The sequence below is a fragment of the Brachyhypopomus gauderio genome, chromosome 2, assembly GCF_052324685.1.
Source record: "Brachyhypopomus gauderio isolate BG-103 chromosome 2, BGAUD_0.2, whole genome shotgun sequence".
In the NCBI taxonomy this organism is placed as follows: domain Eukaryota; kingdom Metazoa; phylum Chordata; class Actinopteri; order Gymnotiformes; family Hypopomidae; genus Brachyhypopomus; species Brachyhypopomus gauderio.
Genome location: NC_135212.1, coordinates 37494236 through 37566324, shown reverse-complemented (window position 1 = coordinate 37566324; position 72089 = coordinate 37494236). Strand labels below are relative to the sequence as shown.

At 44.7% G+C, this 72089-nt stretch overlaps 1 protein-coding gene across 12 annotated transcripts; it reads right to left on the bottom strand.

Annotated features, from left to right (window-relative positions):
- Nucleotides 1-13279: 13279 nt before the first annotated feature.
- myo5aa (myosin VAa) lies at nucleotides 13280-64176 on the bottom strand. Of its 12 annotated transcripts, none has more exons than XM_076995319.1 (42): nucleotides 63948-64176; nucleotides 54836-54946; nucleotides 54243-54414; nucleotides 53425-53569; nucleotides 51708-51864; nucleotides 51047-51190; nucleotides 49472-49553; nucleotides 47620-47727; nucleotides 43389-43495; nucleotides 43034-43299; nucleotides 42660-42741; nucleotides 42260-42400; nucleotides 41232-41357; nucleotides 37761-37844; nucleotides 32159-32317; nucleotides 31831-31928; nucleotides 31416-31502; nucleotides 30656-30764; nucleotides 30239-30450; nucleotides 29815-29971; nucleotides 29016-29255; nucleotides 28657-28905; nucleotides 28133-28226; nucleotides 27655-27803; nucleotides 27053-27166; nucleotides 26308-26445; nucleotides 26074-26130; nucleotides 25369-25623; nucleotides 24747-24847; nucleotides 23431-23487; nucleotides 21688-21768; nucleotides 20771-20969; nucleotides 20332-20388; nucleotides 19712-19805; nucleotides 19427-19573; nucleotides 18604-18758; nucleotides 18288-18377; nucleotides 18040-18190; nucleotides 17542-17824; nucleotides 16583-16757; nucleotides 16121-16201; nucleotides 13280-15975 (listed from the first exon to the last, which is right to left on the bottom strand). In XM_076995319.1, exons 1-42 carry the CDS (start codon nucleotides 63972-63974, stop codon nucleotides 15823-15825), a joined length of 5694 nt encoding a protein of 1897 aa, XP_076851434.1. In that variant the 5' UTR covers nucleotides 63975-64176; the 3' UTR covers nucleotides 13280-15822. The 12 variants fall into 12 exon arrangements, with proteins under 12 accessions (XP_076851434.1, XP_076851433.1, XP_076851435.1 ...); XM_076995318.1 differs by lacking the exon at nucleotides 63948-64176 and adding an exon at nucleotides 61345-61508; XM_076995320.1 differs by lacking the exon at nucleotides 63948-64176 and adding an exon at nucleotides 61345-61508 and having other exon boundaries at nucleotides 25396-25623.
- Between the last annotated feature and the right edge of the window lie 7913 nt (nucleotides 64177-72089).

Here is a 72089-nt window from a genome sequence, read left to right as displayed (position 1 = left end):
GCTTACAGTTTGACAATTGACATCTAAACAATTACAAAAATATAAGCAAATAAATTATTCAACCGTGTATATTCACGGGGCAGTCATGGCCTGGTGGTTAGGCAGGGCCGGCGCCACGGGGGGGCGAATGGGGGCGTCGCCCCCTCAGTCGAGGTGTCCCGCCCCCTCAATGTAAAAAATAAGACCCATTTACTTTACAACAATCTACATGGTGCCCCCTCGGCCGCTCGACAATCGTTACACGCACCCCCCCCCCCCCCCCGCTCAACAACTTACGTTCGCCCCCCCGAAATTTTCTGACGCCCCCTCACTGTATATGTTCTGGCGCCGGCCCTGTGGTTAGGGAACTGGTCTTGTGACCGGAAGGTCGTGGGTTCGATTCCCAGACCTGAGGCCATGACTGAGGTGCCCCTGAGCAAGGCCCTTAATCCTCAATTGCTCACTTGTATTAAAAAAAAAATTAGATTAAAATGTAAGTCGCTCTGGATAAGGGCATCTGCCAAATGCCATAAATGTAAATGTAAATGTATTCAATCTGTGTTGGAAAGGGGGTTATGTTAAGTGGAAGCCTGTGAGCCTGTCTCCCCCTCTATAAGGACTGTGATGCCCGCTGTTTGTTTACAGAGGGCCTGTCAGTTATAATTCAGCGCAATACAAGTTTCTAATGACAGCAAAATTGACCAATCATATCTTCCCTCTTAGTGGGTGGGTTTAACTGTATAATAATTTCCGCCTGCAGTGGTGATGCTAGCTGGCGTTAGCGTACCACCGCTAGCTAGTTAGTTTCGATTCCTTTGATGCCTTTGTGCATGTTGTTTACATATTCCGCTTCCTAGGAACACGGAGCTGTGGAACCTTATTTTGCTTAAGAAGTTATCTAGTACAGATATTATTGTTTATTGCGTTTCTAAAGCTATACTGTCATCTCAATTTTTTTCTTTATTGCAGTTAATTAGGAGAGGAAACAATTTTTTTTTTCGGGGGGGAGCGGGCCCAGGTTTAATGGTCATGGTTCGCTACTGGTGTAACATAACTTCTCTTGATGGAGCCCTAGTAGGAAGGAGGTGTCACAAAACCCATTAAAATCTGTTGTAGCACTTTGCAGCCTGAGGTTACGTTGTTTTTTGTTATTGAAACATCTGATTTCCCAGTGGTAGTAAGGTTGCCATGGTTACACAAACATAACCCTCAGATTTCTTGGACAGACAGGGAGATAGTCACTTGTCACCGTTTTGTATGAAAGGATGTTTGCAATCCAGGACTATATGTATTCCCTCTACCTCAGTAGAGTGTCCCTAAACATCATCATCTGTTCCATATCACATCCCAAACGAGTACCAGAATCTCATAGCAGTTTTTAACAAGGATAACGCTACACCGTTTCCACCACACCGTTCTCATGCAATTGAGATTCAATTGATAAATTGATTATACAATTGATGGAGCAGTTCTACCCAAATCCAAGTCTATCCTCTCACAGAGGAGGAGGACAAATCAATGGAAGAGTATATCAAAGAGGCCCTTCAACAATTTCATGGTGGTTTGAGGCCATGCATAGATTACAGGGGCTGACACCCTTTCTCGGCTACACCAGGAGGACAGGAGCACCAATGAACTGGACAGAGAAGCTATAATTCCTGAAAAACTCATCTCCTCCATCAGATGTGAGATCGATTTAAGATCAAGATTCTTTATTTGTCACATGTATAAATTGTGGCGATACAAGATATACAGTGAAATATGTGACTGTTCCTAGACTATGCAGCAGTAAAAAGAGAATTACAATTTACATTTAAATACATAGATAAATCAACAATTAAGTAACTTACAATTTACAGTCGTCTTCTTCTTTCGGCAATTCCCATTTAGGGGTCGCCACAGCGGATCAAACTCCTCCATCTGGCCCTGTCCTGAGTCCTCCACTGGTCCTCCACTGATCAGAGGTGGGTAGGAACGCGTTACATTTACTCCATTACATTTACTCAAGTAGATTTTTGGACAAAAATGTACTTGTAAGAGTAGTTTTAATATGAATGACTTCTACTTTTACTTGAGTAAATATGTGCTGAGAAAAACACGACTTTTACGCCGTGCCGTGCGCTACCGTTACTTTCGTTTTGTAAATCATTCGTCTTTTCAGTGAGAAGACTGACCAACCTCTCGTCACCCAAGTATGAGTGACCAATCAAATGAAGCCGGTCAGTCACGTGATCACATACGCAAACTTTCCCCACCGGTAGCAAGAAAGTGACAGAAAATCCTACCAAGCATCCCTGGCCTCACATACAGCCAATGTTTACATTACAAATGTGTTAAAGGGACAGTTATATAATGCGCTGTCAGTTGTGTCTGCCAAATGTGTGGACATTTCAGCCTACAAGAACTCAACATCAAATTTGAGGAAACACGATGCAATAAGTTTGCCGTATGTATAATTATGTGTAATGCTGTATCTCTGAGGCATAACGTTTGTATGATGTAATTATTAAATGTAACGCAGTGCAATACTAAAAACCAGTTCACACTCCAAGTGTACACACCAAAGACCGTGGTACACACTAGCAATATATGATGATTTTGCTACAAATTGATTCAGTTGGCGTCAAGTTGTAGCTACACGTATTTGCTGAGAGTCTCATCAGTTAGTGCCTTTGTGGAACACATTAAAGTTACACAGGCCTAATAATTAGGAACAAACAAAAATACATATTATTTATAATAAATAATTTTTATATATTATATTTATAATCTATTATTTTTGTTATGATTAAAAGTCATTGTTTCCAGTAATTCAATTTCCCATGATGTAATTTATTGACACGAGACAGTACTCATGCATTTACTCACTACTTGAGTAGCTTTTAATCAAAGTACTTTTTTACTTTTACTCAAGTAAATTTTTGTATGCATACTTTTACTTGAGTAACATTTGGTTCAAGTAACAGTACTTTTACTTGAGTAAAATTGTTGAATACCCTCAACAATTCGAGGGTACCCTCGACCCTAAGTAGGTAAACTCGTCAACCTTAACCAAATCAACTCCTTGTAACTGGACCTGACCACCGTCTGCCCTCTCATTCACACATATGTACTCTGTTTTACTCCTGCTCACTTTCATTCCCCTGCTCTCCAAAGCATATCTCCATCTTTCCAAGCTCACCTCCACCTGCTCCCTACTCTCACTACAGATTATAATGTCATCAGCAAACATCATAGTCCAAGGGGACTCCTGCTTAACCTCGTCCGTCAGTCTGTCCATGACAATTGCGAACAGGAAGGGACTCACGGCTGATCCCTGATGTAATCCTACCCCAACTTTAAACCCATCTGTCATTCCTACCGCACATAGCACTGCTGTCACACCGTTCTCATACATATCCTGTACTACCCTCACATACTTTTCTGCTACTCCTGACTTCCTCATACAATACCACAGCTCCTGTCTCTGTACTGTATCATAAGCTTTCTCTAAATCAACAAACACACAATGTAATTCCTTCTGTCCTTCCCTATATTTCTCCATTAATACTCTCAAAGCAAACATAGCATCTGTGGTGCACTTAGCTGGCATGAAACCATACTGCTGCTCACAGATCTCTACCTCTCCTCTAAGCCTAGCTTCCACTACTCTTTCCCAGATTTTCAGGCTGTGACTGATCAACTTTATTCCCCTGTAATTACTACAGCTCTGAACGTCACTTTTATTCTTGAAAATCGGCACCATTATGCTTCGTCTCCACTCCTCAGGTATCTTCTGACCCTCCAAGATTCTGTTAAATAACCCAGTCAAAAACTCAACTGCTGTCTCTCCCAAACATTTCCATGCCTCCACTGGAATATCATCCAGTCCAACTGCCTTACCACACTTCATTCTCCGAATTGCAGCCCCTACTTCCTCCTTGCTCACCTGGGGCACTTCCTGATTCACAACCTCTACCTCTTCTAACCTTCTTTCCCTTTCATTCTCTTTATTCATCAGTTCCTCAAAATACTCCTTCCACCTTCCTAAGACACTCTCCTCAGCGGACACCCTTTCACTCCTCGCACGGTGTCCGCCGAACCCCCCGAGGCGCTGTCCTCTCCCTCGCTCCTGCTGTCGAACCCGGAAGGGGTCGAACAAACGGACGGAGGTGGGCTGGCGCTCCCTCCCTCCCCGTAATACACCGTCGTCTCGGAGTACAGGGACGAAGGGGGACTGGCGTTCTCCCCCTCTCCGTAGTACACCGTAGACTCGGAGTGTACGGAGGGGGGAGGGCTGACGACATCCTCTGCCTTCTCGGGGTGCTCGTTGGCGTCGGAGCAGCCCGGTGGAGTGGGGCTGGTCTCTTGCTCCTCGTCTGACGTCTGGGGAGCCGCTGACGTGGGGGAAGGGCAGCTGGCTTTGCCCTCACTCTCCTTGTCGGACAACACAGAGGGGGGGGGGGGGGGGCTCTCTTCCTCTCCGGAGTTGTCACTCCCGAACTCTGGTTCAGGAGGAGTGAGTGCAAGGGCGCCTACACTCACCACCAGAGGCTCACTGGTCTCCTCCTCCTCGGATAAGACCAGGAGCGGAGCGCTCTCTTCCTCCTTCACGCCGCTACCCACAGCCATGGGTGGCAGCTCCAGGGACGCGTGGGAGTGTCTCTCCTCCCATGCGCGTACCGCGGAGCGGCGGAAGTGTTCCGCCGCCTCTGCGTCCTCCGTCTTGCGAGCAGCACAGAGCAGGTAAGCGCAGAAAGGGTCCTGCTTCATCACCTGCTCGGTGACGGAGACTTCGCGGCGCCGAACCGGGGAAGAGCCGTGGTGACGTCGGCTCTTTCTTTTCCCCTTCCGTCCGGGTGGCGTATCCTGGCATACGTCCTCTGTATTTGGCTCGTCTTTATGTGACGCTGGCGTGCCGGAGGAAGCAGTAGACATGACGAGCGTCTTAGAGTGACACAGAACGTTTATTTGAACACACACACACACACGCAAAGCCCAGCACAGATGGTGCAAGCACGCTGACGCGGATGCTTGCACGGGCATGAACTTTAGACAAAGACGAGCACTAGACACCGCGCGAACGCACATAAAATAGGTGAATTACACAGACCCACGTGACCTCGAGACAAGGCACAGGTGTAGACCACGAACACGCTCACAAACGACCCACACCCACGGAAGTACAAACATGGACATAACGACACGCAGACAACGTAGCGGCACGCCCACATGGAAGGGTCCGGAGCTGTTCCGTAACAGATGGCCTCAATCAAGCCCCTTTTATAGGAGCCTCACAATTAAAAGAACCAATAAACTATATGTAGTAATTAGGTTACCACCAATAGAAATGGTCATTGATTGATCTCATTAAAACTAAACCACCCGGCTATACTAAGCTAGCAATGCTAACGGCATTAGCATAATCAGTGCTAACCTTGAAACTGGCATAAAAGGTGTTTAAGTCTTCCACCAGTGAGGGATCTGTGATGGTTGAGGTGTGTGTTTGTTTATGAAAGTCTGTGATGGTCCGGAGACCCTGCCAAACCTGGTTGGAGGTTTGTTGTCATGGTCTCCCAGATGAACCTCTACTTTGTCTCTGTATCTCCCTTTTGCAGCTTTAACCGCTTTCCTCACTTTATACGACTCCGCTTTATACAGTCATATCCCCAGTGCTCAGTCCAGTGTTGTATGCAGTAGTACGAGCTTTAATGGCCTTACGAATTGTTCTATCTACCCACGGTTTCTGATTAGGAAAGGTCTTAACAGTCAACATAGGCACGATATCATCCGTCACTTTGGCTACAAAGCTTGTAACTACCTCTGTGAACTCGTCGACATCATCAGAGCTCGCCCGAATCATGTCCCAATCGACGTCACTCAACGCATCCTGAAACGTGGCTTCTGATTGGGCAGACCAGCGTATTATCACTCTGGTTGACGGAGCTTCTCATTTTAGTCTTTGTTTATATTCTGGCATGAGGAAAATGGCGGTGTGGTCTGATTTTCCCAAAGCCGGGTGAGAGATGGCTTTATAGGCATTCTTGAATGGGGTGTAGCAGTGGTCCAGTGTACTTGTTCCTCTCGTTGCACAAGCTACATGCTGATGCAATTTGGGCATAACTCTCTTAAGGTTTGATTTGTTAAAATCACCAGCTACAATGAGCGCAGTGTCCAGGTGTTTAGCATAGTGGGCACTTACAACATCATGTAGTGAGGCTAGAGCAATGTCCGTGTCCGCATGTGGTGGAATATAAACAGCTATAGTGATGACTGAGGTAAACTTGCGAGGCAGGTAGAAAGGGCGACTGAGAATAGCCAAGTGCTCCATATTTGGTGAGCAGGAGCGTGACAGAACTGAGATATTCTTAGGATCACACCATTTGTTGTTGGTCATGAAACACACACCTCCGCCTTTAGATTTCCCAGAATCCGCCGTCCTGTCCATATGAAAGAAGGAGAAAGTTTCAGCAGGTAGTACAGCATGGTCTGGAATGGTAGGAGTGAGCCATGTCTCCCTGAAAATAGAATGTTACAGACGCATATGTCCCTTTGGAAGCGGACTCAAGCCCTGATGTCGTCTGGCTTGTTATCCAACGATTGTACATTGGCAAGCAGAATACTGGGCAGAGGAGGACATGTGCACTCTCTCGTAGTCTGTTTCAAACACCAGCGAGTCTCCCTTGGTGTTTCTTCCTGCGCTTTCTACGAGGCGGTTTGTCTTCGGCTCCATTGTTGTTCGATTCCACATTCCAGAGGATATCTGTTGGCCAAGTTAAGCTATAGCGCAAGTCCTCAGAGAAAAGGTAAATTGACCTGGTTTTTGTAACTGGCTACTTACCTAGTCTCACACATTACTGAACACTGGCCATCCTGGTGAAACACACACACTGAAACTCCTCTCTGGAAGATATTGGTGGGAATCCATGGCCACTGATGCCCGATATGTAGCCTCATATTTGATCTGTTCACAGTGAAAGACATCCAAAGTCCTACTTATTTGTAAGATCCACTTTCTTCCTGTACCTATATGTTCATGGACACACATGACCATACTGTGATGGACCTGCCTGAGTCACAGGGATACACAGCAGTGTTAACAGTCACGGACCATTTCTCTTGCAGGGTAAAATGTATGCCTTTTTCAGGTTTGCAGACTGCTTTTCAGACTGCAGAAGCCTTGTTTCTACATGCATTCCAGAATTTTGGGGTGCCGGAGGAGATCCTCTCAGATCAGGGTCCTCAATTCACCTCCCAGGTGTGGGTCCGCATTTCTTGAGAGACTAGGTGTAGCGGTCAGTCTGACTTCTGGATATCACCCCCAGTCTAATGGGCAGTGCGAGAGGGTTAACCAGGAACTGGGGAAGTTCCTACGCGTATTCTGCTACAATAATCCTAACGACTGGGCTACTTTCCTTCCTTGGGCAGAGATGGCCCAAACTCACTCACCAGTTCTACTACAGATCTTGCATCTTTTGAGTGTTACTTAGGTTATCAGCCTAACATGGTGCCCTGTACAGCAGAGTCCTAACATACCAGCAGTGGAGGACTGGATGACATGCAGTGAACAGGTATGGGAGGACATACACCGTCGTATCACATGGGAATTACAGACCTACAAAGACAGGACACATTGCATAAGAGGACCTAACCCATAATACGTGGTGTGAGACAGAGTCTGGTTATCCACAAGGGATTTCAGACTATCTGGTGTGTTTAGCAAACTGAAAACCAGATATATTGGTCTGTTCAAAATCACTAAACGCATTAGTGATGTAACCTTTTGCCTTGACCTACCTCCTCACTACCGCACACCAAGCTCATTCCAGGTATCTCTCCTCAAGCCTGTTTTTCCAGGTCCCCTTAATGAGGCTACTCCAGAGACTGCTGCTCCCCTGGCTGTGGACTACTATGGTACACCTGTTTAAGCCATTCGAGAGATCCTGGATTGTAGGTGGTGGAGGTTTGGCCTAATCTACCTAGTGGATTGGGAGGGATACAGCCAGAAGGAGCAGCGTTGGGTTCCTGCCCATGATGTCCTGGATAAGGGTCTCCTTGCGGATTTCCATCGGCGATTCCCACATCGCTCGGGTCCCCGCCCAAGGGGGCAACCTCATGCTCCCCCAGTGACTCCAGGGGGCGCCGCGGCCATCCTCGTTCCTCACCCATGGCAGATGCGTTTTTCTGCAGTGTTTCTCTATTATAGTTCAACCTAGTTATCGCTTTATGACTCTCCTTTGGATTCCCCTCTTGGTACCTTTTTCTGGACTATTTGTTACTAACCTGGATTGTTTTCAACATAGAGATTGGATTACAGTTCAACTCTGCTTGCTTAATAAAAATGATTTTTACATCTGCGATGGTGTCTGTGAGACACCATGTTACAACATGGTTTATTATTGTGTTAATAATAAAACCTCTAAATCTGTGCAGGTTAAATATGGTGTCCCACAAGCAGTGATGGCTAAGTTACCTTGAGAAAGTAATCCGATTACTGATTACTGATTACTCCTTTTAAAAGTAACTTAGTTACGTTACATATTACTTGATTTTAAAAGTAACTACGTTAGATTACAAGTTACTTTAGTAGGTACATTCAGCAGCAAAATAAAATTTTCCAATACTCACTTTATTGGAAGTGCATTTTTAACAGTAACAATGTATTGAAGCAGGTTCGGTAACCGAGGCAGAAACTGCTTAATCCAAAAATCCCGAGGAGGGAAACTTTATTGATAACCCCCCCCCCCCCCCCAGTGTCACTTAAAGGGCAAGACTCTCCTGACATTACGTTTGTTTAGCTGCGCGGTATTATTTGTAAATTTATTTGTAAACGTAATACAAGCGAACTGGGGTGGGTTTCCCGAAACGTTCGTAGCGCCAAGTACTTCGTAACCTCGTATGAAACGTACGAGGTTAAGAAGTACTTAGCGCTACGAACGTTTCGGGAAACCCACCCCTGTTCAGTCAGACAGCTTGTGAAACGAAATACCATTACAATTTCAAGCATTTTAAAGTAGGCGACGTTAGTCAAAATTCCAGCACTTTTCAAACGTGGAACACAGTGCAACATTAAAAATCTTCAGGTAAATGTTCCTTCCCCTGTTTTTGAGGGGTGTTTCTTTATACTACCACATATCGTCAGTGCCGTTTCAATGTATTTGGGGGCCCCAAGCAAAGACACCAACCGGGGCCCCCCCAACCTCCACACCAGAAATCTCATGCCCAAACCCCCCTCCGGCCAAAAAAAAAAACATATCTGGCCGCAGTCCACCTTCAAGAACCACAGCATATACACCTCAAACTAACTACTTTACAAATTTACTACTTGTAGCTGAACATAGCAGATTTAAGTATGGGATTACCCGAGAGTATATATTGTTTTTAGCCTACCTGCTGCTAAATTACACCATTTGTACAGGTAGGCCTAATTTATCCAGTGTAAATCATCACTTACCACTGTCTTGTGTTTTTTTTAGGGGTGGGCATAGATTATTTTTTTTTATCTAGATTAATCTCACTGAAATCTTGAAATGAATCTAGATTAATCTATATTAAAATGGCTCATATGTGTGCTACCCAAGTAATAACTAAAAGTCAGCTTTTGAGATAGGGTTTCTTAATACAGAGGGTGCATTAGACCAGGGGCTCATCTCCTGTTTCCAAAATGCATCAATGACTGCTTGAGGAAGCTGTTCTACTTTGATACTTGAAGAAAAAAAACATACTCAATAAAATGTAGGCTACTCGTGTTCAACGGTTTATTCAGGTAAACATGAATTTGTAAGCCTACATACTGTACATTAAAAGGGGTTGATAACATGTTTATTCAGCTAAACATGATATTTGAAATGTAAGCCAACATTTAGTACATTTAACCTCACGGACATAATTTGGGGGGGACTTTTTCAAAAGCCGGTTTGGTCCTCTGCAGTTTTAACGGTTAAAAATAAATATTTAAATAGCGACGAATCTAGCGCTAGGACCATGCAGAAAACGACCGCTCCGAGCTCCGCTCCGGTAATATTTTACGTTCCTAAAAATGAATTTTCCATGAAGCAAACCTGGCGACTTCGTGGCTGCATCCATGTAAACACACGTACGATTTTTAATTCACAGGTTTGAAAACTCGTTCTCGCCCCTACTGTGCAATTTGGTTAGGATTACAGCCGAGCTAAACTGTCAAGTTGAAAGTCATCATAGTTTGCTTACCCATTTAGTAGATAGATTAACGGCGATAATTTTTATATCGCCCGATAAGAGTATCAAATTAACGAACGCCGTTAACGGCCCACCACTAGTTTTTTTGTGTTCCTCTTCCTTCTTTTGTTTTCTCTTTTGGCTTCCTGATGGATAAATACACTTCATGGTTAAGTTTCATATTTGCCGGCGTCTAAAACTTGGCTGTCTGCCAGGACAGTGTCTGCCTGCCTTCAGCAGCTGGTGGGAGGGGCCCCCTTGAGGGGGATTCTGAGAACAGTGTCATTGCTCATGACTTTGAGAATGTAAAGGGGGGCTCACACAGTTTGTCGCTGCATTTAATTCTTAACCTGTTGTTGTCTGGGGGCCCCAGGCCAGCTTGGGGCCCCAAGCAATTGCCTGGTTTGCCTGCCCCATCGCGACGGGCCTGCATATCGTTACGGGAGGACACTGCAAAAAATGACTTGTAAAACGCGCTCGCGCTCTCACAGGGTCGCGCGCAATGGTCGCGCGCAGCGTGCGGAGTCGAGCGCTACGGTCAGACGCAAAAGTAGAACTGACCAAGAAGAAAGCAAAAATATATATTTTTACTAGGGAAAATAAAAATAGTAACGCACAGTTATTTGGATAAGTAACTTTAATCTGATTACTGGACTGGAAATAGTAGCGCGTTATATTACTCGTTACCGAAAAAAGTGGTAAGATTAGAGTAACGCGTTACTGACATCACTGCCCACAAGGGACAGTCCTAGGACCACTTCTATTCACACTGTACATGTTACCCTTAGGCGAGATTATGCATAAGCATGACATCAGTTTCCATTCCTACGCAGACGACACTCAGCTATATTTATCGGCAAAACCCGATGATTTAGGCGCAAACAGTAAGATTGAGAAATGTGTAGAAGAGATAAAACATTGGATGGCGTGTAACTTTCTAGCACTAAATCCCAATAAAACAGAATTAATAATAGTTGGGTCTAGGGCTGCGAGAGACAAGATACATAATGTAGCATTGAATCTACATTCTTTTACTATAACCCCCAGCGCAGAGGTAAAGAACTTGGGCGTCACAATAGACCCAGATCTCTCGTTCGATACACATATTAATAATATAACTATGGTAGCGTTCTTTCACTTGCGCAACATTGCCAAAATTAGAAACATATTAAATATTAGTGATGCAGAAAAACTAATCCATGCATTCATATCCTCTCGTTTAGATTATTGCAACAGTCTCCTAGCTGGATGTTCTGGTAAATCGATAAACAAACTCCAGCTGGTTCAGAACGCAGCAGCACGAGTTTTAACAAAAACTAAAAAGTTTGATCACATTAGTCCCGTACTATCGTTATTACACTGGCTGCCAATTAGATTCCGTATCGACTATAAAATACTTTTATTAACATATAAAACGCTGCATGGCTTAGCTCCAGACTATCTTAGTGAACTTATTGAACAATATAACCCAGCGCGTTCATTTCGCTCGCAGGACGCAGGGTTATTAACTGTTCCTAGGATAAAAAAGATCACAGCAGGTGGAAGAGCCTTTTCTTTTAAAGCTCCACAATTGTGGTATAATCTTCCTGCCTCTATTCGGGACTCAGACACAGTCTCAATGTTTAAAACTCGATTAGCCTAAAGACTTTATCTGTTTAGTTTGGCCTTTGATTAATCTGTTACATATTTACTACATCTCGTATCTTTTCTCCGAGATTCACCTAGAGAGTAACATTGCAGTCGGAGCCTACAATACCAGCATCGCTGCTCCGACACGGAATGAAAGCCTGGCGTTCATCAACAGACATTTACAGTGACAATATCATAACCCAGAACTTTCATTTTTACCTTTACTTAGTCTGATTGTGTGATTTGTGTGTGACTTGTGTATTTGTCTGTATTTTGTGTAATTTGTGTGTTAACGGGCCGCCCAATGGAGGATGGGTTCCCTTTTGAGTCTTGGTTCTCCCGAGGTTTCTTCCTATTCCCCACCATCATAGGGAGTTTTTCCTCGCCACTGTCGCCTTTGGCTTGCTCATTAGGGTTCTGGACCCATAGTATTGTTAACCTTTTAAATCCTGTAAAGCGCTTTGTGACAACATGTGTTGTGAAAAGCGCTATACAAATAAACTTTGATTGATTGATTGATAACAGTCACACAAATGTATATATATTTTGTATTATGCATATTTATTATCAAATTAAGTCTGCTGAGAGCTTGACTGACAGAGGCACCCTTTGAGAAGTTGTGGGCAACATATTTTTATGCTTTACTTCGATTATTCTATGTGCAGGAAAAATACGCCCATTCTAAAGCTGATTCCCGTGTCCTGAGCATTATTACGATCCAAAACACACAATGAAGATCATTGAAGAGTAGCAGGGGCGTTTAAATCGGCTAATGATGATTAGATCTAATGAAGATTAGAGTGAGATGGTGAGAAATGACAAAGTGGGACAACAAAATGATAGGATGGTGAGAAAGTGGAACAACAAAATTTTAGATTTAGAGTAAGAGGGGCATGATCTGAAATAACGATAGGATGATATTTTAGAGGTAACATCTGGAATGAGAGTGAATATGAATTAATGTGAATGTTTGATGTGGAAGAGACTAAAAAGAAAATAGTTTGGTACCTGGGTTGTGGAATCTCCAGGGATCTGTGATGTTTTTGGTGGTGAAGTCTGAGATTAATTACTGGAGGTGTTCTACTCTTCTTGCTGTATGTTTCGGTCCTACTGATGTTTTAGCTTCATGACTGCTGCTTTACTGGTATTCAGCCATATTTGGATCTTAAGTAAAAGACAACACCTTGCCCCAGGTCCCATCAGCCTCCAGAACTAAATGTCCATCCTGCAAAAACTTCAGAAATGTTGTTATGTTCGAGTAGGTGCACGACAACACGGGTAACCTTGCAACAAATCATAGCAAACCTTCAACTTCATTTAGTTGACCTGAAGTAGGACTATGTATAAAAAAATGTCATACACAGTTCAACTGATGGTTATTAAACTATTTAAAAATTTTAACCATCATTTTAAATTAAAAAACAATAAACCGCAGAACAAAGCCCAAATGCTGCATCACTATCCCAACTGTAGTGTTGAAAACAGAAGACAAATATAGTGCTTCATTCTTTTATTTCACTCAAAAACACGTTTCGACATTTGTACCTTACTCCATGGATTCTCAGTGGTGAACACGAAACACATCGTTAGCATTACAGAGACCATGAACTCCAGCACACCATATCCATTCAGTCATTCACTCTATCACGGCTGTCTGTCAAAACACAAAAATGCACCTCTGTGTGAACTGAACTACTGAACTACTGAATATTAAGAGGTGATTAGCAATCCAGAGCTAAAGAATCTATCAAGCTTCCAAAGGTGATGCTATAATACAGGCAAAAGAAGACTCTGTTCAGCCACGGGACAGCGAGTCTCTCTTTATAGTCACAATGAACATTACTTTATTATCAAACTGGTACACCCACAGACTGGGCATGTGCACTTGATCAGACTCTAGAAAGGTGGATTAGTGCAACTGGTTTCAGATGTGGTGGTGGAAACCGGGGATCTGTAGGGAAGGACTAAACTTGGAAGGACTAAACTCTGTGTTTGTAATGTAATGGACTGAACTCAGTGTTTGTAATGTAATGGACTAAACTTGGTGTTTACTGAAACAGGTTCTGTACAGATGATTCCTGTCCTGTACAGAATAAAGTGATTCATGATTTTATTTTTTCCTCTGTTGATCATAAAACATGCACAAACACATTGAACTATGACAGTGCATCATTGTGTCCACAGCAGGGTTTTCTTTGTGAAAATGACCATAAATAACCACCACCACCACAGAAAATTATACAAGAAGACAAAAAAATTAACAGGAGAATAAAAAGCACATCATATGGTTTTTCATTGCAATGCTTCATATAAACAGAATTCTGGAATCATAATTACTTTTAACTATCTTGTTTTATACATTTTGTTCCAGAAGAATCCCACTTTAAAGAATAACTTAACAAAACTAGAAAAACATGGAAATGGTGCCAGGACATTAAAAATAACCCACAGAGCAGAACGAGAGGAGACTTCTCACAATCCAGGCTGCTTTCACAAGGAACTTATGATTGATCTCACCTGTGTGTGCTGATCTCGACACCACACTGGGAAACGAGACACTGAGTTTCAGTGGAAGATGAACAGTGAGAGTGTTAAAGTCTCTGCACACACAGCACAAGCACAAGCAATACAGACTGTCTTGCTTCCCTGGATAGAGTGCCTGTTGTGTTAGTGTGTGTGTGTGTGTGTAGTGTGTGACTAAGCAGGCAGCACTTCCATTGCATCCTATGCTACCTAGCACACTGAAATACAGAACTGCCAAACAAAGAAACAATAACAAGAAATCCAAACACAAAGACATCCCTGCTCATTTTATTAGTTGTAGTAGCTCATTACTATTTAAAGTAACATGTACTTAAAACAAAATTCTTTATATTTAGGGTTAAAAATCTAACAACACTGAAGGAATGGCCTTTAGGTGGCTGAGGGCGACCCTAACCCAGCCTCCAGCTTGGGTTAACGCTAACCCTAACAACCTAACCCTAATACCCTATCCCCTCACTCCAGCCTCCAACTTGAACACAAATGAGAAACTATAAGCTAAAAGAAGCAGCAGCATGAATAGGGTGGAGGCTTACATCACACCAACAGGTATGGGTGTGAGCTTGTTGGTATGTGTTAAGTGTTGACTGCTGGGTTGGGCAGTGATGAGTTTAAGGCTGATGCTGCATGAATACTGTCCCGCTCTGCAGAACACCGTACCGCTCTGCAGAACTTGTGTCCAGAAGTTTGTGCCTTTGTGCAGGAAAATAAAATGGTGCACCATCTGGCCTGAAACATCCACATTCAAAAACCTTAACCAAAACCTAAACCAAAACCCAGCTCAAGCAGAAGACTTGTAAAACGTAAGCTATTGTGGAACAGATACCTGTGTCTATGAAACAGTGCAGTTGTGTATGTTATGAAGCATCACAAGAGACACAAACACTTCCATACACAAGAACCACTGCCCCTCTGCACGAGACCTTTAACAACACAAAAATACAAAATCAAAAACATCTACATCAAACTAACTTAGTGTAGTGCCTGTTTCAAATTATTCTACATTATTTATATGATACCTGATATGGATACATGGATTTAATATACTTAGGACTATCTGATAGACTAAAATAAATCAGATATTTATTTTATTTTATTTAAACTTGATCTAAATTATAGAATGGGTTGAAGAACCAAATTAAATATTCTTGCATGATACATAGACTTATTCAGCTGTGGAGAAACACATGAGGGTGGCCAGGTATGACTGTACAGAGGAGGACTGAGTTCTAGAACCTAGAGGTGGGAGGATGTGATTGGACAGCTCAGCTCTTCTGGTGCTGGACACTTCCCTCTGTGATCATAAGCATCACACCAAAAGCCCCTCCGATCTACCAGCGTCTGACGATCTAGAGCAGAGGGGTGTGTGTGGTGTAGGATCACTTCTAGACAGATGTGTGAAGCTCAATTCATTCTCTTTGAAGATGATTTTGAAGATGATTTTTTCTTCTTTCCTCTGGTACCTGACGTGACTGGTGGTGGGGCGGAATGACAGGTCTACACACGAGTGAGGAAGCCCAGGTTGAGGCTGCCGGGGATCTGAATGGTCTCCAGAGCGAGGGAGGAGGGGCTGAAGGGGAAGGTCACGGGGTAGATCACTTTGGTGTCCAACAGGAGCTGTGGAGACTCCTTACGATCACGCAGACGATTCTGACATGTGAGAACGAGGGAAACAAAACATTACATACAGACACTTACACACACTTACACTTACACACACGCGTACACACGCGTACACACACACGCACACACACACGCACACACACACGCACACACACAGAACAAAGATGCTCACCTGTATGGTTCGTATGAAAGTCACCGACACTCTCTCCTCAAATGCATTGACGGGTGTGTACAGGTTCAGTACTTTCACAATCTGGGTTGGAGGAGGCAGGCAGTGGTGAAGGAGAAACACTTTACCGCTCAACACAACATTGCAAGGAACTTGAACTCTGTAATCACATGTACCTGTGTGTGTGTGTGTGTGTGTGTGTTACTTGAACAGTAGACATGTTTACCTGTGTGTGTGTTACCTGAACAGTAGACATGTATACCTGTGTGTGCGTGTGTTACCTGAACAGTAGACATGTGTACCCGTGTGTGTGTGTGTGTTACCTGAACAGTAGACATGTGTACCTGTGTGTGCGTGTGTTACCTGAACAGTAGACATGTGTACCCGTGTGTGTGTGTGTGTTACCTGAACAGTAGACATGTGTACCCGTGTGTGTGTGTGTGTGTGTGTGTGTGTGTGTGTTACCTGAGCAGTGGTCAGTGCATTACACATGGAGCAAATGGCCTCTGCGTCTTCGTCTGTTTTCTTCTTGACCTGCAGCAGCTGTGCTGCCTGGATCAGCGGCTCCAGCGTCTCCTTTGCTCCACACACCATCAGATTCTTATCTCTCAACCACTCCTCCAGCTGACTCACGTTATACCTGTACCCCACACACACACACACACACACACACACACACACACACACACACACACACACACACACACACACACACACACACGTGTTAAAGGTAGAGGTTGTGAAGTCCTTAAGGTGGAGGTAGTCAGATATTAAAGGTGGAGGTAGTGAGGTGTTAAAGGTAGAGGTAGTGAGGTGGTAAGGGTGGAGGTGGTGAGGTCCTAAAGGTGGAGTTGGTGGTGTTAAGGGTGGAGGTGGTGAGGCGTTGAAGGTGGAGGTGGTGAGGTCCTAAAGGTGGAGTTGGTGGTGTTAAGGGTGGAGGTGGTGAGGTGGTAAGGGTGGAGGTGGTGAGGTGGTAAGGGTGGAGGTGGTGAGGTGTTGAAGGTGGAGGTGGTGAGGTCCTAAAGGTGGAGGTAGTCAGATATTAAAGGTGGAGGTGGTGAGGTGTTAAAGGTGGAGGTAGTGAGGTGGTAAGGGTGGAGGTGGTGAGGTGGTAAGGGTGGAGTTGGTGAGGTGTTAAAGGTAGAGGTAGTGAGGTGTTAAAGGTAGAGGTAGTGAGGTGTTAAAGGTAGAGGTAGTGAGGTGGTAAGGGTGGAGGTGGTGAGGCGTTGAAGGTGGAGGTGGTGAGGTCCTAAAGGTGGAGGTAGTCAGATATTAAAGGTGGAGTTGGTGAGGTGTTAAAGGTAGAGGTAGTGAGGTGGTAAGGGTGGAGGTAGTGAGGTGGTAAGGGTGGAGGTGGTGAGGCGTTGAAGGTGGAGGTGGTGAGGTCCTAAAGGTGGAGTTGGTGGTGTTAAGGGTGGAGGTACCGGATCTGCATGCCCTTGCTCCAGGAGCACATGTCTTTGCGGAGCAGCAGGTTGTTGAGCGTCACGGCACCGATGATGTAGAACTGCTGCTTCACCACCTGCTTGATGAGCTCGGGGTCGGTGCCGTGCTGACACATGGTGGCGTGGAAGGAGCTGAGCTGCCGCAGGATGGAGTCCAGCGTGTAGGTGCCCTCGTCTGCAATGCTGGACGTGCGCTTACGCAGCCCTGTGGGCTTCACGCCAGACACGCCCTGGATGGTCTCATGCTCCAGCATCCCAGAGACTGCACACACACACAAATGCGCACACACACACACACACACACCACATTCGTAGTTATGTTCTTATTCTGAGAGCAAACATCATCTACAAAGCCCTCCGAAACCTCCATGCACATCTCCACGCCCACCGCCACCATCACACCCACAGCCACACCCACCTAGTTAGATCACTAGTGGCTGCGTAGAGCTGGGTGTTGCTATGCGAGTGTGAACCCACCAATCATAGGCTGCAGGATGTTCTCCATGCACTTGATGAGCTGCTGGTAGATCTGGATGGCGAGGTCGCTCAGCACCTGCCTGTACTCGGCCAGGTCAAAGTTGGACAAGCAGTGTTCGTTCTGCTTGGGGCTGTTATACTTCATAAATTGCTGGAAAATGAACAAAGGAAGGGAAGATACAAATGATCATTTTTTGTGTGTGTCTAGATATTTTTGTGTGCGCATGGGCGTGTGTGTGTGTATTCACCTCGTCCCCACTGTACTGCTTCAGACAGTGCAGAAATCGGCATGTGTTTGCAAGCCAGAAGGAAACAGTCTCAAAGTCCTCACCACGTTTCTGCAGGATAGAGAAGATCAAACGGATACACACAGCAGATACACACAGGAATTTTTTGGTATTTTTACTTTGAGAAACTTACTGATAAGTGGGTAGATTTGTGTGTGTGCGCATGTGCATATGTATATTTGTGTATGATTGTTTTGAGGAGAGGTGAGGAGTGTGTGTGTGTGTGTGTGTGTGTGTGTGTGTGTGTGTGTGTGTGTGTGAGAGAGAGAGAGTTTACTTTGAGGATCTTTTTGATGCTGTTGATGACAGAGGTGAGCAGTGCTCTGACTTTTTGGTCATCATTCAGGTAGTCGGCATGGCGCAGACACATAAAGAGGATGTATGCTGGCAACCCAGGAATCATATTCACAGCCACACCACGAGGCTTCAGCTCTACACACACACACAGGGATATGCAAAGACACACACAAGACATGCGCACACACACATACGGTTATGCATGGAAAACTTGTACAGGAGCAGGAACAATTCTCAGCATGTCTGGTGTATATCTAGCATTAGGGGTTAATTGTTAGGGGTTAGAAATGTACAATGACATCCCTCACCACAGTACATGTGGATGAGAAAGACATCGAGGGTAAAGGGTAAGGCACTGGCCGGCACTCGTCAAGATAGCGATTCTATTTTTGTGGTCCTGTAATAACTGTGTGAGTAGCTACGGTCTGGGTTTGGTTCTGGTTCTAGAGTCCATGGTGAAGTGGATTCTTCATCCATTGGTTTTAGAGTGATTATTTAGTTATTTTCACACTTTTTTAGCATTAGGATCAAGGCGGCCTCCTGAGTGTTGTGTAAGATGTTAGTTAAACTATTTGTAAGACACATCAGTAGTGCAGCTCACAAGCATTGGACATTTCTGCTCTTTAAACACTAGACACCCTCCTCTGAGACGGCCCGCTATGGGATGATCATACACACATATATGACCTGGCATGTGTCCCCATTTTCAGTGGTAGGGTTAGTGTTAGTGTTGGGGTTAGAGTTAGCATCATCTAGCATGTGCAGTGAGAATGTAATGTGGGATCTGATGGTGGACATCTCACCCAGGATGAGGTTCTTCACGAGTTTCAGCTCATCTTCTTTCTTGTACTCCAACATTCCCTGGAAGTCTTTCTCCCGGCGTGGAATGTTCACTGGATGGATTGGCTCATCCACCATCTGACTTGGGGACACGTTCTCCATCTGCCCACCTTCAGTACACACACACACACAAACACACACAAAAGGGTGTATGAGGCCATGTGAAGAGTGTGAAGCAGGATTAGGGTGTGTGAAGGTGGGTACGAATAGATTTAGGAAATCTCCCAAGGCAACAGTAAATTTCCTACCTTCCAGATCACTGATCTTCTTGGCAAATACTTTGAGTTGTTTCTTCAGCTTGCGAACTGTCTTATCCTGCTTCTCCACTTGCTCCAAAAGGTCCTACACACACACACACACACACACACACACACACACACACACACACACACACACACACAGTTACAACATGAAGCACATGTGGAATAATTCCGACATGAAGCGTGTAAGTGAGGCTGAACAGCAAACGTGTTTAGTGGTTTGGAGATGCTCATTAAGAAGAAACACACATGGGTTCAATTCCACAGCTGAACCTGCAGGACCAGCCAGACTCCACCTCTCAGACACACAACCCTGCACTTCTATAGCACCAGTGTTCAAAGGGAGTGAGAGAGGAGGGAGACAGAGAGTGAAAGAGAGTGTAACTGGAAAGCAGAGCATGTAAGACACAAAGGGAGAGAGAGGGAGTGACAGAGAGAGAGAGAGGCACTAGAGAAGAGTGTGTGCTTCATTACAACCGCTGTGAGTTAAAACACAAACAGCTGCAGTTAGAGCTCAGCTTGGATTTGGGGCAACATACACGAATCTCCATTAGTGTACACACACACACACCCACACACATACACACTCACACATACACTCTACATACAATCATTCTCCGCAGTATGTTGGTTCTGTAGACCTTTGGGTCCTCAGTGGGAAGCATCTGTGAATGGAGACACAACAATAACAATGCCAGAGATCATCAGGACCAAGAATGAAGCCCCGCACGCACACGCGTGCATGCGCACAGACACACACACCAAACACACATCCCCACACCCATCTCCATATCCACCCACAGAACACACCTTTCCACACACACACACACACACACCCACAGAGTCCCGCGCACACGCTTATGGACACGTACACCCACATCTGCGGTGTCATTGTCAGACGTCTTTGCAGGAACCTTCATTGCTGCAGTTTATGTCAAATATACACTGGCAATACAGAAACCAGGAACGGCACCGTCATGATGGATGATGAAGCAGCAGCTGCATGACAGCACAATCGTGGTGCCCGGCGAGGCGGGAGGGACCCACCAGGTTCTCGTTGGTAAGGCGGGTGATCTCGTGCTGCAGACTGGCCTCGATGCGCGCCTCCGGTGGGAGCTGCAGGTTCTGGGCCAAGAGCTGCTGCTGACGATGGTTCTCCTCCTTCACGGCCTGCAGCTCCCCACGTAGCACCTCCAGCTCAGCCTCGTGGGACCGTCGCTGTGCCTGCAGCTGGGACTCCAGCAGCCTGCAGAGGGAGCCAGAAAGCAGGGAAAGGGAGGAGTGGAGATGAGAGTGAGAGAGAAGATGTGTCAGTGCAGCTGCTGTATAGTTCTGGAGCACTAGCCATGCTCAAGAGACAGGCACGCGTCACTCCCAGGGGCCCTGCACTCTCCTGACGGCCCAGCAGGCATGCAGCTTCAGCAGGGAAGAGCAGACACCGTGTGGGCCCTGCGTGAACCGTGGAGCAGGACCCAGAGGACCTGGAGGCAGCGTCAGAAGAGGAAATCCACAACAGAGGCTGATGTAGAGTCATCTACAGCACTCAGGACCATGCAGAGATCCAGCAGAGGCACGTCAAAGGAGTTGTGCGTCAGACGAGAAGTCATGATAGTGTCACCAACCCACGCACACACAAGAGCAGCTGAGCTCTGATGTAGCCTCTGCATGAAAGCCACACTGGCACACAGCACCACAGGAAACTTGTGTTAGTTTGTGATGTGTGTGTGTGTTTTTGACTGCGTGTCTTGAGTGTTGGTTAATATGTTAGAACAGCTGGTTAATGGGGATGGATAGACAAAGACTACTGTCAGAGGAGATGATATTGATGCAAAAGAATCTCATAAGACTCACACACAGACCAATACACACACACACGCACAGACGCACACATGCAGATGCGCGCGCGTACACACACACACACACACACACACACACACACACACACACACACACACACACTTAACCTGTTGGTCTCCTTTAAGCCCTCATACACCAGCCACAGCTCTCCGTCCTCATTGATGTTACGCATATCAGGGGGTGGGGCTCTGACAGGACAGGGGGAGGAGCGAGAAACAGGGGTGGGGCAAAGAGATGATTTCACAGTGGAACCAGCATGGCCATGAATGATCTACTGCTGTTCAAACACAATATCTGGGGAAACGGACAAATGAACAAAGGGTGAACCAAGAGGAACAGAAAAAAAAATAATAATAATAAAAATAAAAATAAAAAAAAAAACCCTGAAAAATAAAACCTAGATTAAAATCTAAAAATGTTAATCTGGCTAGGGTTAAAATCAAGAAAAATGTAAACATGGTTAGAGTTAAAATCCAGATCAATGTAAACACAGAACGCGAACATGGTGGATTAGCTCACATCTACAGCCACTCATACGCACTCCTGACTACCGCACCCTGCACCCCGTTCTCACGTGTGGTCTGCTCCGCCAAACCTCCACCTTCAGACATGTGATCCACCTCGCCAAACCTCCACCTCCAGACACGTGACCCACCCTGCCAAACCTCCACCTCCAGACACGTGACCTACCCCACCAAACCTCCACCTCCAGACACGTGACCCACCCCGCCAAACCTCCACCTCCAGACACGTGACCCACCCCTCCAAACCTCCACCTCTAGACACATGACCCACCCCGCCAAACCTCCACCTCCAGACACGTGATTCATCCCACCAAACCTCCACCTCCAGACACGTGATTCATCCCACCAAACCTCCACCTCTAGACACATGACCCACCCCACCAAACCTCCACCTCCAGACACGTGACCCACCCCGCCAAACCTCCACCTCCAGACACGTGACCCACCCCGCCAAACCTCCACCTCCAGACACGTGATTCATCCCACCAAACCTCCACCTCCAGACACGTGATTCATCCCACCAAACCTCCACCTCCAGACACGTGATTCATCCCACCAAACCTCCACCTCTAGACACATGACCCACCCCGCCAAACCTCCACCTCCAGACACGTGACCCACCCCGTCAAACCTCCACCTCCAGACACGTGACCCACCCCGTCAAACCTCCACCTCCAGATGCTCCAGTTAGCAGCCGATCGCAAACACTGCAGCAGCACTGCAAGACCTCAGCTAATTCCTTGGAGAGCTACTGTCAGTGCATAACAAGGTGAAAGCTGCACGTCCTCACGACTGCATACACGCACAGGCTGGCGAACCACAATAGAATACATGCACACACATGCTTCTGCCATTTAGCTCCACCCACTTTTCCTTGGCCATCTTTCATTGTGAGTGTGAACTGAACATCTCAGCCAGTCTCGGTGTGCCAGCTGATGTTTTCTTTCTTTTTTTTTTTTCCCCAGAAACACATGTCTGTAATGATATTAGTTCACTCTTCTGTTTGTGTGAAGCCCTTCGAAGAGCCTGTGTATATGAATTGCCTCTGCTACACTTGCCCCCAAGGGTCCACCCCGCTACACTAGCACCGCTACCCTAGCCCCGCTACCCTAGCCCCGCTACCCTAGCCCCGCTACCCTAGCCCCGCTACCCTAGCCCTGCTCAAGCGTTAGTAGTGACATTCGCTTATCTCATGCAGGTTAGAGTTTTAACCATACTAAAGTCATTATTAGTATCAGTATCACTGTGCATACTTGCTCACTCCTCTCTCTCTCACACAGTCACTCTCACACTCTCACACTCACTCCTTCTCTGTGTGTGTGTTACCTCAGCCTATTCACCAGCTCATTCACTGCGAGCGGCTTGCGCAGATACCTGGGGGATCTATGCAACACAGAGATACTCATGAAAATCCTACCCTCCTGCACACACACACACGCACACACACACACACACACACACACACACACACACACACACATACACACACGAGCGCATGAGCACACAAACACACACCACATCTACATTGGAGGGACTGATAAGTATTGAAATACCCAAAGGACACTATAGAGCCCCCATACTCAAATAGCGTGCCATCCGCATTTGGCCCGCGGGCCAGAAAAAGCTGGCCAAATGCTGTTTTGAAATTATTATTATTTTTTTTGGATTTTTTTTTCAATCGCGCTTTAATCGTTGCCTCCACGGCAACAATAAACAGATAGCAGATGCCCAAATACGTCCGCCACCCCCCAACCCCCCCGTATATGGCCCCTTCAGTCATTGAAGAAAAAAAATGTGGCCCCTCATCATTGCCCCTGCTATAGAGTATGAACTGCTACTAGCTGGGCTGCCCTGGAGGATGGGGTCCCTCAGTCTGGGTCTTAACCCTAAGCCTCCTTGATCCTCCCTAGGAAGGTTTCTGAGTTTTTCTTTGCTACTGTTTGTGTGTTTGTAAAGGGTACATAAGCGCTATATAAATCAATTTGACAGATCGTTTCTCATTCCCAAGGGGAAGTGCTCATTAACAGTGCTGTACAAATCTCAACAAGGAAACATAATTAACATGTTATAAAACATCCAGCAGTCTAGAAGCGCTCTCTTCTGGACTAATAGAATAGAATTCAACTTTGTCATTGCACATGTCGCAAGTACAAAGCAACGAAATGCAGTTTGCATCCATCCAGAAGTGCTAGCAAAAATATAAATATGTATATTACAGATGTACAGTGGTTTGTGTATGCTGTGACCAGGTATAAATATATACAGGTTATGAGTGTATAGACTATGGGCACGTTAGGAATATGAAGGGTATAAACAGAGTATAATAAATATGTACTTATGAACAAATTAGATTCGAACAGCAACCACAGAACAACTTCACATGCTACTGCTTCACAATGTTAATGTACTGTGTGAACGTTTGTGAACGTTATTGAATGGGTGTGAACATATGTGAAAGTGAGTGCTTGCATGAATATGTGTGGCAGAATGAAAAAGATGTGATGTTTTGGCCAAGAACTGAACTGCAGCTTAGAATCATGGTGAACAATCACAAGCATAACTGTGTGTGTGTGTGTGTGTGTGGGTGGGTGTGTGTGTGTGTGTATTGCGTAACTGTGTGTGTCTGTGTGTGTATTGAGTACCTGTTGGTATCTTTGAGACCCATATAAGCCTGAGAGATCTCTTTAGCATCGGTGAGGTTTTGAACGTCCTCCACGTATTGCAATGAATCAGTCATGGTCTCCTGCACGCGTGCCCACACACACACACACACACACACACACACACACACACACACACACACACACACACACACACACACACACAATAAAATACATATCTTATCATTTAAATAATACGTTTAAATAAGATGAGCTGAACTGAAAGCCAAATAAAAGTTTGTAATGAGCTTGGCTGTCCGAGAACTCCACATTCCACTGAAACACAGAGACGTGTATCTGCATTCACGGCCCATAATCTCACACACACACACACACAGAAGGGAGCAACAACAGTACCTTCTCATCCTTTGGTGAGAGCATTAGATAGACACAAGGATAGACAATTAGACTAAAAGAAATGAGATACAACTAAATAAAATGAATCATTTGATCCTAACAAAATGTCACAGCAGACAAAAGCTGCTAATCAGAAAGATATTTTATGGCATATCTGAAGAACAGAATCATAAAGGTCATAATAGCATGCTTATGTTCTTGAGTGAAGCCTCTCTGTAGGACAGTGCTGGGAGGGGTCAAGTCTGACCTTGCATGACCTTGTGTGACCTCTGACCTTGTGCTGCATGGCTTCCTTCTGACTGACGAGCTGTGAGCGGAGGATGAGCACCTCCTCTTTGCGGACCTCCAGCTCCTCGGTAGAGGCGTTCAGCTGGTCTAGGAGAACCTTGTAGGCGGGAGAGCCGGGTGCGGCCGACCCGGCACCTGCGGTACCCACCAGGGCCCGCCGCATCTCACCCAGATCATGCCTCAACTTCTTATTCTCTGATTCAAGCTCCTGGCGCTAAGGGGAGGGGGGAGTGAGAGAGACGGAGAGATTCGTCTATGTATGTTGTAGTGTTGATCATCCAGCATCGTAAGGTGCTCAGATGCAGTTTTCTGCACAGGACACTAGGGTTCATGACCCTTACCAAACCCTAACTTCAAGGTTAGTAACACTAAGCCTAACCCTGAAGCTAACACCTAACCCTAATATCTAACCCTGACCCTAACACCTAACCCTAAAACCTAAACCCTAACCCTGACCCTAACACCCAACACTTGGTCTCAGCCACTTCACCCACAATGCACTTCAGATCTTTAGCAATAGCAATTGCAGACTGGAGAAGTTTCAGTATGAATCAGATGTTTAAAAAGCTTCTTATGTGTGTGTGTGTGTGTGTGTGTGTGTGTGTGTGTGTGTGTGTGTGTGTGTGTGTGTGTGTGTGTGTGTGTGCGTGTGCGCACGCGCTACCTTGAGAGACTCATACTCGAGTTCTGCACCGCGAGCTTTCTTATGCTCTTCATCATCCTGAGAATGAGAAAAGAGGAATTCCAGCTGTCACTGCTGACCAGTGGGGTTACACAGCAACACTAACAACTGTTACACAGCAATAGTAACAACTGTTACACAGCAACACTGTAACAACAGGAAGACAAAACAATGCTCTGTTTCATCACTACTGGTGTATAGCTGGTGCACACAAACCCTGGCTCTAGCCCGCTGAAACTGCTCCTCTCGACGGTCGAGCTCATTCTGTAGCCCCTGCTTTTCCTGTTCCAGCTCTGACACGCGCTTCTGCAGCTTCAGAACCAGAGCCATGTCCAGTGTTCCCTTGGTCACATCCTGTAAGGGGCGCCATGTGTGGCACATTTACACCTGTTACATTTGCCTAACATTTCAGCCCATGGCTCTAAGAGAACACATGTAATGCACTAATGATCAAGTAATGTTAAACTCGCGTTTACCCAGTGTTAACTAACCTTTTCCTAGCATTTACACAGTGTTTAACTAGCGCTTAACTAGGGAATTTAATTTGTGTTTACCTAGTGTTTTAACTAGAGTTTACCTAGTGTTTAATTAGCATTTACGTAGCTTTTACCAAGTGTTTGCCTTGTGTATAATGGGGGTGTAGTGATGCATTATGGGCAAATATTTACAGTATTTTATTCACCTCCAATTAAAATTAAATACAAAGAAAATGCCAGGGATATTGGAGCTTTTGCATTAAAATGTGTTACTATAACAGCTGGTTATTATAACCAGCTATAATTAAAATCTGACCTCTGGTGAATAAGCAATGCAACTACATTAGATAGCATAGTAAACGGAACCCGATATGTACATGAGCATGATTCATATCTTCACATTTCTGTATCGTGTATCGTTACAATGTTAGACAAAAACATCAAGGTAATTTTGTAGCTGAAGTACTGTTTAATACATTACCCACCTCCATTCCGCGTGAAAGCTCCTCGGACTCGGCAAGTTCTGAGTTGTATGTATATTCAGATTCATTGCTGCTGTGGGCGGAGTCTGTTCGCCTGTGGCCGGGCTTGGGGACATTCTGAGAAGAACAGAGGTGGAGAGATTAAGATGAAGGTGATGAGGCTACACTGTTGTGTCTTTCTTATTATCTACCAACTCATATTTAGATATATGCCACAAAAATGGACACAAAGTTGATCAATTAATTAGTAAAGGAGAGAGTTAATTAACTACTTGGGCAGAGTTAATTAACTAGTAAGTCAGAGTTAATTAACTAGTAATGGGAGAGTTAATTAACTAGTAAGGTGAAGAGTTCATTAACTAGTAAAGGAGAGTTAATTGACTACAAAGAGAGAGCGGATTATATTGTCATAATTTTCATAGTAAATTAAAACACATTTTTCAGATCGAGAGAATCATCTAAAAACACTGAGCAGCTGTTTGCTCCTTCTTGGCCATTTCTTAACCAGGTGTGGCCATCTTTTTTTCTGTGATCTCTTTCTAGGTTGCCCTGCATTGGGAGTTTGTGAATATGTGTGTGTATATTGTGTGTATATTTTTGTGTACCATGGTAAGTGTCATCTCCTCTTTCAGGTCGTCATATTTCTCCTCCAGGCGGAGGTGCTCGGTGAGGAGGTTCTGATAGCGTGAGCGCTCTTCATTCAGATCACACTCCAGCTGAGATGTTTGATCCTTCAGAGCTCTCTGCATCTTCTCTACAGTACACACACACACACACACACACACACACACACACACACACACACACACACACACACACACACACACACACACACACACACACATGCACAGCAGTTTAAGAACAGATACACCTAACTTAAAACATACATGTAAACCATCACCAACATATATACTGTAAAGTACTGTAAAGTGTATGGCAGAGTGTGTCAGTAGTAAAGTGGGCAGCGAATGGGCACTACAGTAAGTTCAATGGGCAGTGTATGGGCACTACAGTAAGTACAGTGGGCTGTGTATGGGTACAAAACAGATTTCAATGCATCAGGGTTAGTGAGGGTTGCTGCACCTGTCCACTGTTGGCCCTGTTCCTGGATCAGCCTGTTCAGATCATTTTTCTCATTCTTCAGCAGATGGTTCTGTTCCTTTAGTTCGGAAATCATCTGTAGCACAAGCAAAGGACAAAGTCACAATTTTAAACTGATCAGCAGTGTTCAGTCACTTTGTATACACATCTGGGATTGTAAATTTCAGGTATTTCTAATCCAAGTGTTGAATATGATTTTATACATTATATATAATTTCTTATCAAATCTTGACGCACTAACACCACAGAGACCACAGAACAGCTGAAAGTCTCAAAGTCACAGAACCTCCTAAAACTGCACCTTCCACAATCAGCTCACCTGGGACACACTGCAGCTTACATGATCACATATAACCAACCTGTCCACCGCCCACATGCACACACACACCTTCTAAACACACACACACACACACACACACACACACACACACACACACACACACACACACACACACACACACACACACACACCTTCTAAATACACACACACACACACACACACACACCTTCTCCATCTCGTCCTGGTACGTCTGCGCCCAGTCCTCGATGGCCTTCTTCTCCTTCTGTGTGCTCTGCAGCTCCACACGGAGGCGCTCCAGCTCCTCCTGGAGACTGACCACCCGGTTGGCGCTGCTCTTGGCCTCCTCCTCAGCCCCGCGCAGACGGGTCAGCTCCCGCCGCATACGCTCTCCTTCGGTGGCGTGCGCAGTCTCTGCGCTGCTGAGGCGCTCGCTCATCACACGGTTCTCCTTGTTCTGCAGTGAGGAGAGGTGGGGGGTCAGGGCTGGTTCCCCTGTCTGAGAAATCTCTGGGGCACGCGAGGTTTCTTGGGGTGTGTGTGTGTGTGTGTGTGTGTGTGTGTGACCTGCTCGTCGATACGGCGCTGCAGCTGCATGATCTTGTTCTCCATGCCGATGTTCAGTTTCTTGTAGTGCTCCACAGAGCGCGCCTCGATCTTCAGCTTCTTCAGCTGCCGGCGCGCACACATACGCCTCACGCAGCACTGCAGGTAGACGACCGCGGCCAGAGAACGCCGGTACCACTGCCGTGCCAGCCAGCCTCGCACCATCTTCTGGATAACGATGGCCTTGTTCTCCCGCAGAAGCTGTAGAGTGTAGAGTGAACACACACCACACGCGCACACACACACACACACACACACACATACACACACACACACCTCTGTGAGTGGGCCAGTCCTCATGTTTAAAACATCGTTATCACATTGTCACTGTGACGTCATAAACATGCATCTGCTGTAGGACCTTCTCTGCTCCATGAGGCTCACCCAGGCCTGATCCTCTCTCCCTATGTGTTGAATGTCTTTGGAAACTTTGGAAAAGTTTCTCCACTATAACCAACGTCCAGCATAGGTCATGTGTGTCGAGCATGCAGCTGTGTTAACAGACCAGCTGCCGACACTGTTCCATACCAGCAGCACTTCAAATTATGCATTCATCACAAGACAAGGACTGGATAGGAAACGTATCAAGGAAAACGGGCATGAGGTCACCTTGCATGTGTGTATGATGGAAAGTCTGCATGTGGCTACGTGAGTGTGTAGACATGCATACAAATGAATGTTTGTTCATGAGCATATGTAGGAGTCTCTCTATGTAGGAGTCTGTGTGTGTGTGTGTGTGTGTGTGTGTGTGTGTTCGTACCATCTTGTACTGCTGTCTGGCCATGTACGCTCTGAGGATGCACTGCACCGCCAGGGCGGCGGCCTGCATTCGCTGGTATCGTTTTCTCTGCACATACATGCGCTGGAACTTCTGGATGATGACAGCGGCTCTCGTGCGGCGCAGGAAGGTGGCAAGGCTGGAAACAGGATGCAAGGTTACCCCGGCAACTCCGCACACACCGGAGACATGCCAGCACTTCTGGCTACAGTAATACAAACGCTCATTTGAAATACTTGTCCAGGGCCTAAAGTAGGAAGCACGTGTTTCTCCAGACACCTTGTTCCAGTCAGGAAACGTTTCACAACTCCACTTTGTAATTGTGTGCTGACTGCAGCGTGTAGATGTTCCCACAAATCATGTGTTTTCCAGGATGAAAATACAACTTATGCAGGTTGCCTCTCACCAGCGGGCCTGGTATCCTCGCACGTGTCTCTGGATGGTGATGGTGGCTCGTTTCACGCGCAGGAACTTCTTGCGTGCCAGCCAGCACCGGATGGTCTTCTGGATGCGGATGCAGGCGGCTCGCAGTTTATCTGCACGGAGCTTCTCCAGGTACGCCACCTGCCCCGCACGGAAGAAGATCTTTGTCTTGCCAAACTGGTACTTGTCTGGATCCTGGGGAGGAGATGAAGGCGAAGATGATGATAAAGACAACATTTGGGAGGGATGGGGTACTGGGCCAAGCTCTTTCATGGCCTTTGTAACATTTTATTTACTTGAACATTTATTTTGGCAGCTGATGTCTGCAGATCTCTCTTAAAAGACACATTTTGTCATTATTACTGAGAGGTACAGTACACACACAGAAAAATGCCCCTACCTGCACCAACTTCTCCAAGACATTCTTGCAGGTCATCTTCTTATCTGACTGGACATCCTTCTGTTTCATCAGAACCCGGTACCGGCTGAAGAACTCCTGGTAGGTCCATCTAGGGGGGAAATTATTGAACTAGTCTTTATCCGAGGCTGTGTTGTATCAGTTCTGAACATTTATAATGTTATATAATGTAAGTATATGATTTGATTCTGATGACATTAATCTGGACTGGGGGGTACAGTGGGACAGTTTGATGGGTTAGGGGTAATGCCCCACAGTTTAGAGGGCTGTGGGGTAAATGTTGAGGGGTTGGGAGGGTACTTTGAGGCGATTTAGAGGACTGTGAGGTAATGTTGAGGAGGTTGAGAGGATACTGTGGGGCATAAAGGGAGGTTGTTTGCAGGCTTGGCAGGGAATATTTGTGGCTGCTAGTGTCGTGTAGCATGAGGTAAGACAGCTGCGTGAGGTAAGACAGGTTAGAACTGGCGCCATGACAATTGCAGTCATTTTTCTAGTCAAGAGTACTGCCACTCACCATTATCATCATGGTCATCAACACATTTTGCCATGTGAAATCCAACAAACAAACCTATCCCATCACAAAGCCTCATGCTATTTTTTGAAGGCATTTAGCAATATTATTTACATCAGTCATTCACTGCGATGCCACACAGATACATCTGATCAGAAGCCATGGTGGGTTAGGCTTAGGGTTATGGGTGATCAGGACCACACTCATTGGATCAGAAGCCACAGTGGGTACCTGGATGGGAAGCCTGCCGCAGAAATACGGATGGTCTCCAACACACCACACGCTCGCAACTGCTGCACTGCCCTCTTGGGGTCAAACCTAAAATTACAACAAATTATTCATACTAAGAACATGACTGCATAATTGTGCTATAACATGTGAGAAAAAAAGTAAAACAACTTAAAAATATTAAATGATAATTGGATGCAAAAAAAAAAAAAGCTAAAACAGTAAACCGCTAACAGAGGAAAAAAAGATGTAAAAGTGACAAAAATGTAAATGTCAAATATAAATGTAAAATGTAAATGTAATGTAAATGTAAAATGTAAATGTAAAATGTAAAATGTAAAAGTAAACATGTCTGGGATTGAGTGACTTGACAGATTTCTCAAGAGCACTGCATGAAAAATATTTCTGGGCTACGTACGTGAAAGCATATTTGTAGTCGTTGGGTTTAATGCAGCGGACATAGTGTGGTGTTGTGGCATTGAGCGTCTCCATCAGGAGCTGGAGAGAGTTCCGGAACTGAGGAAGAGGAGGTGCAGGTTAGGGGTGAACACTGCTCTTAGCAATTTTAAGCTATAATGCCCTGTTTCAATCAAAACTATTTCTGCTGTATGAAACATGTCATCTTGAGCAAGATCAGCAGATGTATGAGAATGTGATAAAGTAAAAAGAAAAAACAAAAGCGGTGACAGATTGGACCTCCATCACATGTTCCTATGAAACATGACCAAGTGGTCACACAGTCACACCTGCAGCCCGACGGTCTTCTTGTGCTCCTTGCTGGCCTGGCTGGATTTGCCTTTGTCTGGTTTCACACTGAGGCGAGTGCGCCCCCCTGTGGGAGGACCAGCTCCAGTTGGGCTGGTGACTTTCTCTTCATCCTGGAAAAGCTCCACCAGCAGGTCAAACTGTGAATTACAGGTATATCAGTGCTGAGGACAGTCTCACCCTCTGGAAGGCCAGTGGGCATGTGCATTCAAGTTCATTATCAACACACCCATCTTACTAAGTAAAGAGTACACCTTTACAAACCTTACATACTAAATGAAGAGTATGCCTTTACAAACCTTAAATACTAAGTGAAGAGTATGCCTTTACAAACCTTACATACTAAGGGTTAGGGTTATGTGGAGCAGTTTGAAAGCTGGGAGGATAGAACGTTTGGAAATTGTGTGTGTGTGTGTGTGGGGGGGGGCACAAAGCAGTTTGGAAGCTGGGGGGTAATAGGAGGCAGTTTGGAGGCTGGGGGTAATGAGGGGCAGTTTGGGGTAGTATGGTGTGTAAGGCTGCTCTAATTTACCTCTGAAGAGCTGGTCCCAACTGCAGCTCAACAGACATTCCTGCCGTTCTCAGAAACAGCCTTACACACAGCAGCCTTACACACAGCAGGCTGATCAGGATGAAATCAGTGTAACAGTGTCAGTTGCCAATTTGCCAACTGTGATTTACACCCCAATCAGCATTTGCTTACATAAAGACAAAGTGCATACATAAAGGTGTGTGTGTGTGTGCACGCATATATACTGTTTACATATACACACATGAACTCACACTCACTGTGAAGTGCTCCCTGCATCTTTGTACAGTAACGTACTAGACTGTACTACACTGTTTGTACGTGTGGCCATGTATGTAAAAAATATTGCAGTGCATCCAGACCAGAAGTAATTGCACTGTAGCAGGAAGGCAGATATTTAATGTACATCTTTATGGTGTAAGAACACCTGATGAGTTATGCAAATTTGCGATCTTCTACAATCTATAAGATTTTGGCTTATAGATTGTACATAGCTAATAACATGTTTGAGTGTAAACGAACTAAACATAGTTTTCTCTGGAACTGGCAGTGTGTTCCAATATTTGCTTAAAATTTTCCTTCAATAAGAAAGTGTTGTAGTGGGACACCAATACGTTTGAATCCATAGATCAGTTTCAAAAAGAGAAGTGATTCTGAGCCAATTAAATCTCAAATCTAAAAATGTGTTACCATGATCCCCCGTTGATATGGACTACTGGCGATCAGGAGCACCAATATCAGTTGTACAAGCTGTTGGTAAAACTCTCTTTGACAGTGTCGTATAATCAGACGCTGACATCACAACAGTCTTTGTTAACAGACCTCACCTTATATTGATGAGCATGCTTTATGCTGTACGTGTGTTAGATGTCGGATTGTCTCTTACAATTAAACGACTACCAGTCACAGTGAATATGTACACACACATGGCCACATGTACATAGTAGGGGTGTGACTATACACTCAGGTCACGAGACACAAGACGAGACACTATATTGGGTTCTCGAGACGAGACGAGATTTTAAGAACACTAAAATGACAAATTATATGACTGGACAACAAACTTTTATTTAACTGAGTTACACATGCATTTTGAAATGTTTTATTATAACTCTTAACATGCATGATTTAAGCATGAACTTTTAATAAACTTCTTCCTCTACAAATTAAAATTAAAATAAAATTTCCTTTTTTCAATCGCAAACAATATTACAGTGAGTCCCCACTTAACGACAGGGTTAGAGACTGAAAAGTCCGTCATTAAGCGTGACCCTAGATTTAGATACGCTAAATTGTAAATATAGTAAAGAAAAAAACTAACAATGTTCTCGTGCGTACAGCGTGAGAAAGAGCGATCGCGTTGCCGAGATGGGCTGCGCTGCCTCAGCTTATCGTACACAACACCCCACCACAACCCACAGCACTCCACTGTGGTGCCACTGCTCCTCCGCGCACCGTGCAAAATAAAAGTCGGTCATAACTCTGGTCCGTCGTTAACCAGACCTTTATTGTCATACAATGTTTGCATATGGTCTGTGTCTTATCAGTCACTCTCTTGCCATTTATCATTTCTGCCGGCTACCCAAAATGCTGCCAAACAAACGATTTGAAAGTGGCGGGTGCATCTTCAATATTAATACCTGTATTTTCTGACATCATTCTGGCTGCTTGCTGGATCACAAATCTCGCGAGACAGATTTTTAACGCGACGAGAAATCTTGCTGAGTTATATCTCGCGAGATCTCGTGACACGTCACACCCCTAGTACATAGCATAGTTAAACTGAGTATTTACACACCAGTGAGTTACTGTGTAAGTGCACGTGAAAGCAAGACATCACACACACATGTAGTGTATGTAGGGTATTCTGTGCAAGTGTTTCATACGTACGTGCAATTAGCTGTGCATGCACAAGTATTTCTTGTATTTTGCTCTAAATGGCCTCTAATATTTACAAGCTGAGGCAGAAGTTTCACATTTTCCACACATGCACACCACCCCTCACACACACACGTAAGCACGCGCGCACACACACACACACACACACACACACACACACACACACACACACACACACACTGGAGCTCTGAAGAAGCTGTAGCTATAGAGTTAGAGGGTGGAACAGCCATTACTGAAGTGAACAGGAGGGAAAACACATACACAGCCATTTAAGGAGAGTATATATTACCTTCTGCAGGGGAACAGGTTGCCATGGAAACACGCAACACATGGACATCATGTGATGGACAAACAAACACAACAGGAGATCAAAAACAGAAAAAAATGTGACCACATCTACAAACCCACTACACAGAGAAACAATGTAGAAGCCACCAACCCAGCCCACCGTCACCCAGTCACATGAGCGGAAAGCACTGAAGTGCATGTTAGGAATACAAACAAAAATTGGGAGGCCTGTACTCCCGAGGACACAATCACTGTTGATGCTGCAGGAATTTTGCTTAACTAGGTGATTGGCAGGTGAGTTGCATCAGGTGACTGATCGACATGATGAATCAAGTGAGACCACACCTGGGTGTTCCTGACCCAGTCAAGAAGGTCCAAGCCCTGTGATTGTAGGGGGCGTGCGGTTAAGGTTACAGGCTGGATGAGATTAGGATGAAATTAGCCACACACAAAGTAGTGAAAAGGACACTGGCAGAGCAAAACCAGCCAAGGGATGTGGGACAGTTCTGCCTGATCTGGGACCAGGTTTGCTGTGTTTCTTACACTGGTTAAAGTTAGGTTTAGACTCTGAAATGCTGACCCAGAATAAGCATCTACTATCAAGTTGTAAATAAAAGTCTCACAACATTCAGAAATAATTATTAGCTTTCTAATATTATAACACCCTTGTCAAAATTTTACAGAGCAATCCTACTGATTGTGAGGCACTATGATTTCAATTTTAATACTGAATTAGTATCACCTATTGAGATACTTTACCCTTAAACATATGCACCAATGCTCTATGAAAGAAAGAAAAACAATAAACAATAAGAGGCACGGTTCAGAAAAATTATTCTTGGTTTTGCTACACCGAACTCAAGCATTCTACAGCCCGGCCTGCCCCAGAGGACAACAGAGCTCTCTCACACGAACACACACACACACACACGCGCGCACACAAACACACACACACACACAGACAGACACAGACACATGGAGAAGACTGAAGTCATGACTGTTGCCCCTGAAAAGGTTAAACAAATAAAGAAAACCTTGGGCTTTTCTCCCCTGCCTTTGGCTCTAGTTTGTGGAATCTGGGTGCAATATTTGACCACTCGTTGCTGTATGACTCTCATGTAAAGCAGTTGACAAGATCTTGTTTTTACCATTTAAGGAACATTAGTAAATTGAGGCCTACAGTTGCAAAGCCAGAGTTTACTGCCTGTTATTTTTCAATTCTATGTGCTGTAAGCACTGTGCATTGGAGAACATTTCTGTCAATTTCTGTGCCAGGATAACCATTCCATTCCAGAGACAGGAAATACAGTGTCCTGCACTGATGGTGATCAGGCAGCAGATGGTGCTATTGTGTTTGCTCTTATATACTCATTAATAAAGGTTAAATCACTGTGGAATATGTCATATTGCATTATAATAATTATCATTATTGCATTAATATAACAATTTTTATTATATAATTATTTTATTACAATAACATTATTAAACAATATTATGAATAATATTATAAAATCAGTATTCCGTTATTAAAAAGTCTCCCTAGGTTTCATTCTTATTAACTCACACATAGAGGAGTGTGTCTGTGTGCATGCATGTGTGTGTGTGTGTGCGCGCGTGTGTGTGTGTGTGTGTGTCACTACACATCCCTGCCTGCCCCACATAGCCCAGTTTCACACCTCCTTCACAAAACTGAGTTAGGTCAGAGCACTGGAGGGAACACTGACCTTAGTGGTGACGGAGCACTGGATGGAACACTGACCTTACTGGTGACGGAGCACTGGAGTTAACACTGACCTTACTGGTGACGGAGCACTGGATGGAACACTGACCTTACTGGTGACGGAGCACTGGAGGGAACACTGACCTTACTGGTGACGGAGCACTGGAGGGAACACTGACCTTACTGGTGACGGAGCACTGGAGTTAACACTGACCTTACTGGTGACGGAGCACTGGAGTTAACACTGACCTTACTGGTGACGGAGCACTGGAGTTAACACTGACCTTACTGGTGACGGAGCACTGGAGGGAACACTGACCTTACTGGTGACGGAGCACTGGATGGAACACTGACCTTACTGGTGACGGAGCACTGGAGGGAACACTGACCTTACTGGTGACGGAGCACTGGATGGAACACTGACCTTACTGGTGACGGAGCACTGGAGGGAACACTGACCTTACTGGTGACGGAGCACTGGATGGAACACTGACCTTACTGGTGACGGAGCACTGGATGGAACACTGACCTTACTGGTGACGGAGCACTGGATGGAACACTGACCTTACTGGTGACGGAGCACTGGAGGGAACACTGACCTTACTGGTGACGGAGCACTGGAGGGAACACTGACCTTACTGGTGACGGAGCACTGGAGGGAACACTGACCTTACTGGTGACAGAGCCAGGGCCGGTGCCAGAACATATACAGTGAGGGGGCGTCAGAAAATTTCGGGGGTGCGAACGTAAGTTGTTGAGCGGGGGGGGGTGGCGAACGTAAGTTCTTGATCGGGGGATGGCGTGTAACGATTGTCGAGCGGCCGAGGGGGCACCATGTAGCGATTGTTGTAAAATAAATGGGTCTTATTTTTTACATTGAGGGGGCGGGACACCTCACCTGAGGGGGCGACGCCCCCATTCGCCCCCCCCCGTGGCGCCGGCCCTGGACGGAGCACTGGAGTTAACACTGACCTTACTGGTGACGGAGCACTGGAGGGACCACTGACCTTACTGGTGACGGAGCACTGGAGGGAACACTGACCTTACTGGTGATGGAGCACTGGAGGGAACACTGACCTTACTGGTGATGGAGCACTGGAGGGAACACTGACCTTAATGGTGATGGATCACTGGAGGAAACACTGACCTTACTGGCTTTCAGCACGTGAATCTGCTCTTCATTCACAGTGTCTTTGTTTTTTGCCAAAAACCCTTCACACTGGTACTCAACCTGAGAACAAGAACAAACCAACCTGAGTGAGAGGAAGGAAATATAAAAGAAAACATTTATATTTACATCTTTAAGTGATTAACCCTAACCTTTATATCATTAAGTGATTAACCCTAACCCACAAACACATTGGTCCTGGTCCTGTGACATGGAATGATGACCACCAATGTTAAACTAATACACTGACCGATGCTGTGTGTGCGTGTGTGTGTGTAAGGAGAAACATGACACTGAGGCTAAAAGTGGCCCGATCATCAGCACTGCACCCCAGAGCTCATGTGTGAGTGTCAGGCATCTAGTCCACAACAGCAGTTAAGGCTCAGGGTTAAAAATCTGCTCATACTGTTAGGTATAAAGATCTACTCATGTTAGGGTGAGAGATCTACTCATAATGTTAGGGATCTACTCATACTGTTAAGATTAGGGATCTACTAATACTGTTACCAGCAGTTAAGGCTCAGGACACCCGAGAGATCTACAGCTCATACTGTTAAGCTATGAGTTTAGCCAGTATTAGGTTGGTTGTATTAGGCTATGGGTTTAGCTGAGGCTGAACAAATCCTGAGTAAAAAGGTTAGCTTGTGTGTGGTATATGTCCATTTTGGGGTGGGTGTTGGGGTGTGTGTGTGGTATATGTCCATTTTGGGGTGGGTGTTGGGGTGTGTGTGTGGTATATGTCTATTTTGGGGTGGGTGTTGGGGTATGTGCATGGGTTAAAGCAATACATTTTCATTTGACAAATTTTTTCCTGGCAAAAGACAATGCCAGCAATTACTGACATTGTGGTGTAGTTGGGACAAGACCTCTTTTGCCTAATTCTACACAATAAACACATTTATAAAGTATATTTATCTAAACAGCCTGTGTAAGGAGAGAAGAGAGAATCTTTGAAGCAACAAAATGCAACACCTGAGCAATAAATGTACATAAATGTTATCTAGGGGTGCTCTTCCAGAAAATTATTTAAAGATCAAGTCAAATTTAGTGAATCCTGGTGAGTTTTAAAAGGTATGAAGCTCTCTTGTTTTTATCAAATTCACTATCGCAAAAACATAAGCCATAAGATTACCTGCTTTAAGTAGGTATGTTACAAAAAAATTAAATATCCAAAAATGGCAAATTAAATCACACCACTGGATAGAGCTTTTAAATACAAACAGAACAACACCATCCATGTTAAATTGGTTTAGAAATAAAAAAGTTGTCATTTTAAATGGAAGAAATGTGCCTATTTTCTCCGACTGTATTAAAGCTAAATGAAGAAAAGTCTGATCGGTGGAGAGATTCTTCAGTATGAATAACCATAACTTCTATATTTCACTACAAATTCAAATAAAAATTGAAATTTAGTCACTTTATAGTATGGACATGACATTATAATATTCAAAATGAATGAACAAATGAGTTCGTGCACGACGTCACGAATCGCCAGCGCGCGGAGAAGGGTAATGCTGCAGACCGGAACCCCGGTGGACATGGGTAAAGGGCGGAGCATGTGTCAATCATTTTTGACTGCAGCCAATCAGCTACTAGACTTTCGTTGTCAATCAATTTTTATTAAGCCAATTACCAGCCAGAGTTAGCTGTCAATCATTTTTTACTGCAGCCAATGGCGTTTACGTCCTCTCCTACACAGCAAAAACTGGAGTGTTAAATTTTCAGAGTTAAACCTTTCCGAGTTGATTTTCACTCCCAAAGAGTAATTTTAACACTGTTAGATTTAAATGATGTTCAGTGTTGGATTTATCGGACAGAATTGATCAAATCAGAGTTAATCCAACTAAATGACTCCCGCAAAGATGTAATTAAACTCCGCCCACAAATTTCACTTCGGCTGGAGAACGTCGCATTTAGCCGGACGTCCCCTCTCGAAGTCATACGAGCCGATCTCTAGACTTGAGACTGCGATCACTAGCTGACACCACAGAGAAATCACGATCTTCAATGGGGAGCCCTCTATGCTATATTTTTAGTCATTTATATTTTTAGTTAACATAGTCACCTGTATGAATGAGTGATCTGAAAAACTTTGCTCGTATAAAAAAGTCGCTAAGTGAAGGGATTTTGCTCAAAGGCGACTTAGTAAGAGTCAGCGGAGTCTCTCGAATGTTCCGTTAAGGTCAAAACTACTTTAAAATCCCGTCGAATGCATTTTACAGGCATACCTCTGCAAAATGGGACTTTTGATAGTATAATGTAAGATGATATTCAAGCAGTTGTTCTTACGGTGTAAAATCCGCAACTACTCGACCGAAAGCATGTCAACACGAAGTCCTGTAATATTTCACTGTGATCTGCACCGCCAAAGAAACATGAATGACGGAATCAAGATGATCAGTGTTACGCCGCAGATATAAACCAATTCGTTTTAAGAAGGTGGGGGGGGGGGGGTGTGTGTCTTACTGTGCGTTCACACTGAAAGCGATAAAATCGCTCTCTGTCGCCGAGTCGCCGAGTCGCCAGCATCGCGTCGCGTGGGGTGTGTCCAACATCACGCCGGCAGTCCAAAAATATTCACATTTAAATCGGCCCTATTTATTTAATGCAATTAACCTAAAACGAAAGGAAATCTTGTGATCAAGAAATGTGCTCTAGTTTTAGCATGTGGCTAGTCCATGCCCGCCATTATCATGGTTCATCGGACAAACACGTTGTCTTGGGACCCTTAAAAAACTACCTTAAACTGTACAGACTGGGATAAAACTTAAGGAAACAATAAACAAGAATATAATGTAACGGTCCAGTTATCTATTAACATCTTTTGAACAGTCCCACGATGTTTTTGAACGGTCCAATCGCGAAATTTCAAGCAGGCTCAAAAAGAAACAGAAGCGCGAAATGTGAATTCTTCTAACAGGATGAGAGACAGCGAACATTCAATTATATCATATTACGAAAACTCTGGGAAGAACCTCCTGCAAACCGATGAAAACAGCAATTTTTAAAGCGCGCTTGCGATCACTAATTTCGCTTAGACAGTGCGACCGGAGAAAAACGGCCGCGGCTCAATCATTATCATGCGGGGATATCCAAGTCCCTACCATATATATATACATCCATATACATCCAGTGCTGATGAGCGCCAGTGAGAGAATCATATTTCGGCCACAAAACAGATAGCACGCGCGTGTGTGGTTTATTATGATTTGATGGAATTTTCCCCCAAAAAATAAAATGACGGAAATCCATCGTAGTGACGGAGAACTTTAACCCATGTATGTGTGTGGTATATGTCTATATTGGGGTGGGTGTTTGGGTGTGTGTGTGCTGTATTTTCCTGTTGGGGTGAATGTGGGTTTTAGGGTGTGTGTGTGTGTGTGTGTGTGTGTGTGTGTGTGTGTGTGTGTGGGGGGGGGGGGGGGGGGGGGGGGGGGTGTATGTTTATACCTTGTCTGCAAAGTGCTGAATAATAAAGGCCTTATTGGACATGCGTGGCTTCTGGAAAAGTGCACATGTCTTCAGATGAGTGTTATAGAGTTTCTGAGCCCAGGAGTCATCAGAACCTTTAGGCATCTAAAAAGGGTAGAGGAGAGAGGTAGAGAGGACAGGAAAGACAAATGATTGTGGTGGCATATAAATGAAAGACCGCCCTGCTGAATGACGGGTGAACAGAAGGAGTGCTGTAGCAGGCTCACATCATCCCCTGTACTCTTCATCTAAGGGTTAGGGTATAGGGTTCATCCCCTGCACTAGTCATCTAAGGGTTAGGGTATAAGGTTAGGGTTCATCCCCTGCACATGGTTAGAGAATAGGGTATGGTTTTAGGGTTCATATACTACACTCTTCATCTAAGGGTTAGGGTATAGGGTATAGAGTTAGGGTTCATACCCTGCACTCTTCATCTAAGGATTAGAGTATAGGGTTCATACCCTGCACTCTTCATCTAAGTGTTAGGGCAGGGCTATTCAACTGGCGGCCCGCGGGCCAGAACCGGCCCTTTATTGAATTTGTACCAGCCCACGGCCCATCTCCCTATAAATAATAAATATATGATAAACCGCCGTAAAAATAAATAACATTTTATTTGCAACATTTTACGTTCAAATTAACGTTCACGAATTTACGTTCACCACCCCCCCCTCAACAAATTACGTTCGCCACCACCCTGTCAACAAATTATGTTCGCCACCCCCCCCTGACAGTATTGGTATAGGTCTGAAAATTGTCTGGCCCACAGTTCAGAGCTCTCTGCCAAATCTGGCCCGCAGAAAAATATAGAAAAATATAGTGAATAGCCCTGGGTTAGGGTATAGGGTTAGGGTTCATTCCCTGCACTCTTCATCTAAGAGTTAGGGAATAGGGTATAGTTAGCGTTCATTCCCTGCACTCTTCATCTAAGTGTTAGGGTACAGGGTATAGGGTTAATCCCATACACTCTTCATTTAAGGGTTAGAGTATAGGGTTAGGGTTCATACCCTGCACTCTTCATCTAAGAGATCCAGAACACCCATCTTGGCCTCAATCAGGTTGATGCAGGGCTGGTTATCATAGAAATCTATGAGAGTCCAGGGAATCTGCTCCTTCATGTACTCTTCCTGCTCTAGTTTAAACACGTGCTGAGGAACAAAGAGGGTGAGAGGAGAAAAGAGGAGGTGAGGTCAGGATGTGTTTAATCCTCACACGTACTAATGTCTGTAGAGCTGCTGAGCATAACGAATAATGAAATAAACAAACAAATTAACAATAAAAACAACAACTCTATTCTATTGCACACATTCATGGGAGTGCATACCACGTTGTGTAAATAACCTGGATGGACAAATTACGTGTAGTACGTGGGATGGGCTAATGAGTCAGGGAGACCAGGACACCCACCATGTTAAACTGCTGCTGTAGTTTCTCATTGGCATAATTGATACAAAACTGTTCAAAACTGTTGATCTCAAAGGTTTCAAACCTGAAAAATGAAGACAAGTCAGTTAACATTAGTTTATTAAAACAGAAACATAAATATATCAGACATCCCCAGCTGTGAAATGACCATTAACAGATCCATGGGTTAGGCTTGTTACGAACACATACCTACAAAAATGTGAGAGCACACACACAAAACACACACATACCAAATGTGCAAATGCGCACACACCCTAACGCAAAAGCAAATACACACACGCACGCACGCCAGGGCAAAGCCCACACACTCAACACCGTACGCACGTCCTCACAGCAGAGCCGGGCCTCTTACACACCCGTAGATGTCCAGGACGCCGATGAAGGAGTGTTGCTGGACGGTGGAGTGCAGCGCCTGGTTGATGTGCTCCACGATCCAGGTGAAGAGCTTGGCGTATATGTGCTTGGCCAGAGCATCACGGGCGTTCACGGCCTGCACTCGGGGGAGGGGCTTAATGTACGTCTCAGTCGCCGTTTTCAGCTTCTTGTGACAGAGCCAGTGAGACATGTCTTGGTAGGCCACACCCATCAGGTCGCAGAACACCATCAGGTGGCTGTTATTGGGCTAGAGGAAGGAAGGGGGAGGAGCAGTGAGTGCATGTGCGTGATGGTGTGTGTGAGATGGTGGATGTGTGATAGTGTGTGTGTGCTGACCAGTATCATGCTGCTGTCTGCATCTCTGTCCTTCACATCCACGTTGCCAAGATGCAAGATGGCTGCCAATACCTGGAACAGGCCCATCTGATACAACTCTGTAATCCCTGAACAGAACACCACCCGATTATTACACACTAGCAACTACACATGTAGCTAGAACACAGTTACGTTTGGGGATCTGGATGGTGCTCCCCATACCAGCTACTTCTGGTTGCTACTATCCAGTGACATGTCTTACACTATATTAATTTATTCTGCAGTCTGACTTTGAGTCATGTTGGTATCTTATCTTCACAGTTTGCATCTGTGTCCATTTTCTCCATAGTCTGTTTACTTATTCTTATCACCCAGTTCAGTTGGTTATTGATGTATCTCTGTGTGTTGCTTTGCATGTCTGTCTTCCGGTTATCTGACTATAGACTGTGTTGAGATTGATGGGAAAATAGATCATCGCTCTAACCCCTCTAACACTATAGATCAGGGGTGTTAAACCCAAGGCCAGTGGACCAAATGTCTCCTGCTGCGTCATTTTATGTGGCCCGCGAGTGAATACATGTTTGTGCTTCAAGGAGAAAAACCGGTATGTCTTTTGTGTTATGAAGTAGTGGTGGTTGTCAAAGAGTACAATCAATGCTGGCATTTTGAGACCAAACACAGAGCTATGTATGCCAAAATTGGGCATCAAGAAAAACAACAAATTGCCAAAGAATTAAAAGGCAAACTGCGATTGCAACAGAATGTGTTTGCGAAAGCTACAACCACAAAACATGTGGCAGTAAAACTAGATTTGTTGTGGCTGAAGAAATCGCCTGCCCTTCAAAGTCTTTTTCAGAGGGAATGTTTTTGAAGAACAATTGCTATTTTCACAGTTTTTGATATTTCAAGTATTGAACAAAGTAAATATGATATCTTTGATGTTATTTTTCTTTATTCAATTGGATTGTTTGATCGTTGATTGATGGAGTAGTCTGGGTTTCATAACCTAACAAATTAAAAGGATGTGTGTTACAATATCAGAGCAACAAGCAAACATTTTTTTTTTACGTCTATGCAAATATATATGTAATATTTGTAACTAGAATAAGTAATAAATTCAGAGTTATTTAACATTAAGGAGTAGTTACATTTATAAGTTACATATGGCCCTCAGTGGGCAACGATTATGCTGATGTAGTGCTGATTATGCCGTGGTGAAAATGAGTTTGACACCCCTGCTATAGATCATCACTCTAACCTTTATCACACTACAGATAATCACTATAAACTCTACAACTGTGTAGATCATCACTCTATCCTCTCTGACACTATAGATCAGGGGTACTCAAATAGAAATGATGACGGGCCACATTATATTTTTTCAATCATTGAGGGGGCCGGTTACGGTTGGGGGGGGGGGGGGGATTAGCGAACGTAAACTGTCGAGGGGGGATGGGGGGGGGGGGGGGCAACGCATTTTGGCGTCTGCTACGTGTTTGTTGTTCCCCAGCGTCGTCTTGAGATCGCGGTGCGCGATTTCAAAATAAGAGCGGATAGCGCGATTGAAAAAAAGATTCCTAAAAAAAAAAAAACACTTTTCAAAACAGCTCGCGGGCCAGAAATAGATAGCGGGCCGCTATTTGAGTATGGGGGCTATAGCTCATCACTAACACTCTAGATCACTATAACCTCTCTGACACTATAGATCAGGTATCACCAAATGGCGGACCGCGGTCCGGATCCGGACCTGAACGCCGTCCTGTCCGGACCCAATCACATTCCTGATTAACTGGATACGGACCCAAATGCCAAAAAAATTTTAACGGGAGACTATATTTTAAAACGGAGAATTTATTTTCAGACGAGTGTTACGTTCACCACCCATTTGAGTGTTACGTTCAACCCCCCCCCGCCGCTCAACAACTTTCGTTCGCCCCCCCCCCCCCGCTCAACAACTTTCGTTCGCCGGACCTAAGGTCTGAGCTATCTGCCAAAAATGGACCGCGGAAAGATTTAATTGATTACCCCTGCTATAGATAATCCCCTTATCCTCTCTGACACTATAGATCATCACTCGAACCTCTAAAACTATAGATCATCACCAGGGTTGCCAACTCTCACGCATTGAGCGTGAGACACACGCATTTGACCGTTTTCACAGGCTCTCACGCCACACTTCCGATATCTCACACCGAAAAAAAAAATCCAGTTTATTTACCTCTGATCCACATATATGATTAAATGAGTTACTAGTTCGCTCTGGCGCCAACCACCGGCGATCGATAGATCGCGATATAATACTTAATTTGTGTCCATTTTACGTTCGCCACACCCCCCCTCAGCAATTTACACTCGCCATCTCCTCCAAGGTAAAATCTCACTCCAAGCGAACGTCAAAAGTTGGCAACCCTGCATCACTCTAACCTCTCTGACACTATAGATCATCCCTTTATCCTCTCTGACACTATAGCTCATCACACTAACCTCTAAAACTATAGATCATCACTCTAATCCTATAGATCATGACTAACCTCTAACACTACAGATCACTCTAACCTCTATAGCACTATAGATCATCAGTCTAACCTCTCTGACACTATAGATCATCACTCTAACCTCTGACAATATAGATCCTCACTCTAACCTCTCTGACACTATATAGTCCCTGACATAAGTTCTGTCGCTTATCCATGTTCTGGAAACAAAAGCTTATAACCTGACTTTAAATTCATCGATTGGTTTTAGAAATCACTCGTATGAAAGCTGAAACCCTCCCTAATGAGATTTAATTTACGAAAATAAATTTGCTTTACTGCAGAAATATTGATCATTTAATGAACACAGAATTTGGCAAGACAAAAGTTGTCACCCACAGAAAGTAAGGTGAAAATCAAACAAATAATTCACTTCATATACAAATATATGCTTCATAACACTGGTGAATGACGTTGTGGTGCTATTAGAGCCATATTTAATATTTTGTGTGACTTCCACGAGCTTGAAGGACCGCATCAGGAATAGCAAAGAATGCAGTCTTACATGCCTCCCAGAGTTCATCAAAATTCTTTGGTTTCGTCTTCCAAGCTTCCTCTTTCATCCTACCCCAAACATGCTCAATGATGTTCATGTATGGTGACTGGGCTGGCCAGTCCTGGAGCACCTTGATCTTATTCGCCTTAAGGAACTTTGATGTAGAGATGTAAAATTATTTTTTTTTTTAATGTAAATGTGCCATATTTTGTCAATTGTCCTTTTTACACCGCAATCAAAATTTGTCCTCCGTTTTTAACCCATCTATGCAGTTAGAACACACACACTAGTGATTACTAGGGGGCTGTGGATCACACGGGTCCTTTTTCTGTTTTACCTAGAAACAACGGTGTGAAATATTCTGATTGGTTGATTTTTAATTTCAGCACTGAGGTTTTTTTTTTTCCAGCACAAGCACGACAAGTGGATTTGAAAGCCGATTTAGAGGAAAAATACAAATTATTGGGGAAGCGTTATTAACATATATAACATATAATAGATAAAGCATCTTTTTCTAGATCAATTGACCTTCAGAGAAGGCCTTGAAGGCCCTGACAGTTCGCCACTGGTATAGTGTTAATTCAACACATATTACCATTATATTACCTCTGGTTTTTTGCCGCATTTCATAATCCACTTTTCTTTTTCTACCCTGGGCACCAGAGGACTTCTGCCTTTTTGACATCTTTACGGGGAGATGTCACTTACTCTGTTATGTTGTCTTTCCCCCCCCCAGAGAAACAGTAACGAGGTGCGCAGAGCGCGTGGGGTGGGCGGGTTGGCGCGGGGGGTAGTAGGTGTTGTGTGTTATTATAATAATTATTCATTTTACTAATATTATTAAACAATGAAGTTATGATTATGTGGACTTTGCTTGTTTTCACATTTATTAATTGTTCATTTGTAAAAAAATTAAAATAAAAAATAAAAAAACGCATGCACGCGAGCACCCCCCTGGACAGACGGCGCTCCTAGCATTTTCCTATATTGCCTAATGGAAGGGCTGGCCCTGATCAAAGGAATTATGAAAATCATCCAGCACTACATTTAACACCAAAAATGGCATAAAGCAGCACACACACACACACACACACACACACACACACACACACACACACACACACACACACACACACACACGTCTTACCCAGTCCTACCCAGTGTTACCCAGTGTTACCCAGTCCTACCCCATATTACTCAGCCATACCCAGTCCAGTCTTACCCAGCAGGCTGAAGGCACTCCTTGTGGTGGACATTTCTCTTGCATCATCCACCCCATCAATCACTGGGTTTCGGCCCTGTTTGGTGTAGTGGAAATCATTTGCGCCACCTGGAGTCCAGACAAACAAATTAACAAACACAGACCAACAAACCAGCTCCATGGTGAGCAACCCATGGGTAGGGATAGCCCTAACTCTAATAACTTAGGACACTGCTGTTTTTGGACAATGCTGGGTCATCCCAAACCTGTGATTCAGAAAAGACTATAAACATAAGTCCTCACATTAGTGTGTTAGTCCTCACAGATTAAAGGAGCAAGAGCTGTGTGAGTGCGCAAATGCTCACACACAGTTTCACACACACACAGTTTCACACACACACACAAACAGGTTCACACAGTTTCACATACACACAGGTTCACACACACACACACACACACACACACACACACACACACACACACACACACACAGTTGGGCAAGAAGTCAGTAGAGTGGACACACAATTCAGGAGTTTCACATTAGTCATTAGTGGGTGTGTGTTACGGTACAGGTGGGGTGTGTTACGGTACAGATGGTGTGTGTTACGGTACAGATGGTGTGTGTTACGGTACAGATGGCTCTACTTCGAGTCTCTCCCGGATGACCGTACTCCTCACCTTATCTCTAAGGGAGAGCCCGGACACCCTGCGGAGGAAACTTATTTCAGCCGCTTGTATTCATGATCTCATTCTTTCTGTGACCATAGGACCATCTTTACAAACTCATCAAAACTCTCATCAAAGTAGAATGAGTGGAACTTTCAGTGGAACTTTCACTAAAGCACCCTTAAGTTTACCCTTAAGTGGTCTTTACTGTAGTAAACCTGACCCAGTAATATAGTGTATAATATTGTAGTAAATCTGAGCCAGTAATATAGTGTAATATACTGTAGTAAACCTGACCCAGTAATATAGTGTATAATACTGTAGTAAACCTGACCCAGTAATATAGTGTATAATACTGTGGTAAACCTGACCCAGTAATATAGTGTATAATACTGTAGTAAACCTGACCCAGTAATATAGTGTATAATACTGTAGTAAACCTGACCCAGTAATATAGTGTAATATACTGTAGTAAACCTGACCCAGTAATATAGCGTAATATACTGTAGTAAACCTGACCCTGTAATATACTTTAGTAAACCTGACCCAGTAATATAGTGTAATATACTGTAGTAAACCTGACCCAGTAATATAGCGTATAATACTGTAGTAAACCTGACCCAGTAATATAGTGTAATATACTTTAGTAAACCTGACCCAGTAATATAGCGTATAATACTGTAGTAAACCTGACCCAGTAATATAGCGTAATATACTTTAGTAAACCTGGCCCAGTAATATAGCGTAATATATTTTAGTAAACCTGACCCAGTAATATAGTGTAATATACTGTAGTAAACCTGACTCAGTAATATAGTGTAATATACTGTAGTAAACCTGACCCAGTAATATAGTGTAATATACTATAGTAAACCTGACCCAGTAATATAGTGTAATATACTATAGTAAACCTGACCCAGTAATATAGCGTAATATACTTTAGTAAACCTGACCCTGACCTAGTAATATACTTAACTAAACCTGATCCAGTAATATAGTGTAATATACTGTAATACAAATGCATACGCATACACACACGTGCAAACATGCATGCACACACTCCTGTGCTCACTCTGCATACTGTTATGTTGTTTTGTTCAGCAATACTCTGCTCAGGCTTGTGTGTGTGTGTGTGTGTGTGTGTGTGTGTGTGTGTGTGTGTGTGTGTGTGTGTGTGTGTGTGTGTGTGCACACGTGTGTGTCTCACCTAGCTTCAGGGCCTTAAACTCTGGAAGGCGGGAGGAAGCACAGAGCTGGTAGAAGATGTGATAGTTCCTCTCTTCATCCGCCTGGGGAGCAGCAGAGTGAGAGGACAGGGAGGTCACAAGGGCGGGGAAATAATGGAAGGGAGGTGATGGGGTGAGGTCATAATCTAATTAAGGTGATGGTGTAAATGGAATAATGTAATGGAATAAAGTTGCTCTGTTTAAGAATATCTGCCCACGACTCCTAACTAACTGCCCCCTTAGTCTCACCCACGACTCCACTAACCGCCCCCCTTAGTCTCACCCACGACTCCACTAACCGCCCCCTCAGTCTCACCCACGACTCCACTAACCGCCCCCTCAGTCTCACCCACGACTCCACTAACCGCCCCCTCAGTCTCACCCACGACTCCACTAACCGCCCCCTCAGTCTCACCCACGACTCCACTAACCACCCCCTCAGTCTCACACACGACTCCACTAACCGCCCCCTCAGTCTCACACACGACTCCACTAACCGCCCTCTCAGTCTCACACACGACTCTCATGAAGGCCTGCGAAATTCCCCTCACAGCCTTACATAACTCCAGGTGAACACGACTAACTCCACCACCCTCATTCCTGAGCAGGTGGAATGCAACGCTGCCAAGCTCAGGAGAAACAGGCGCGCTCTGCACTTTACCACGACACGCTCAGGAGCCCCAGGCAACCTGCAAGAACAACACAGACCAGTAAAGAGGAAAACCACTTGATGGTGATATAGCTAGTCCAGTTCTACACTGGAACACACTACAGAGTAGCAAAGAACTTTCAACACAAGTAACTGGACAACCTAAAAGTGAAAATCCCCACAACACTCTTCATTAAAGAGTTTATTTAGTCATCACCATTGACAAAGAGTTTCTTAACAACCACAACTGGACCACTGTCACAATGACACATAGGCCATGTACCAAAACTTGTTATTCTTCACTGTCCACCATAACAACGAAATTATTCCTGAAATTAAGATTTAAATGAATTTCAAATCCATTATGCAACCTTTTGAAGATACAAGTTTTCAGGAGGTGTAAATTGCCTCAGAAGCACTTTGAATCCACTATTAGCTTGGACAACAGCAAGCCAAGGGCTGAGGGTAGTGTCCTAAGAAGTTAACACTAACTCCTAACCCTATGAAGTTAACCCTAAAGCCTTAACCCTATGAAGTTAACTCTAAACCCTTAACCCTATGAAGTTATCCCTAACCCTTAACCCTATGAAGTTAACCCTAAACCCCTAACTCAAGATCCCAAGGGGTAAGTGTCCTGTAAATTTAACCCTAGCCTCTAACCCCAAGAAGTTGACAATTATTGTCATTACTAAGACAGGAAGCAACTAGCTATGTGCATGTTTGGGTATGTAAGAATTTGCATTAACACTGATCATACTCTGAGGACCTCTTGCCTCTGAAGGACCCTACAGAACTTCCCAGAGATTAATATGTCTCCAAAGCTAATGTGAAGGGGGAAACAGATATATATGTGCATATGTGTGTATATGTGTGTGCGTGCGCGTGTGCACCAGTTTGCAAGATGCACCTGAAATACGACCCGTGATTTCTCCAGCAGGTACGTCCTCATGTTGGCTCCGGTTATGTGGTAGCGCTTATCGAAGCCGATCTCAATGTACTTCCCAAAGCGACTGCTGTTGTCATTGCGTGTGGTCTTGGCGTTTCCTATGGCCTGTGGAGCAGACACAGGGGCAGTTAGCATGTAGGGGCAGTGGGCCAAATGTTTCAAATAATAAAATTTACTAGATCAAATCATGAATATATCAAATCAAACTGCCTAAGGGGAAGGAGTAGTCTAGAGGAGAGAGGTGGGTCAGGGTTCACCCTAGAGGAGTGTGTGGAGGGTCAGGGTTCACCTTAGAGGAGAGAGGGGGTCAAGGTTCACCCTAGAGGAGTGTGTGGAGGGTCAGGGTTCACCCTAGAGGAGTGAGTGGAGGGTCAAGGTTCACCCTAGAGGAGTGTGTGGAGGGTCAGGGTTCACCCTAGAGGAATGTGTAGAGGGTCAGGGTTCACCCTAGAGGAATGTGTGGAGGGTCAAGGTTCACCCTAGAGGAGTGTGTGGAGAGTCAGGGTTCACCCTAGAGGAGTGTGTGGAGGGTCAAGGTTCAACCTAGAGCGGAGTGGAGGGTCAGGGTTCATCCTAAAGGGCAGAGGGGTGTCAGGGTTAACCTTCATGATGGGGGTCTAACCTCCATGATGGGGTTGGATGCCAGCACTTTCTCCTCCACGTTGGCCTCACTGGCCGATCCACTGACTGTAGCGAAGTAACGCATCGCATACTTTGCTGAGACCGTTTTCCCTGCGCCGGACTCGCCACTGACGATGATGGACTGGTTCCTCTCGTCCCTGCAGTGGGCAGGATAAAGGGGAAGGGGAGGTTGGCACATCGGAGTATTCTGACAGGAAATGGACGAAGGATGAAGGATTCTGGGATGATTATGATGACTGAAGCCTGTCAGTCCATTTTTTCCACACTGTACAGAACAACCTGGCTTATTCCAGCAGTAAGGGGACGATGAGCAGTAAATGTCCTAAAACCTGTATAGGGCTTATGTGCTAGGGTTGCAGCGGTAATTGGTTTCACGGTATACCACGGTGTTAAAATGCATGGTTATCATATCATATGTACGTTTGCTTGTTACCGGTAAAAGGCAAGCCAACGGAGAAACTCATCCGTGCATGCGCAACTCCGCTCTGGTTCAGCTACTCAGCACACAGCGGTGAAAATGGCAGAAAGTGCATCACACTTAACAAAAAAAAGGCTAAACTAAAATCAGCGGCGAAAATGACATAATCGTGGTGGCTCCGCCCATGCGCCAGGGCCTCGCACGTTGTCGATTCGCGAGGTCGTGCACATACATATACTCAAAATAATTTGCTTTTTTATCACATTATTTAATGGTTGTTTATTTTCAAAACGCCCAATCTTAACGTCTTCACGTTCTCTCATGTTTCGTCCTGGAATTACAAGAGGCTTGAATTTGTTAACGTAATACAGGAGAACTGTTCAGTCAGATAGCTATTTGTTGTGAAACGAAGTAGTTACAATTTCAAGCATTTTCAAGTACTTTAGCCTAAATTCCAGCACTTTTCAAACCTGAAACACAAAGCAACATTAAAATTCATCAAGTAAATGTTCCTTCCCCTGTTTTTGAGGGGTGTTTCTTTATACTACCACATATCATTTCAGACAACACTGCAAAGAATGTGACACGCCAAGTATAAACGCCTCTGCCATTCGCGGAGGTTCGCTCGAGGTGTGCGGGGTCGTGTGCTACGGTCACTCGCGAAAATATAAACCTAGCTTTTTAAGGTCCTTGCTTTCATTGGATGTGAAAGACGGCATTAATTTACATGCGTTCATTTTCAAATTCTGATGTGCCTGTTTTCCTTATGTTAAAACCAATCTCGGTTTTAAAATAGAAATCTCTATTGTGAGGATCATGTCAGAAATAAATCCTCTCTTTCTGCAGTATCTGGTTAAAGGAGATATTTTGTATGCAATAGTTCCAGGTTTCTACAATAAATAGTTCACTGAACAAAAAAAAAAAAAACTTTTGTTGTAATTTCTTGAAGGGTCAGTGTATCTTTTAATAATATATGTAACTAATATATGTAACAAACTGTGATACCGTGATATTTTCTGTTATCATACCGTGAAAATCTCAGACCATTGCAACCCTACTATGTGCATACACAAATGTGTGCGAGTTATATACAAACCTCTGGAAAGATTTTGTTGTGATAGGATGAAAGAGAGAGAGAGAAAGGGAGAGAGAGAGAAAGAGAGAGAGAGAGAGAGAGAGAGAGAGAGAGAGAGAAACCAAGACAAAAAGAACTGTTCATGTCTCAGCTGCAGTGTGCAAGATCAACCTTTACCTTCTAATATGCACAACACACACACACCTGGCCATCTGCTTGTAGGCCTCCTCTGCCACAGCGAATATGTGAGGGTCCATGTCCCCCATGTTCTGGCCACTGTACGCATTGATGATTTCGGCCCCGTAGATAGGCAGTGTCTCATATGGGTTAATAGCTACCAGGACAATACCTGGTAACAGACAAAAAGATTCAAAATCATTACTACGTAGTCTCATTCTTCCAAAACTTGCATCGCAAAGTGACTAGGCTACAGCTGTTCAAAGCCTATAATTATACTGGGAAAATAAAGAAACTCTCCAAACGAAAATAAATACAAATATTAAATACTTTATAATATAAAGATTTGTGGTCAGGAGCATCCTCCAGTGTGTAGCAGTAGTCTGAGAACACAGTTCCATAATACTCCACTGTCCCATAATGATGAATATACTGGAACAAAAACGCATGGGTCATGGATTCAACCTTGGATGAATTCTAAAAACCAAACTGCAAAAATACAAATATAAACACAATTTTTTTGTCAGAAGCAAAATCACTGCTGACCAGTATTAAACAATAAATGTACTGACGGGAAATGTAGTTAACCAGTGCTTAAATGTACTGACGGGAAATGTAGTTAACCAGTGCTTAAAGGTACTGATGGGAAATGTAGTTAACCAGTGCTTAAAAGGTACTGATGGGAAAAGTACAAATGGTTACTGAAGTCAAACAGCACCGTAAAGAGCTTAGAGTCAATGAAGTCATATTTGAGGTTGTGTGTGTGTGTGTGTGTGTGTGTGTAGTGCAGTACACGTCGAAGAGCTTGGAGTCAATGAAGCACACTGAGGTGCATGTGTGTTTACCACAGTAAGTGTATATGAGCTTGGAGTCGATGAAGCGGACTTTGAGGTTGTGCAGGACTGCGGGTTCGTGCAGGTAGCTCAGGGCCGTCAGGTCGTTCTCCCCCACCAGGATGTCCGGGTTCCGCAGGTGCGGCAGGGTCTTCGTGCTTGGGTCCAACTTGTGCTGCAGATTCTAAACACACACACACACACACAATCTCAAGGGCGCTTCATCTAGTCCAAATGAAATCTAGTACAAAACATATCTGACATGAATGTAGAGGTTCTGAATCTCACATTTGAACTGTAAAATTGATAAATCTGTAAGAAGGGTATAAAAATATTAGATCAGCATTGTGACAGGGAACCGTTACTGTGAAACTAATGACTTAAACAGACTGAATATTTGTCAGGGTACAAAAACACAGTAAACAGTAGCTACACTGTAATGATACCAAGGAAAGTTATCATGAATTACCAAATTACCCTAAGAGCCATGTTACACCCAGCTGCACACAGGCTCGTACCTGTATGCTCCCTCCCAAACACACACACACACACACACACACACACACACACACACACACACACACACACACACACACACCCCTCACCGTTCCATCTTCCAGTTGCAGGTGTAGGATGCCGTCTCCCTGTTTGTAGTCTTTAGTGAGCTCAGCAGACTTCCACACCTCGTCAGGGTCTGGAATCCACACCCTTGCATACTAGGACATGTAGACACACGCACACACACACACGCACGCACAGACAAATAAGTGACCAATTTCATCTACCGAATGAATATTACATACAGGAAAAATAGACACACTTCTAGTCTACATAGCCTATCAGACAATACAATATCAGGACACATAAGAAAATGAACACAACCACTCCCAATACATCAATCACAAGAAATAACGCAGACAGCTCACTACCCCAAAACAATTGAACTGCAGCAGAGACCAAATGCCAAAGGGTTAGAGTTAGGGTTAAAGTAACCCTAGGGCTAGAGTTACGGTTGTAGTAACCCTAGGGTTAGGGTTATGGTTGTAGTAACTCTAGGGTTAGGGTTATGGTTGTAGTAACTCTAGGGTTAGAGTTAGGGTTGTAATAACTCTAGGGTTAGGGTTATGGTTGTAGTAACCCTAGGGTTAGGGTTATGGTTGTAGTAACTCTAGGGTTAGAGTTATGGTTGTAGTAACCCTAGGGTTAGAGTTAGGGTTGTAGTAACTCTAGGGTTAGGGTAATGGTTGTAGTAACTCTAGGGTTAGGGTTAGGGTTGTAGTAACCCTGGAGGGCAGTCAGTTGCATGACTGGGCTGCTCAGAGACACAAAGTCCATCAGCTGACACACGGCCATGTGAGTACAGACTAGAACCATCACATGGGCTAGGAATTCAGAGGGGGGGGAGCGAGAGAGGGAGGAGAGAGAGAGGGGGGGGAAGGAGGGAGAAAAAAGGAAAGAGAGGGGGTGCAGGAGAGAGGAAAAAGAAAAGACTGTAGTGGTATTTAAAGCTATTGGCTGTAAGACTGCCCTGGTGAGGGTAATTTCTTGATTTGGTTGATTAGTAAAGCTTCTATGCCCTGAGTGAGTGAAACAGGAGCTCTGAGTGTACAGAGAGCAGGACAGCCATCAGAGCAGAGCCCACAACAACTGAAAGGTCATACTCATAATAGTTATGATATACACAATGATTAGGACCCAACATGAAGAATCAATCACCATCACCAGGTGGAGAGACAGTGAGAGAGGGAGAGAGGGAATGAATGGGGGAGAGAGAAAGAGAGAGGAAGAGACAGGGAGAGAGAGGGGGAGAGACAGAGAGAGGGGGAGAGAGAGGGAGAGAGGGACTGAGTGTAACAGGGAGGAGTCTGGGCCTGGATCCTTCAGCAGAGGTATTCAGGTGGGAGCAGGAACAGATCCAATACAGCTTGAACAATTTCAGACTGCTGGTTCCTATGTGATGTATTTCCTTCAAACAACGTTAAATGCAACGTCAATGCAAACATGACCCAAACCCCAGAGAAAACTTTATAACTGTATAACTACTGAAACAATTCAAACAACTGTTTTGCTGTTCAAACTCACAACCTGAAGTCCCGTTGTGTGTGAATGGACAGCAGGGAGTCGGAGGTTCTGAGTCAGACACATTCCCTCATGAACTTGTTTGAACTTGGATCTGTGTCTACAGGTAAAACTCTTGAGAGCACAGAACACGACTGGAATTCCTGTCTTCAAGATCCCCTCTGGGGCCTGGTGGGGTAAGTGATGTGGGCTCCGTTACCCTGGTCACTAGTCTGGCACTGGCACTGCTGCATTAGAGGGAGTGTCAGCTAGGGTTAGGGTTAGGGTTACCCCCCCCCCCCCCCTCCTCCCTGTCATTAGCACTGTGTGACATGCACACACTCACGCACGTCTGAGGTTACACAGACAGTCCGATTTCTTCCATTTTAATGTCTGCTGTGGAAATACTCATTCAATCCAGTGGACATTTGCTTTATGAGATTTTAAACAGGTGTTACAATCACATCACTGTTGGCCTGAACACCAGAGCTTCAGTTAATCAGATTCCTAAAATCAGATATGCATGAAAACAAGACCAGTGACTAATGTGACATTCTGTAACATACATTTCATTTTAATATAACTATAAGTTAGCTAAGTAGCTAACCTATCCAAGTTAGCTAGCAAGCGGTAGGACATCATAATAAAATCAAGATAAATCGTGAAAAAAAATCAGGATAACAAATTTCATTTTTGACTGACTAGCTAGCTAGCTTGAGATTCAACCATGAGGTAATGTTATGAACTAAAATAGTCTTGTTAAAAATTGTTAAAAGCCCACTGTGAGGCTTATAAAGGGAGGGTACATATCCTTCAAAACCTGAAAATGAATTTTTAGCTATAACTAGTATAAATTCCATTAATGCATATTGCTATATACTATATTTTCTCCTTCTTTAATCTGGTTTCACTAACTGGTAAAATAACTGAATGGTCCAGGCAGAAGAGAAAAATAATGAATTACTCCACAAACAGAACCGAGGTTCACAGTGCTCACGCAAACACGAGCGCGGGTGTCATCAGGTCTACACACTATACCAATCACAGTTGGTCTTCCCCACTCTACCCATCGCAGCGGGTCTACCACACTTTACCCATCGCAGCGGGTCTACCACACTTTACCCATCACAGCGGGTCTACCACACTCTACCCATCGCAGGCGGTTCTACCACACACTACCCATCGCAGCGGGTCTACCACACTCTACCCATCGCAGCGGGTCTACCACACTCTACCCATCGCAGCGGGTCTACCACACTCTACCCATCGCAGCGGGTCTACCACACTCTACCCATCGCAGCGGGTCTACCACGCTCTACCCATCATAGAAGGTTTATCTCACTCTAGCAATCACAGAAGGTTTACCTCACTCTACCCATCGCAGCCATGATTATGTGAACACACACTGGCAGCTGAAGTGCTTCAGTAGTGCTGAATGCCAGCAACAGAATGTCAATATGGCAATCCACTGTCACTGTCCATCAATTAGCCAGTCATTACCTGTTAACACAGACTTTCAGACCATATCAGACCTGACTAATCAAATGTCACATCTGACACTGGAGTTCATCTCATATTTACGTATGTGAGAGGTACTGTGAAGAGTGTGTGTGTATGTGTGCGCGTGTGTGCATGTGTGTGTGTGTGGGGGGGTGGGGGGTGGGGGGGGGGGTGGGGGAGACCAGCGTTACTTGGGAAGACCTGCTCAAGAACTTGGCTCCTAGCAACAGAGGCAGGAACAAGAGCACTGTGAGTAAAAATAGATGCACAGTGAGATGATACCGTGAACATGGAGAGACACACACACACACAATCACATACAAACACACACACGATAACACACACACCCATATGATCACACATATTCACACACATACATGATCAGACACACGATCACACACCCACACAATCACACACCCACACAATCACACACCCACACAATCATACACACACACACACGATCACACCAACGATCACACACACACACACACACACGTTCACGCACACACATACGATCAGGCTCACAATCACACTTGCACACACATGATCACGCATGGGCACATGATCACTCACCATGATAATTTCCTGCTCTTCTCTTTTACAAACACTCCCACCCTAGTGGGGGCATCAGCTTTGAGTGCTGAGAGTGAAGTGTACACAACGTAAGGACCGCCCATTTTACAATGGAAGGGGTGAAAACCTGGAGAATTAAATGATTCACTTACAGGTGATTCACTTACAGGAAGAGGATTCATAACTTACAGAAAGTGGATTCATAGGACACACTTCAAATGCAGTCCTGGAGAGCAAAACTGTGCAACAGTGTGAACAGCCTGACAACAGTGAATGAACTGACTGAAAACACACACAATTTCACATTAAACCACACTAACTGTGCTCCAGCAATGGCTGGAGGAGACTGGGAGGCCCTCAGTGACACTGGACAGACGCCCACTCAGACGCTCAGATGCACCTCCACACATGTGCGCCCACGGACACACGCACACACGGACGCACATTCATTCATTAGTATGGCCAGTCAACCATGTGATGATCTCCCAGTCACGCGCTGTATGCAATCACTGGAGAGTTGTGCGTCCCTACCTCAGGGTGCGATGAGCACTTCAACAAACCAATCAGAAAGGCAGACTAACATTAGTTTTATGGCAACAGGTCTTGGTTAAGGTGGACATACAACTCCGCTATCTCATTAGTCAGCAGCCTACTTCCTACTATGATACGTTATGTAGCTACACATGTAGTCCACAGTGAAAGGCTCCAGAAACAAGCACACAGTGTTTTTAATGTTACAGAAATTCTCTTAAAGCTTTATTGTTACGGTAACTGACAGCACATGAAGCTCCTCACGTGGTGAAGCCACTGTCAACAGAATATATACATATGTACACACATACTTGTGTAAATACGAAAGAGACGTATATTAGAAAGTTTGTATCTAAGGGGTTAGAGACAGGGCTGGGATTAGGGTACCTATGACGGGACAGACCACATGGTCCCAGTCACTGGCCAAGATGGCATTAACTCTGCAGCCTCCCAAAGACACAGACTACTGTGTTCAGCAGACACTCCCTCTTCCTTCTCAGCATTCAGACACCACAGATGTAGATGCATCACAGGAACAGTATTGGCGTGAAAAAGCATTTTTCTGACAGATTAAATGGGGAGGGTCTATTTAGGTAGTTTAGTCACCCACAAGTCACCTGCTTCCACTCAGGAGCCAGTGAAGAGAGTGATTGTGCTTCAGAGTAAAGGGAGTGTTTCTGTCTGCTTCAGAATAAATGAAGTGATTGTCTGCTTCAGAGTAAAGGGAGTGGTTCTGTCTGCTTCAGAGTAAAGGGAGTGGTTCTATTTGGCTTCTCATTAAACCAGCGAGCAGAATGATGCTAGCAGGGCAAGTACAGGCAGATAGTATCAGCCATGCTGCAACCCTCCCACAAAGCACTATGCATGTCTACCTCAAGAAAAATGAGGTACAGGGACAGACATGTGAGGCTGTGATGCCAACCATACTGTCTTACTGTCTGGAAGCTTTGTGACTTGTTTGAAGAGGCATGGAGCAAATATGGTAGGTGTGGGGCAGATGTGGGGGTAGAGCCAGGGCAACAGTGGTAGGTGTGGGGCAGATGTGGGGGTAGAGCCAGGGCAACAGTGGTAGGTGTGGGGCAGATGTGGGGGTAGAGCCAGGGCAACAGTGGTAGGTGTGGGGCAGATGTGGGGGTAGAGCCAGGGCAACAGTGGTATGTGTGGGGCAGATGTGGGGGTAGAGCCAGGGCAACAGTGGTATGTGTGGGGCAGATGTGGGGGTAGAGCCAGGGCAACAGTGGTATGTGTGGGGCAGATGTGGGGGTAGAGCCAGGGCAACAGTGGTAGGTGTGGGGCAGATGTGGGGGTAGAGCCAGGGCAACAGTGCCACAGCAAGCATCCCACGGCTATAGCAGCCGAACAAACCAGTGCTAGTGCAATCCAGAGCAAACAGACACGGCAGGGAAACCGAGAGCTCCTCTACACTACTAAACTATGCGTGTGTCCCTAGACATTCAGGAAGTCAAAGCTACCAAACCACCACAAGAGAGAGGACATGCTGTAAGAACACCAGCCCTATTTGCTAGAACTCACATTCTGACTTCACCATACTGGTTCATCAAAGGTCACAGGGTGAGATGAACATTAAGTGGTCTGTCTAACAAACCAGCAGAACAAAGACAGCAGGTTGTGAGCCAGTGAGCAGCTCTGCTGCATTTCTGCCATTCATCCAACCAAAATCCCAAACCACCCTCCCAAATCACACTAACCCCAAACCCCAACCCCAAACACCCTCCCAAATCACACTAACCCCAAACCCCAACCCCAAACACCCTCCCAAATCACACTAACCCCAAACCCCAACCCCAAACACCCCCCCAAAATCACACTAACCCCAAACACCCCCCCCCCAAATCACACTAACCCCAAGCCCCCCCAAAATCACACTAACCCCAAGCCCCCCCAAAATCACACTAACCCCAAGCCCCCCCAAAATCACACTAACCCCAAGCCCCCCCAAAATCACACTAACCCCAACCCCCCCAAAATCACACTAACCCCAAACCTAACCCCAACCCCCCCAAATCACACTAACCCTAAACCCCCCAAAATCACACTACCCCAACCCTAACCTCCCCCAAATCACATAACCCCAAACCCCAACCCTAACCCCAACCCCCCGCAAATCACTGACCCCAAACCCCAACCCTAACCCCAACCCCCCCAAATCACATTAACCCCAAAACCCAAGCCTAACCCTAACCCCAACCTCCCCCAAATCACATTAACCCCAAACCTAACTACCCCAACCCCCCCAAATCACACTAAACCCAATGCTAACCCCAAATTCCCCAAAATCACACTAACCCCAACCGCAATCCCCCCAAATCACATTAACCCCAAACCTAATCCTGTTACACTAACTGAGCACCTCTGGTGCACTTCTGCCTTTCATCCAAAAGCAAAGAACACACAAAAAGACCAACTCATCACATCAAAAACAAACACTTACTTTCACAAACTCAAATTCCAACTCCTCGTTCATTTTTACACAACAATGGTGTGCTGCATTCTGAAGACAAAGGCCTTGGCACCTGGTTCTGGAAATGTGTGATATCTCCAGAGGGTCTTCAGTCTATCTGACTGCAGTTTTATTCCCAGATGAATGTCCAGAAACAACTGGGTCTTCAGCTTCTGCCTCGCTGATCCTCCCCTACTGGTTTGCCACTCACTCTGATGCTGTATAGCTAACAACATTCAGCGTTCATGATGAGAACGAGCAGCCAGACCCCTCCAGCATCACATGAGATGGAATAAAAGGTTTGTTGTGAAATGGATTTGTAAAAAGGACTGTCCAATATGGCTTACATCAACACCAACTCTGGTTCAGGGCCTGGAAGACTATAAATCAAAAATATCTCATCCTAGTTGGACAAAATCATATGCAGTGGATCACTTTGATATTCATTTAGCCCATCATAGCACAATACAATTTCCATCGTAGAAAAACAGGCAAAGCTAAGCACTTATTTATCATAATCAAACTCTGAAACCACAGTGAAACACAAAAATGTAATTCAAATAACCAGCAGTGTTTTAACATGGAGCAAGATTACAACATCCTGAGCATTGTGCAGCACCTTTTTGACTTTCACGCCTAGCAGTCTCCACCCTAACTATCTCTACACTAACCCCAGTCTCCACCCTAACCATCTCTACACTAACCCCAGTCTCCACCATCTCTACACTAACGCCAGTCTCCACCCTAACTATCTCTACACTAACCCCAGTCTCCACCCTAACCATCTCTACACTAACCCCAGTCTCCACCATCTCTACACTAACCCCAGTCTCCACCCTAACCATCTCTACACTAACCCCAGTCTCCACCCTAACTATCTCTACACTAACCCCAGTCTCCACCCTAACCATCTCTACACTAACCCCAGTCTCCACCCTAACCATCTCTACACTAACCCCAGTCTCCACCCTAACCATCTCTACACTAACCCCAGTCTCCACCATCTCTACACTAACCCCAGTCTCCACCATCTCTACACTAACCCCAGTCTCCACCCTAACCATCTCTACACTAACGCCAGTCTCCACCCTAACCATCTCTACACTAACGCCAGTCTCCACCCTAACTATCTCTACACTAACCCCAGTCTCCACCCTAACTATCTCTATCTCATTTGAGTGTTGTTGATGATGATGAAGATGATGATAAGAGTGGAGGTGCTGCTCTTCCTCCTGACAGGAAGTGTGGAGCAGAACTCTGTGTCACTACTGATTACAAAATGACTCCCTCCCAACACACGTTTTATCTGGCAACTTGGGACACACACACACACACACACACACACACACACACACACACACACACACACACACACACACACACACACACAAAGCAGCGAGTGTTCTCTAGGAGCGTTATAAATGGGCCTACATGGTCAGAGATCGGGGAGCCAAACGTTCCACAAATAACATCCTGCTGCGCCCAGGGACAACCCCACCTTTACCAACGCACACCTATGCAGAGCACGTCTACCACAACACAGCTTTTAGAACCACTATGATTTTCCAATGTCGCCATGTCACTAGCAGGTCACAGAGGGAATTAGAAGATTGTTCCAGGCTGCAATGGCCACGCGGGCGATGCTAATATGGGGGATGGGAGGGTTTCTTCGCCTCTCCCGTTCTTTCAATCTCTTTTCTGCTGTGCCAAATATGTTCTGTCATCATATTTTGACATCACTACCATCGTCACTGTGGTATTATCCCGTTACTTCGACTAAAATAGAAAATATTTTAGCGGGCACCCCGGCCCAAGCAGACACGCCTTAGTGCAGCCCATGAACCTGCAGAGCTGCACATTCACAACAAGCAGGTGTCGTCATACAGCTCATGACGTCAGCGGCGGTCGCAGCATCACGAAGCATCACGCACGCGCTCGCTTATTCCTCCCCCCTGCAGTCTGCGCTCAGCTCAAGCTGTGACCGACAAGCCTCGCGCAGATGTCATTACCTACTTTCAAGGCCTTTGAAATTTTCCACACAGCTTTCACGTTCGTTTCATATTTAATTTTATTCGTTTCCGAGGATTTCCATGGGTTTTTTCCCCATTGTTCTTCTAGCAAAGGCTGTATGTGAGCTGATGTTCTCAGACGATCAGAGCGACGGCCATGTAATAAACGCATCTCTGACATCCGACTCACGGTTCTTGTTCTCTTTCCATGGTTCATAACGCCCTGGCAATAATCTATGTGCACGCGAAGCGCAAATCGTTGCTAGCCTAATTTAACATTTCAGCGGCGCCCAAATCTAACCTCTCTTTATAGCCTATGTTTAATCAGGGGAAATATGATGTCACTCTAGGATACTGCTGAGTAGAACTGATAACAGTACGCGTAGGCTATGTGGCACTGACATGATGACACTGTGGATTCATTCATTACGGTTCTTTCGCTCAGTTAAACGACTCGAACTCTTTTCACTCCTTACAGTATTACAGTGTCTACTGTCCTTGACAGACACTGCAGTCGTCTTTTGTTTGAGCGAAGACCATCCAGGATGGAGTGTGCCGTCTCTCTGAAATGAACGCCTAGATTACCTTTGTATACAGCTCCGACGCAGCCATGGCGGGATCCTGCTTCAATCTCAGTTTAGGTGAACATCAGCGTGACGCGCCTTTTCAATTAGTCTTTACGCCGCTTTCCTTGAGGGCAGCCAAACCCTTAGGTGACTTTATCCCCGGTGTCTTATATCCTGGGCCGAACGCTGCGTTTTTTTCATTCCGCGAAAATCACGTCCCTCTGTGCATTCTGGGTACAATGGATAAAACAGTATAGAGCAAGACCGAGTAGAAGAGCGGAACACGCCTGCCCCCTGGTGGTCACATCCCTCTAATGTTTCGTGACACTTCACGATTATTGAAGTTCAGGGGGATTATAACGGGTGTACGGGGCAGGCACAAAGTATGAGGCCTGCCCGATCAGCAACAGCTGCTCTCGGGAGTTTAACTCAAATGTCAAACTATTCATGCTTGAGTCGTTTGAACTGTAAGAGCATATTCTGTCCCTAAATATTCGCTATTTCAGGAAACATTAAAATGCTTAATTCAAAACGCGTAATCCAAGCTCGAGAGCTGTTGTTGATTAGATCAGAGGTCACCAACCACCGGGCCGCGAACCGGTACCGGTCCGTGGGTCATTTGATACCGGGCCGCACAGAAAAAAAATTATCGACGATCAGAGTCTGAGAAATGTTTTATTTTGAAACAAATTTCAAATTCGGGGTTTCTTCCCAATTACATCCGTCGGTGCGTAGGCTATGGTGAGTTTTATTTTTATACGCTTTATATTTGTTTTTATGCCAATCGTATTATTTTATTTCGTCGTATTAACCCCCCACCCTTTAAAGGCTGGTCCGTGAAAATATCGCCTGACGTAATCGGTCCGTGGCGCAAAAAAAGTTTGCGGACCGCTAGATTAGATAATACATCAGTAGGCTACATCAAATGCTATATATTGAATATAACACCAGGCTTCTTTAGTTACAACACGTTAGCATAGGACATATTTTTGTGTTTGTATGTTTATAAAACTTTAAAAAATAATATAAAATATAGAGCCTATAAAGGTATTTCACTCATTGTAACGTTCTTTGAATTTCAGCACTGTAGCTACCACCTCTAACGCTGAAAGGCTGAATAACAGATTAATAAAGCTGTCCCGAACTCCACCGTGATTTGTATTGGAGTTACTGGATCCTACACGTAGGTTGTGGAAGTGTCTACAGATCCACCATCTCCCAGTTTACCTCTCACCACTGAGCAAGTCATCATCTCCTGTATGCATCATGTAGTTACGTAACTGGTTCCTGCCGAAGCCACACCCCCAGTCATTCCTCTCCACCAATACCAACCGTGTGCGCAATTAGTCGCTTCACGCTGTTTACCTCACCCAACACCTGCGACCTTTGGTTTATTTTTAGTCCTGGAGATTTTAAGAATGAAACTATTAGAAGACGCCAGGACTTGAAGCCAGAATACATAAATATTTTATATCATCCATCTTCAGTTACCAGGTTAATATATTAATTTTAAGTGCAACCTGCAAAGGTTTAAGCAGTTTAACAGTAAACATCGCTAAACCATGTTAACCAATTTCAAATCCTATTAATCATCTATTTAAAACATAATGTCAGACAAGACACTAATATTAATATTATCTTTTATTTTAATATACAGGTCAATATCTTATTTACATTGATCATTTCTAAGAACACCAGCAAAGAACCATGAACAGAAGTGAAAGAAAATAACCACAGGTGTGAAAACTGTTTACAAATCACAGGATTGAAAATTGATCCGCATTTGCATGTGCACCTGCACGTGTTTACATTATGCTTCAAAACAAAGAAAAGACCTCAGGGAGACAGTGCCTCAGAGAGACAGTACATCAGGCTGACAGTGCCTCAAGGTGACAGTACCTTGGCGAGACAGTACCTTTGGGAGACAGTGCCTCAGAGAGACAGTACCTCAGGCTGACAGTACCTCAGGGTGACAGTACCTTGGGGAGACAGTACCTCAGGGAGACAGTACCTCAGGAAGACAGGGGAGACAGTGCCTCAAGGACACAGTGCCTGGGGGAGACCCACATTCATACTAAGCCAGCATACAGGATTCATTCCACTCTAGTTTGCACCCTAACCCTAGAACAGACATTGGAAAACTACGGCCTGTTATACTTTTTAGTCCGGCCCGCCGAACTTGTCCAAAGTATAGTAAAACCTCATTCATTTCTCCTTTGACCCTTTCCCCTGTAGTACCCGCGATTCCCCAATAGACTAGTCCAGACATATTGACTTCTGTTGGAGTGTAATTTTTCCGCTGCCATTTTCGCCCTTTGAGCGGACCAAAGAAAAGTGGAATGCCGAGTGTTTAAAAAGGAGTGGACAACTAAATATTTTTTCGCACAGCATGGGTACAGTAGCTTAATTAACACGCTGCACATCGCTCTTAATTTAAAGAGCCCTTTCTAGTTTCTGCTGCAGGCAGGATATTTAATGCAGTCTATCTCTCAGGACAATCCGTCCTTGATTTTGCGGGGTTTAGAGCAATTAGAAATTATTGAGCTTGAGTATTTCGTTGGGTAATAATATGTTTTGAATCTTTTTCCAGTAGCCTAAATGTTGATTTAATTAACTTTGCACCTTCAATTGAAATGTATAAAAATAATAAATTAAATTACGTGTCCAAATGCTCCTGACCCGGCCCCTCTGTCAAATTTTAGAACCCATTGTGGCCCGCAAGTCAAAAAGTTTGCCCACCCCTGCCCTAGAGTGACCCTAACCCTAGTTACTGTCTACTGACACTCAGTGGCGGACTTAGCAATTTGGGGGCTCAAGGCGAATTTAGCTAGGGGGCCCATCAACATTAATATGCGAGAAATAAGTCAGCTAATCAGGGGGCCCCTACAGTGGGCTGCAGTGGGAGGGGCCCAAGGCAGTTGCCTAGCCACGCCTCTATGCAAAGACCGCCTCTGCTGACACTAAGAAAGTAGTAGTGGAATTTCTCACATGATGCTGTTAACCATATAGGCCTATAACAAAAATAATAAGATTAATTCATAATCTCTCAAACTTTACATCACATTACACATCACAGCTATCGACGGAAGAAAGGAGATGACAATCTTGAGATAAGAGGTATATTTAAAATAGAATTTCAAGAGCTGAGATGAAGAGATTGGGATAATGTGTTCTACAATTTCGGGATATGACACAGACACCAATCTGAACTTGAGGGTAGAGAGGAGACCTGCATCAGAAGACACAGGTGTACTTTTGGGGCAATATGAGTGTGGCAGTTCAGTTGGGTAGGGAGCAGGGGTGTAGTGGGGGGGGGGGGGGGTCGCGGGGGAACACCGTCCCCCCACTTATTTTAACTGGATGTTGCTCTTGCTGAGACTGTTACGTCAAACTAGGCTTATACATGATGCGTTAGTAATTCGTCAACTCGCCACCCCCCCGCTCAACAACTTACACTCCCCCCCGCTCAACAACAACAACTTACGATCGGCTCCCTCCCCCCAACCTCAACAATTAAGAAGTGCTACACCGCCACATCAAAAACGACCCACTTATTTTTTTAGGACTGCACCACTGGTAGGGAGGGGCAAGACCGTACCAAGCTTTGTAAGTTAGCAGGAGTTTAAACTGAATGTACTGAGGAAAAGAGCATGTGGATATAGAACTGTGTGGTTTGAGCTGGTTTTTCTAATATGCAAGAGAATTCTAGCAACTGAACATTGAACATATTGAGTGGATGGTTTTGTTTGGAATGCCAATAAAGTAACCTAGTCAGGAGGTGTTAAAAGTGTGATCCAGTCTCAGCATCTTGTCTGGAGACAGGAGAGGAGTGCAAAATAAAAAGGAAGTGATCATGCCAGTGTCAGGGAAAAGGGGGGTTTAATGAGTAAAGTGCACAACACAAACCCCATGACATAATCCAAATCAAGGAAACAATAATCAGCAGTCAACTGGTGCAAAGACAGACTAATGACCCTCAGGTGTTGGGATCCTAATAGGCCCCGCCCATCTGAGGGACAAAGACTGCCACTGCAGATGGAGGCGACCAGCAGGGGGCCTCCATACCAGGACAGAGACCATGAGCCTAAGTTTAGCAATACTGTGGAGGTGTTAAAAATGTATTTTAATCAGTGAATTCAGTGGGGTTCACAGGAGAGTGAGGAGTCAGATTCCAAACTGCGGTGTTTGACCAAGACACCATCCAGATGGAGTTTAAAATCAGAGAATCAGAGAACTAAAACTTATTTTTTGTATAAGGATTTAAATTTAGGAATTTTAAGCTCATTGAGTATTTGAGATACAGAAGAGTTATGCAGGGTAGTGTTAATATAACAATGCAAATTGACACTATGCCCTGGACAGTCTGTGGTGCAACGTGACGTTGGTGGATGGAACGAGACATGATGTCCCAGATGTGCTTGATTGGCTTTACGTCTGGGGAATGGGCAGGCCAGTTCATAGCATCAATGCCTTCATCATGCAGGAACTGCTGACACACTTCAGCCACACACATGTGGCCTAGCATTGTCATGCATCAGAAGGAACCCAGGGCCCTGCACCAGGATATGGTCTCACAATGGATCTGAGGATCTCATCCCGGTACCTAATGGCAGTCAGTGTACCTCTCGCTAGCACATGAAGGTCTGTGCAGCCCTCCAAAGAAACACCTCCCCACACCATTACTGACCCACTGCCAAACTGGTCATGCTGATTAATTTTTAAAATCTAGATTAATCTCACTGAAATCTTGAAATTAATTTCGATTAATCTAGATTAAAATGGCTCATTCAGAATATGCATGCTAACCCAAGTAATGACTAAAAGTCAGTCTTTGAGATAGGGTTTCTTAATACAGAGGGTGCATTAGACATTAGACCAGGCTAAATGTACTAAATGTTGGCTTACATTTCAAATCTCATGTTTAACGGAATAAACATGTTATCAACCCCTTTTAATGTACAGTATGTAGGCTTACAAATTCATGTTTGACTGAATATGCCCTCTTAAAGTATGTAGGCATACAGTACTATTTTCATGTTTAACTGAATAAATCGTTGAACACGAGTAGCCTACATTTTATTGAGCATGTTTTTTTTTCTTCAAGTACCAAAGTAGAACAGCTTTTTCAAGCAGTCATTGATGCATTTTGGAAACAGGAGATGAGCCCATGGTCCAATGCACCCTCTGTATTAAGAAACCCTATCTCAAAAACTGACTTTTAGTCATTACTTGGGTAGCACGCATATTCTGAATGAGCCATTTTAATCTAGATCAGTCTAGATTAATTTCAAGATTTCAGTGAGATTAATTTAGATTTAAAAAATTAATCTATGCCCACCCCAAATATATATATATATTGTATGTAAGACTCAAGGAACTGTTTGTAAAATGGACCAAACCAGAGGAACATACAGTTCAACAAATGGCAGAAAGACTCATCTTGGAGCAATTTATGAGGATGGTAAGCCCAGACATGGCAGTGTGGATTAAGGAGCATGACCCTGAAACAGCAGAGGAGGCCGCCAGACTGGCAGAGGTCTATATCTCAGCACGGAAAAGCACCAGGGGCAACCGCTTTAACCAGTGTTGGTAGCGCATTCTGGTTTCCATAGAGAATTGACCAAAAGTAATGGCAACCTGTTTAGTTTTAACCACTGTAATTGTAATTGACTTCTTGTACGGTTGTCTGACGACCGTGCCATGCTCCTGTAACCGAACTGAGGAGGGTGATTGGTATTTCCCAGTTGTAGCAAATAATGGTGTGTGGGTGACTGAGTGAGTGAAGGGGAGATTGCTCAGGTGATACCCAAGAATGTGGTTCAAGTCCTTGTAATTTGGCAGGCAGCCCAGGTGCTAGTAGATAAAGGAGGCACACAAACGTTGGTCCTAGAGAGCTTAGTTCCTGAGGCAGAAGGGATGGAGCAGGTACCAGTTATGGTTTGTTGTGTACATGGGGATGTTGGTCTACAACAGTGGAGGTTTTTCTAACAGTCATTTGTCAAACTTTTCTGTGCTGTTGCTTTAGCTTCCAGTTTAGCACATCCGGTGGTGTTAGGCCAGGACCCGACCATTGTGTGATCCGATTTCACAGGTAAAGATATGTAATGTAGTACCAAGAGCCCAGGATATTAAGGACAGCTGGATAGAGTTGTCTTTTGCTGACTCTGTGATTGAGAGGGAGCCAGTTAACGCCTATAAGTCCAGTAGAGAACCGAAGAGAAAGCTACGTGGCTTTGGTTGTGGTACCGGATGGCTTGCGCCATTTTTTTGAAGGGGGGAGGAAATGTAACGGAGCTCTCATCTGTTCCATGTTGCAAACTATTATAATGGACAGAACCACAAGACGACCTCAGTTTTAAAGACTCTTTTATTGAAACCCACAGGACTGCAGTTGGACCTTGTCAGAACGCTGAAAAACAAAACAACTGTGATTATCTTGCACTATTCAGGGTGGCCAACTGATAGTGTAGAATATTACAAAAATTCCATGCATTTTTAACTGTTTATTGTATGTTTTGAAAAGTCGTTCAACTTACCTGTTTGTCCCAGCATGTTCGCAGCCTCTTGCAGGTCAAAGGACCTGAGGACCTTTGTGGGGTTTTGTAGTCTGAGGTTGGGTTACAGGTGGAACGTTCCATTTCGGATGTTTGAGCCGGAGAGTGGACCTGCTTTTATAGTTCTGGATCTAAAAAGGGGATTCCAGCATGTTTTATTATGAAATGTTTTATATTCATACTAAAATATTGCTTAAATAATAAAATGTTGGATTTAAGATAAAATAGAAGAAGGTAATTATAACCTGTGCATTTTAAACCTTACCTGCGGGCATGCCCGTCAGTGGTTGAGTCCAAGGTGTAATGTTTGTAAAAGGCAGAACTCTGTGAGGAGAGAGGGCTGACTTGAAATGCAGAGGAGTGAGGGCCTGGTTGACATGTGTTGATTGAGTTCATTAGTTTATGTTAACTTTTTTTTTGTTTTTTTGTGCATTCTTTATTAATGTTTGTTGGGTTCCAAGGCACTCTTCACGGTGAACTGAATAAAGTGGTAGATTGGAACTTCCGGTTCTGTTTTCTCAGTTTTTTTTGCAAGCGCCACTCGGCTATCCTGCAACAGGAGAGCAGGGGAATGAAAGTGAGCAGGAGTAAAACAGAGTACATGTGTGTGAATGAGAGGGCAGACGATGGGCAGGGCCAGTTACAAGGAGTTGATTTGGAGTCGAGGGTACAGAGTAATGGAGGAAGTGAAAGAGGGGTAAATAAGAGAGAGCAGGCAGGGTGGTGTGGATGGCATAAAGTGTCTGGGGGTGATCTGTGATAGAAGGGTGTCGGCTAGAATGAAAGGAAAGATCTATAGGACAGTAGTGAGACCTGCTATGTTGTATGGACTGGAGACAGTGGCACTGACAAAGATACAGGTGAGGGAGATGGAGGTGTCTGATGAAGATGTTGAGATTCTCATTTGGAGTGACGAGGAAGGATAGGATCAGAAATGAGTTTATTAGAGGATCAGCACATGTAGCATGTTTTGGAGATAAAGTTAGAGAAGCGAGATTGAGATGGTTTGGACATGTACAGAGGAGGGAGGAGAGGTATATTGGTAGGAGGGTCTTGAGAATGGAACTTCCAGGCAAGAGGAGGAGAGGTAGACCTATGAGGAGGTTTATGGATGCAGTGGTAGAGAATATGAGAGTGGCTGGTGTGTCAGTGGAGGACAGTCAGGACAGGGTCAGATGGAGGAGTTGGATCCGCTGTGGCGACCCCTAAACGGGAATTGCCGAAAGAAGAAGAAGATGGCTGGTCAAGCACACTGAAACAAATATAATGTGACCTGTGTTCTGATGAAGTGGGCTGTGTTAGGTGTAGGGGTTAGGGTTAGATTAGGATTTATGGTTAGGTTTAGTGCACTGGTCTACTAAATATTTGTCGGTGGGCTTGTTGTTCTCTTTGCAGGGGGGAAGGGGAGGGGGGGGGGGGGGGGCAAGGATGCTGGACAGACCTGGCAGACCCAAATGTATCATGAGGGTTTGCTGGGAACGTTTGGCAGATGAATCCGTCAGAAGGATCTTCAATTCCCACATACAGCATTGCTTTGACCATATCGTGAGGGAGGCCACAGACAAGTGTGCCATGTTCCATACCTCCATTGTCGATACGGCGGACTG

Bases quoted from the DNA above. Each gene is read 5' to 3' on its own strand.
- myo5aa (XM_076995318.1), bottom strand. From the start codon at position 61,377: ATGAACGAGGAGTTGGAATTTGAGTTTGTGAAA. The intron at 41,358-42,259 runs GTATGAACCCTA...TACCCTTTTTAG, and splicing joins TCTTAGATGAAGAGTGCAGG to ATGCCTAAAGGTTCTGATGA. The intron at 20,389-20,770 runs GTGGGTCCCTCC...CTCCATTCACAG, and splicing joins GCCTTACCAACGAGAACCTG to ATGCTTCCCACTGAGGACCC.